The 72089-nt window shown below is 40.8% G+C and overlaps 1 protein-coding gene across 1 annotated transcript; it reads right to left on the bottom strand.

Annotated features, from left to right (window-relative positions):
- Positions 1-18568: 18568 nt before the first annotated feature.
- On the bottom strand, positions 18569-51030 carry Tesl2 (testin LIM domain protein like 2). The gene is made up of 2 exons (XM_056985150.2): positions 50894-51030; positions 18569-19920 (listed from the first exon to the last, which is right to left on the bottom strand). Exon 2 carries the CDS (start codon positions 19916-19918, stop codon positions 18686-18688), a length of 1233 nt encoding a protein of 410 aa, XP_056841130.1. The 5' UTR covers positions 19919-19920; positions 50894-51030; the 3' UTR covers positions 18569-18685.
- Between the last annotated feature and the right edge of the window lie 21059 nt (positions 51031-72089).

Below are 72089 nucleotides of genomic sequence, written 5' to 3'. Positions count from 1 at the left end.
TGAAAGGAAATCCTGTCTAGAGTACGTTTCTTTACAAAACTGTGTCACACCATCCTTTGGGCCCTCTGCTGGAAAAGTAGAATCAAGTCTCAAATAATGCCTTTTAAATTGTATCCTCTAGTATTATAGATGTAGGACAGTACTGTATCATACCTCTGTGGATATAAAATAGCTTGTACCTGCTTTATGATACGTAGTAGTGACCGTGCTTTATCAGAGCTGTTTTTAATGATGTTGCTCAGAATGTTTTCTTTCCAGATGATGATTGAGAAGCTAATTTAAAAAAAATGGTGCCAGGTACCACAAGAGTAACAGAACTGTGCTGTTTTCTCGGGTTTTGTTTTTTTAGTTTTTTTTTTTAATGGAGTGTGCTGGATGTCTCTACAGTTTTGTTCAGATGACTGCAGAACCTGGAAAAGCTGTTGCTGCTGCTGCTGCATAACACACTGCTATTATTGGTCTTTTTATATAAATATAAATATATATATACAGATATATAATTTGAATTTTTGGAAACTTTAGCTGTGCTGTCAACTTTGGAAAAAAGTATCCCCGTTTACTGTGTTGAGTTGGCACTGTACAGAAATTAACAGCCATATTGGTCTAGAAATGTTGAACTTAAGTTTTTTCCATTTGTACAGGGGTAACACACTGTATTAAATATGTAAGGTCTTATCTACGTGGGTTTGATTACAATAACTAATAAAGTATTCTCTAAATAAAAAAAAGACATCTTCCAAAAAACAAAAACAACAACAACAAAAAAAGATCCCCGTTTGATATTAGTGCAGCTATTTCTTAAGAATAAAAATCTTTTAAGCTGGCCCTTGCTTAGCCCCTAGATGTTAGACAATAGACCAGAAAGTACAGAAAGCACATTCCCACCCACTCTCTAGGAAGCTGCCAGACCATAAGAATAGAGGGTATAGAACATATTTACTGCAGGGCAATTACAAGACAGGAAACATCTCTGGGAAGCTAACTGATTACTATAAAAGTGAGATGTCCTTGGTACTGAATGCAGCTGTGCTGACATAGCTATAGCCTTGTCCTAGGAACTCCAGAAGAGAAACACCTGCCAAGACAGATATCCTTGGTCCCTTTCCTGGGAACCCCACGTTAAGAAAACATATATCAAGTCAGACGTCCTTGGTACTGAAATAGCTGCATTGATGTGGTTACAGCCTTATCCCATGAATTCCAGGATGAGAAACATCTGCCTAGTTATCCTTGGCACCGAAATAGCTGAGCTAATGAAACTGTGTAATCTTAAATGACTATTTAAGCTGTACCTTTCTGTTGCTCGAGGCTCTTCACATCCCTCCTGTGTGAGGACCGTGTTGAGCCCCAATGCATTGGTATCCCAAAGTAAACCTCCTGTTTTTACATCAAGACTGAGTCCCGTGTGTTTGTGGAGTGGTGAGTGTCCTCAGGACTGGAGCGAGAGTCTCCTCTGTCTGAGGGTTTTTCACCAGAAAAGAAATTCCTCCCATCACAGAATAGTCAAAACACCAAATGCACAAAACAAGGAAAGATTATTAAAAGCAACAAGGGATAAAGGTCAAGGAACATATAAAGGCAGACCTATAAGAATTACATCAGAGTTCTCACCAGAGACTATGAAAGCCAGAAGATCCTGGACAGATGTCATACAGACCTTAAGAGAACACAAATGTCAGCCAGGTTACTGCATCCAGCAAAACTCTCAATTAATAGAGATGGAGAAATCAAGATATTCCATGACAAACCCAAATTTACACAATATCTTTCTACAAATCCAGCCCTACAAAGGCCAATAAAGGGTAAAGCCCAACACAAGGAGGCAAGCTACACCCTAGACAAAGCAAGAAACTAATCATTTTGCAACAAAACAAAGAGAAGACAAGCACAAACATAATCTCACATCCAAACACAAAAATAACAGGAAGCAACAATCACTATTCCTTAATATCTCTCAACATCAATGGACTCAATTTCCCAATACAAAGACACAGATTAACAAATTGGATATGCAATGAGGACCCAACATTTTGCTGCCTATAGGAAACACACCTCAGAGAAAAAGACAGACACTACCTCAGAGTTAAAGGATAGAAAACAACTTTCCAAGCAAATGGTCTGAAGAAGCAAGCTGGAATAGCCATTCCAATATCGAATAAAATCGATTTTCAACCAAAAGACATCAAAAAAGATAACGAAGGACACTTTATATTCATCAAAGGAAAAATCCATGAAGATGAACTCTCAATCCTAAATATCTATGCTCCAAATACAAGGGTAGCTATGCACATAAAAGAAACCTTACTAAAGCTCAAAGCACACATTGTACCTCATACAATAATAGTAGGAAATTTCAACACCCCACGCTCATGAATGGACAGATCATTGAAACAGAAATTGAACAGAGATATAGACAGACTAAGAGAAGTCGTGAACTGAATGGATTTAACAGATATTTATAGAACATTCTATCCTAAAAAAAAAAGGATATACCTTCTTCTCACCACCTCATGGTACTTTTTCCAAAATTGACCATATAATTGGTCAAAAAACGGGCCTCAACAGGTACAGAAAGATAGAAATAATGCCACGCATCCTATCAGACCACCACGGGCTAAACCTGGTCTTCAAAAACAGTAAGGAAAGAATGCCCACATATACAGGGAAGATGAATAATGCTCTCCTCAATGATAACCTGGCCAAGGAAGAAATAAATAAACAAATAAAGACTTCTTAGAATTTAATGAAAATGAAGGTACAACATACCCAAACTTATGGGACACAATGAAAGCTGTGCTAAGAGGAAAACTCATAGCTCTGAGTGCCTGCAGAAAGAAACAGGAGAGAGCATATATCAGCAGCTTGACAGCACACCTAAAAGCTCTAGAACAAAAAGAAGCAAACATACACACAGGAGGAGTAGAAGGTAGGAAATAATCAAACTCAGAGCTGAAATCAACCAAGTAGAAACAGAAAGGACTATACAAAGAATCAACAGAACGAAAAGTTGGTTCTTTGAGAAAATCAACAAGATAGATAAACCCTTAGCCAGACTAATGAGAGGACACAGAGAGTGTGTCCTAATTAACAAAACCAGAAATGAAAAGGGAGACATAACTACAGAATCAGAGGAAATTCAAAAAATCATCAGCTCCTACTACTATTCAAGAAAACTTGAAAATCTGCAGGAAACGGACAATCTCCTAGACAGATAACAGGTATCAAAGTTAAATCAGGAACAGATAAACCATTTAAAGAACCCCATAACTCCTAACGAAATATAAGCATTCTTTAAAAGTCTCCCAACCAAAAAGAGCTCAGGACCAGATGGGTTCAATGCAGAATTCTATCAGACCTTCATAGAAGACCTCAAACCGGGGTTGGGGATTTAGCTCAGTGGTAGAGCGCTTGCCTAGGAAGCACAAGGCCCTGGGTTCGGTCCCCAGCTCCAAAAAAAAGAACCAAAAAAAAAAAAAGAAGAAGACCTCAAACCAATACTATCCAAACTATTCCATGAAATTGAAACAGATAGAGCACTACTGAATTCCTTCTATGAAGCTACAAATACTCTTATACCTAACCCACACAAAGACCCAAGGAAGAAAGAGAACTTCAGACCAATTTCCCTTATGAATATCGACACAATGATACTCAATAAAATTCTTGCTAACCGAATCCAAGAGCACATCAAAATGATCATCCATCATGATCAAGTAGGCTTCATTCCAGGGATGCAGGGATGGTTTAATATATGGAAAACCATCAACGTAATCCACTATATAAGCAAATTGAAAGATAAAAACCACATGATCATTTCGTTAGATGCTGAGAAAGCATTTGACAAAATTCAACACCCCTTCATGATAAAAGTCCTGGAAAGATCAGGAATTCAAGGCGCATACCTAAACATAGTAAAAGCCATATATAGCAAACCAGTAGCTAATATTAAACTAAATGGAGAGAAACTTGAAGCAATCCCACTGAAATCAGGGACTAGACAAGGCTGCCCACTCTCTCCCTACTTATTCAATATAGTTCTTGAAGTTCTAGCCTGAGCAATCAGACAACAAAAGGGGATCAAGGGGATACAGACTGGAAAAGAAGAAGTCAAAATATCACTATTTGCAGATGATATGATAGTATATTTAAGTGATCCCAAAAGTTCCACCAGAGAACTACTAAAGCTGATAAACACCTTCAGCAAAGTGGCCTGGTATAAAATTAACAAATAAATCAGTAGCTTTCCTCTACACAAAAGAGAAACAAGGTGAGAAAGAAATTAGGGAAATGATACCCTTCATAGTAGTCCCGAATAATATAAAATACCTCGGTGTGACTTTAACCAAGCAAGTGATAGATCTGTATGATAAGAACATCAAGCGTTTCAAGAAAGAAATTGAAGAGGATTTCAGAAGATGGAAAGATCTCCCATGCTCATGGATTGGCAGGTTAATATAGTAAAAATGACCATTTTACAAAAAGTATCTACATCCCCATCAAGGATGCAATCCCCATCAAAATTCAAACCCAATTCTTTTCTTTCTTTCTTTCTTTCTTTCTTTCTTTCTTTCTTTCTTTCTTTCTTTCTTTCTCTCTCTCTCTCTCTCTCTCTCTCTCTCTCTCTCTCTCTCTCTCTCTCTCTTTCTTTCTTTCTTTCTTTTTCGGAGCTGGGAACCGAACCCAGGGCCTTGTCCTTGCTAGGCATGCGCTCTACCACTCAGCTAAATCCCCAACCCCTCCAAACCAATTCTTCATAGAGTTAGACAGAACAATTTGCAAATTCATCTGGAGCAACAAAAAAACTAGGATAGCTAAATCTATCCTCAACAATAAAAGGACTTCCGCGGGAATCACTATCCCTGAACTCAAGCAGTATTACAGAGCAATAGTGATAAAAACTGTATGGTATTGGTACAGAGACAGTGAGATAGACCAGTGGAATAGAATTGAAGACCCAGAAATGAACCCACACACCTATGGTCACGGTCATTTGATTTTTGACAAAGGAGCCAAAACCATCCAATGGAAAAAAGATAGCATTTTCAGCAAATGGTGCTGGTTCAACTGGAGGTCAGCATGTAGAAGAATGCAGATTGATTCATGCTTATCACCCTGTACAAAGCTTAAGTCCAAGTGGATCAAAGACCTCCATATCAAACCAGTTACACCCAAACTAATAGAAGAAAAGGTGGGGAAGCATCTCGAACACATGGGCACTGGAGAAAATTTCCTGAACAAAACACCAATGGCTTATGCTCTAAGATCAAGAATCGACAAATGGGATGTCATTAAACTGCAAAGCTTCTGTAAGGCAAAGGACACTGTTGTTAGGACAAAATGGCAACCAACAGATTGGGAAAGTTCTTCACCAATCCTACAACTAATAGAGGGCTAATATCTAAAATATACAAAGAACTCATGACGTTTGACTTCAGGGAGACAAATAACCCTATTAAAATGGGGTTCAGAGCTAAACAAAGAATTCACAGCTGAGGAATACTGAATGGCTGAGAAACAGCTAAAGAAATGTTTTACATCATTAGTCATATGGGAAATGCAAATCAAAACAACCCTGAGATTTCACCTCACACCAGTGAGAATGGCTAAGATCACAAACTCAGGTGACAGCAGATGCTGGCGAGGATTCAGAGAAAGAGGAACACTCCTCCATTGTAGGTGGGATTGCATACTTGTACAACCATTCTGGAAATCAGTCTGGAGGTTCCTTAGAAAATTGGACATTGAACTACCTGAGGACGGAGCTATACCTTTCTTGGGCATATACCCAAAAGATGCCCCAACATATAACAAAGACACATGCTCCACTATGTTCATAGCAGCCTTATTTATAATAGCTAGAAGCTGGCAAGAACCTAGATGCCTTTCAACAGAGGAATGTATACAGAAAATATGGGACATCTACACAATGGAATTCTTTTCAGCTATCAAAACAATGACTTTATGAAATTCATAGGCAAATGGATGGAACTGGAAAATATCATCCTGAGTGAGGTAACCAAATCACAGAAAAACATACATGGTATGTACTCATTGATAGTTGATATTAGCCCATATGATCAAATTACCCAAGATGCACAGAACACATGAAACTCAAGAAGGATAATGAAAATGTGGATGCTTGCTTCACTCCTTCTTTAAAAGGAGAACAAGAATACCCTTAGGAGGGCATAGGGAGGTAAAATTTAGAACAGAGACGGAAGGAACACCCATTAAAAGCCCGCCCCATATGTGGCCTGTACATATACAGCCACCAAACTAAATAAGATGGATGAAGCAAAGAGGTGCAGGCTGACAGGAACCAGATGTTTATCTCTCTTGAGAGACACAGTCAGAATATGGCAAATACATAGCTGAATGCCAGTGACATACCACTGAAGTGAGAATGAGACTCCTATTGAAGGAATCAGAGAAATGACTGAAAGAGCTGAAGGGGCTTGAGACCCCATATGAACAACAATGCCAACCAACCAGAGCTTTCTGGGACTAAGCCGCTACCCATGGACTGACCCTGGGCTCCAAATTCTTAGGTAGCAATGAACAGCCTAGTAACAGGCACCAGGGGAAGGGGAAGTCCTTGGCCCGGCCAAGACTGGACCCCCAGTGAACAAGATTTTTTGGGGGAGAGTAGAATTGGGGGGAGGATTTGGAGGAGAACTCCCACATAGAACGGGAGGGCGAGAGGTTAGGGGGATGTTGGCCTGGAAACTGGGAAAAGGAATAACATTTGAAATGTAATGAAGAAATACCCCATTTAATAAAGATGGAGAATAAAAAAGATTAGAGGTGGTAAACTACAAAAAAGTAAAAAAAAATAGCCTAGATGTAGCAAAAATAGCATTAATTCAAAGTTAAGGGATACATCTGCCAGGCACTGAATCTTCTAGGACCTTGATCATGTCTTTGTAAGCTTCTGTAAAAACTTTTGTTCCATTGAAGTCCTCCAGCTCATGGTCCTTTGTAATGGGAGCCTGGACCCAATAAATACAACCAAAATATGGTGTTGCAAATCCTCCATTTTAACTGAGAATGAAGACTTTCCAAATAAACACTGCTTTTTGGAGAAGTCCTGAAATGTCTTTGTTTTCCCTTGAACTTAATAATAAAATATTGCATTTTTTGCAATTTACAATAAGTATTATGAGCAAAATATATTCAACACAAAATGTCTGAAAAATGAAGAATGTGTTTTTATAGTAAAGTTAGAGATGGATGAGAGATAGAATTATTCCTCAGTAGACAAGTGCTTAATGCTCTTCCAGAGAATCTGAGTTCAGTTTCCAATACCCATGTTGTTCAGTTCACAGCCACTTCCAACTCCAGATCCAAGTTATCTGACTCCATTTTCTTAACTTTGCTGGCACTCAAGCACACACACACACACACACACACAATGTTGGGTCCTCATTGCGTATCCAGTTTTTTAATCATTGTCTTTTTATTGGGGAATTGAGTCCATTGATGTTGAGAGATATTAAGGAATAGTGATTGTTGCTTCCTGTTATATTTGTGTTTGGATGTGAGATTATGTTTGTGCTTGTCTTTGTTTTGTTGCAAAATGATTAGTTTCTTGCTTTGTTTAGGCTGTAGCCTGCCTCCTTGTGTTGGGCTTTACCATTTAATATCCTTTGTAGGATTGGATTTGTAGAAAGATATTGTGTAAATTTGGTTTTGTCATGGAATATCTTGGTTTCTCCATCTATGTTAATTGAGAGCTTAGCTGGATACAGTAACCTGGGCTGGCATTTGTGTTCTCTTAGGGTCACATCTGTCCAGGATCTTCTGGCTTTCATAGTCTCTGGTGAGAAGTCTGGTGTGATCTTATAGGTCTGCCTTTATATGTCACTTGACCTTTTTACTTTACTGCTTTTAATATTCTTTCTTTGTTTTGTGCATTTGGTGTTTTGACTATTATGTGATGGGAGGAGTTTCTTTTCTGGTCCAATCTATTTGGAGTTCTGTAGGCTTCTTGTATGTTTATGGGCAGCTCTTTCTTTAAGTTAGGGAAGTTTTCTTCTATGATTTTGTTGAAGATATTTACTGGTTCTTTGAGTTGGGAGTCTTGACTCTCTTCTTTACCTATTATCCTTAGGTTTGATCTTCTCATTGAGTCCTGGATTTCCTGTATGTTTTGGGCCCGTAGCTTTTTCTGTTATACATTATCTTTGACAGTTATGTCTATTATTTCTATGAAATCTTCTACTCTTGCCATTCTCTCTTCTATCTCTTGTATTCTATTGGTGATGCTCGCATGTAATAGTCAAAACACCAAATGCACAAAACAAAGAAAGGTGACTCCTGATCTCTTCCCTAGGTTTTCTATTTCCAGGGTTGTCTCCCTTTGTTTTTCTTTATTGTTTCTATTTCAATTTTTATCTCCTGGATGGTTTTGTTCATTTCCTTCTCCTGTTTTGCTCCCCCCCCAGTAGTTCTTTAAGGGATTTTTGTGTTTCCTCTTTAAGGGGTTCTAGTTGTTTACTTGTGTTGTCCTGTATTTCCTTAAGGGAGTTATTCATGACCTTCTTAAAGTCATCCATCATCATGATAAAATGTGATTTTAAATCTAGATCTTGCTTTTCTGGTGTGTTTGGATATTCAGTGTTTGCTTTGGTGGGAGAATTGGGCTCTGATGATGCCATGTAGTTTTGGTTTCTGTTGCTTGGGTTCCTGTGCTTGCCTCTTACCTTCAGGTTGTCTCTGGTGTTCCCTTGTTTTGCTATTTCTGACATTGGCTTGACCATCCCATAGGCCTGTGTGTCAGGAGTGCTGTAGACCTGTTTTCCTGTTTTTCTTATAGCCAGTTATGGGAACAGAGTGTTCTGTTCTCAGGTGTGTAGTCATTCCTGTCCACTGGTTTTCAGCTATCCCTGTTAGCGGGAACCAGAAGGGCCTGCCCCTACTTCTCCTAGGTCCCTGTGTGCAGAGGGCCCAGATGGCGCTAGGTGTTTTCCTCTAGAGTCAGAAATGAGAGCAGAGAGTAGTCTCTTCTGGTTTCCCAGGCGTGTCTGCCCCTGTGAAGGTCTAGCTCTCCCTTCCATGGTATTTGGGTGCAGGGAGCTATTTGATGGGGTCCATTCAGATCCAGGCACAGTCTGGACCTCAGGGCTCCTTCAGCTTGACTGCTTCTATCTTCCTGTGTTCAGAGGCACTATAAAGTTTCCTCTTGGGCCAGGGGTGTGGGCAAAGTGGGCAGAAATCGCAGTCTTTCCTGCCCTGCAGTCTCAGGATTCCTCACACTTCTGGGTGATCAGCTCTCTCTCCCATGGTGTCTAGAAACTGGAAGTGTCTGTTTCCAGAGGAATTGCCTTTGTGTGTTCTGAGTCCACCAGGCAGGTCACTTGGAGCAGAAAAGTTGGTCTTACCTCTAGTCTCGGGCCTGAAGTTGCTCCTCAGGGCTAGCTTTCAGCTCTTTGTGAGGGCAACAACCAGTGAAAGCCCCTATTTTACAACCCAAATTTTTGCAATGGAAACTGTTTCTGGGGGACAGCTACAGGGCATGCACACAGTTGTAAACTCTGTATTTCTATCTCAAAAGGTAAACCCCCCATCTTTCCATTTCTCCACTAAAACCAGCAAACCAAGGTCAAGATAAATATGGGTTTCTGGTCTGTAGTCATGCTATCTAATGCCTTCCCTGTATCTGTCTTCTTTAGTTCCCAAATCGATTCCTAAGGACCATAGGGTTTGGATCATCACCTTAAACTCATACCCATAGGGCAAAACATAAGACTCTGGCAAAGGTAGAAGGGTAGGGAACCAAAAGGTCTGGGGGCATGATGAATGGATAAATACTCCCAGAAACAGTCCATTTGGCAAGGACATCCATGGCTTCCACTTTCTTGACTGGGGTATGATGGGCCCATGTTTTAATGGCAGCTACCTTCACAGCCAAAGGAGTGCAGAAAATCACCATGTAGGGTCCCTTCCAAGTTGGTTCTATCTGTTTCCAGGGTTACCTGTTTGACCCATACATTATCTCCAGATTTAAACAAGCAGAAACTGGTGATGGCTTTAGGTGTTGGCTAAGTCTCTCAGATAGTCTGATAAATACCCTTTATGGAGAACTAGAGAGCCTGTATTAACTACGAATGGATGTTAGAGAGAGTTCTGCTAACTGCTGGCCTCTGAGCTCAGAAAGCAGTGGGGGAAATCTTTCAAATGTAATCTCATGGGGACTAAATTCTTCCCTATATGGAGTGCAGCAGCCGCAAGCAAAGGAAGGAGATCTATCCATCCTTTGTTGGACTCTAATGAGAGTCCTCTTAGAGTTTCTTTTAATGTCCTGATAATTTTTTAACCTTCTTATTGCTCTGAGGACTATATGCACAATGATTTTTTTTCAATCTATGAGTAAACTTTAGTTGTTAATTGTGAAGTTTTTGGCTATGAAAGCTGGGTAATTGTCAGATATCATTGCTGGGGGGGGGGAGGATAATCAGGGGAACAGTTCTTGGGGGTGCCTTGAAGCTACTACTTGAGCAGGTTTAGTTCAAATGAATGCTTCAACCCACCTGGAATAGGTACGTATAAAAGTTCGCAAGTAAATGTTTACCATCCCCTTGCAGGCAGGATCTTGCTGAAGTCAGTTCCCCTAGAGTTACTGAGGTATTGATCTCATATTTGCACCCCTTCGTGGGAAGGGCTCTTTGTTTTAGATTTATTTGAACAGAAACCTGGCATTATCTTGAACTAGAATGCCTAGTTTAGGTATAACATACCTTAATCTGAGTAACTCAGAATGTTTTGTCCACCTCAGATGCCTGGTGAAGCTCAATTACCAATGAGTTCTGCCAGTTGTTTCTGGGAGGATGATCTTTGCCTCTGGTGTCCTCCATCAACCTGTGGGGTTGAGCTGTCTAATTCTTCTTTACCAGAATGTCTCAGGCAGCATGTAATCAGGGTATGTCATCAGAATATCAATAGGTCCCATTGGTGTTAGAGCTCTTTGTTGGGAAGCCAGGTCAGCAACCTGGCAGTGGAGGACCATAGTTCACAGGGAAAGACAAATAGCCTCTAGGAAAGGTCAATGTTTCCTAGTAGTGAGATGCACTCTTTATTGATCATTCATTCATTCATACATACATGCATACATACAAACATATATTCAGTGGACAGAGTAGTAAAAATTATAGTGAAGTCCATGTATATGGTGGTAGAGTTTCCTTTCCCCTATCTAAGAGCCTGAGTCAGATCTATCATTTCTGTTCTCTGGGCTGAGGTAACTGGCTTAGGCCTAAATCATTTAGGATAAAGTATCTGGTGTACAGCTGCCAAGCCTGCCATGAGTGTGCAAATATTTGGAATTCAGACCACAAGAATGCTGTCACATTAAAGATCTCCCCTTCCTGGAGCACCCTATGCTGGTAGAGCAGAGGGTTGTTTGTGGCTGAGAGCTCAGGGAATAAGGCAAGGTGTGCAGATGCCACAAAGGAGAAGACCAGCAACTTCAGCTGGGCCCCTGGAGAGTATACTGTTTCGATGTGGCAGAATATGACTCTGGGATGGACACAGGGCTAAGTACAGGCAGCTCTACTCAATTTTTCAAGCCTGAGGTAGGACTATGATAAGAGCATCTGCCAATTCCTTTGATTCTTCTTTCCCTGGACCCAGGCCTGACATACACACCAACCATCTGGGTCCAGATTGATGCTTCAGCGTGTCTTCCAAACTGTCGACCACCAGGGGGCAGCAGCGTTCATTTAGAACAACTGCTGAAAACATCAGAAAGCCCAGGAACCTGATTGATGTAGGGCACAAGCACATTTCAAAAGGAGAAACAATTCACCCCACATCCTCTCCTGCTTGCCAAGCCATGGACTTGGCCTCCCATCCGAAACATGTCCTACTCATAGCCTGGCAGTCACAGGGAGCTATCTCCGAGATCTGTTACCATCTCTTCTCCTAAGTCCACCCCAATCACCAGGGACTACTCAGGATACTTCACTGTCTTTCTCCAAAGTCCCTATGTCACTCTCAGATTTTCTGTGTTCTCTGTAAACAGTTACATACCTATATTTGGGGCTAGGCACACATGCAAAGATGGTGGGTCAGAGATGAAGGAGAGAAAACTGAGGAAGGAAAGATAAAGAGCTTTCTATGTGGTAGATCTGTATGCCCCAAACACCACGGGAAGATCCCAGGATATCAAGCATAAGGTGGGGTTTCTTCAAATTAGCTGTGAGCAGCGCTGCTTAGCTCGGAATGTAGCTAAGGATCCAGTGCGCTGCTGCATGTTACTACTGTGTGCAAAGAGGCCAGGAAGCAATCCCAGGAAATTTCGTCACATCTTTCAGTGTCAGCTGAATTCTCCTGGGCAGTGACAACTGGTTTCATAGGCAGATATGTCTGTCAAATGACTTAGATGTACATGTATCTCCTATGTCTTGAACTCTAATGCACTGTGTGCCTCACAAGCCAGCACTGGTCCACCTGGACCTTGGTTTCCTCAAAGACTCCTAAGTCTGAGGAAACTCACCTGCCTAATCTGCTGGAATCCAAACCCAACCAAGAAAACCACAGGGAAATATTCTGGGCATCTATGAGAGTATTCTGCTTCAGGGAAGCATCATATTGAGAGTACCAAACTATCCTTACCTAAAGTCTATTCCAATGGTGATGCATTTTAAATAGCAATTTCTTCTATAATCTAAAAGACTGGATGTTTTGTCGAGTAATCTACCATTATAATCCAACCTAAGGCATAGCTGTTGTTTTAAAATATGTTCTCTTTTATGATCCTGACTCACAGTGTAATAAATGTGCATTTGTGTATGTGTTATGATAATCATTTTTAGAAAATGGCAAATAGAATAAAAGCTGTTTTTAAAAATGAATACCCACCATAAATATTGAATACAACATACAGATACTGTGTGAAAAACAATGGTATTTATAATGTTTTTTTAATTTAGATCAGTTGAAGTCAGTGACTTATTCACTGGTAAAACTGTTAAATATTTCATTACAGTATCATTAATTTCTTCCCCATATGTTGCTTTGTGTGTGACTCAATCTAGAGAGAGAGAGAGAGAGAGAGAGAGAGAGACAGAGACAGAGACAGAGACAGAGAGACAGAGACAGAGACAGAGACAGACATAGACACAGAGAAACATATTTAAGTCAGGCCCAGATCGATGCATTAGAGCCATGGAAACAATGGAAGATATGGAGAGAGAGAAATAAAGAATTCACATCTAGGTTCACCCTGGTTAAATTACACCAGGAAAAAGCATTTACATTTATTTTCCATAATATGAAAGACAGGTTTTTGATGCTCTGAAATTATTCCTACATTCAAATATTTGCATTTAGGCATACTTGCATGTGGGTATATTTTTGTCTTTTAGGGCATATCACTGTATTAGCCAACATTGGCAGAAGGTGGGGCTGTTGGTCATACTTAGGGAAGCACTTTGAAAGCCAGATGTCAGTGCTTGATTATTGAGAAATAGGCCTTGAAAAAGCATACCTTTATCACAAGGATGTAAAGGAATTGTACTATAATCTTGTAAATGGATAACAATAATATGACAGTTTTGAGTGACCAGGGCAGGAGCAGAAACTCCAGGCTGAAGAGCATCAAAGTAATGGGGATGAGCATTGACAGAGAGGAAGATATGTAAACCATTTACCACAATCTCAGGAATACAGGAGATAGACGTATTACAGGGGCTGAAGTGTGGCTCTATATGATCTTCCTGAAGTTGTTCTTAGATTAGCTCTGCCAAACGTTTAAGTCCATGTCCTTAATTGGTCACTAGTGTGCTGAAACAAGGGATCGTTCTATTAAAAAAATAATTGTCTAGAGAAAGAATGTTCTGGGACAGAGATTTCACAACTCCATTGAGACAGGAGCTTCTACCCCAAAGAGAAAAAGGTAAGGGTGAAATATAGGGTTGAAATTGGCAGCTTTGCTTTGAAAACTTACGGGTTTTGTGTACTTTAGTAGTGGGATTACCTTTGCCATGAAACCCTTGACTATTTAAAATTGGAGACTGGGTGGGCCAATTTGCACATCAGCTACTGTGTCTATAATGTCTTTTTTGATAATTTGTTTGATGGAAATTCTAATATAAAGCTTAAGAAAATTCAACTGAGCCCAGTCTCTCTCTGTGGAATTGGGTAGTTGATTTTGGCAAACAAATCAAGGATATGTGGGAACACCATAGTTGTCAGGAGCCTCTATCACTTCAGCTATGTGTAATTTTATAATGGAGTTACAGATAAGTCTATCATGAAGTTCCTTTAGTAGTAGTAGTAATCAAATTGTACAATTCTAGGGTTAGGGATGTAGGTGGGTGGCATGGTACTTATTTCACAGGATGCAGAGTCTGCTACTTGAGCAACATGCCCTTCTGCTGAGTCAACCCTAGGATCATAGAACTGGGATATTAGAGAAATTTTCATAGTGATGCATTGACACACACTACCTGGTCCCTCTACTGAGCACAATACACTAACCTATTACCTTTCAGACTCAATGTTGGCTACTCCCGTATCTTGGCCACTTCAGGCTAGATATGGGCGTCTTAGAATAAATCAGGTGGTTCATCCTGGGAGACAAAGGCCCCATTGTGTCCCCATGTCCACTGTACTGTGACATTGTACTTATGAGTTGGATGTTCTCTCAAGGTACAGGAACCCATTGTATAACTCTCCTTATGGATTCCCATCCCTGGAGGAGAGATCAGAAACTTCAGAAACAATAGAACGGACACTGGATCCAGGGGCTGAACTCAGGTCCTCTCACTGTGCAGTGGAAAAACGACCACTAGGACATTGGTACAGGATCCTCAGCTATCACCTTGACTCCTCAAAGGCAGAGTGATGCCCAGGGTGGCCAGGCCTGCCTAGCCTGTGCTAGCACGATGGATCCATACCACACCCAAACTGCTGGAGATGTAGAGCATAAAAAGGTGGATCACTGTCATGGGGGACACAAGCCCCTACCTCAACTGGTTACTAGGTTCCCAAATGGCTTCAAACCTGGATAGGGGAAAATTTATTTCATATTCTGCTGGGAAGGGGAAAATGGTGTGGTTATATTATAACCCCAACGAAAGAAATGATAATAATGATAATGATGATGATGATGACGATGATAATAATAATAATAATAATAATAATAATAATGATATTTGCTAACCAATCTGTGTGTTCTTCACTGCACCAGGTATTACTTCTACTCTCAGCATTCTATAGTTGCCCGTTGTCTCTTGTGTAGGGCTAAGGCCTTATGGGCTGTCTCTGTTCAGTTAACCATATATTTTGCCCTTGTTCATCTCATGTTTAAAGTATCATACTGGTGAGCCCTGATCAGTGTAGAGAGAACAAGGAGGAATATATGGGAGGGTCTGGAAGATGAAAAGAGAAGGGAGAAAGAATATAATTATATCACAGTCTCAAAAATTGAAAGATATACCCTTCCTCTGGCTGGACTGCCTGGTTAAGCCTCAGTAAAAGAGGATGTGCTTAGTTCTTCTGGTACTAGCTAGCCCAGCTCAAGGCAGGGTGGGGGTGGGGTTGGGGGTAGGAGTGGGGGTTCCCTTCTCTGAGAAGAAAATGGATATTGGAAGAGGAATTTGTAAGAGTGTGACTGGGAGGAGAGGAGGGCTGTGATCTGCATGTAAAGTAAATAAATAAAATATATAAATAAGTGAAAAGTAACCTTTAAACTGGGTGGCGATAGCACATGACTTTAATCCTAGCACTCTGGAGGCAGAGAGAGTGGGATCTCTGAGTTCCAGACCAGCCTGGACTACAAAGTGAGTTCCAGGATAGTCAAGGCTATACAGGGGAACCCTGTCTCAAAAACAACAAAAAGAAAACAACTCCAAAACAAAAACAAAAAACAAACAAATAATAAAGCTTTAGTTTCCCTAAAGCTATAGTCTGACTGTGGTGTGGGGTCCCTAACATGGTTGCTTTGTCTGACTTCAGTGGGAAAGTGTCTGCTTTTTCCTAGATGGCTTCAGACAGACTGGATATGCTGAACATATAAAGGCGCTTCTCTTATCTCAAGCAAGGCCTGAAGCTGAGATGTGACAAGGTGGAGTGGACCTCTTGATGGTTTAATTACAGCAAAAGGGAAGGACCTTACAGTAATGACAGCACAGTGGCTATCATTGAGCAAGTTAAAGGGGAGCTGGTACCAACAGACAGCATCAACAATAGTTCACCCAGGTGGAAGGAGCCCTGCGAGAAATGGACTTTGGTGCTCCCAGGGCCCCGGGGACTTGGAGGCATAGCTAAATTTAGCATATAGAAGTATATATGCTAAAATGTATAGAATTCTATATTATCATATAGAATTATATATCCTAATATACAGTAGGGCCTGTTGCCAGGTCCAGCATGGCTTCATAAGGGGAGGTGTGACATAGTTCCTGCCCCTGGAGCATTGCCAGGTTATTGATCCCATGATCCCATGTGTTAATGGTTGCTGTTGCCCTAAAGCTGGTCTGTTGTCTTTTCTATTTTACTTTCAATCTGTCTTTCTTGGGAGCATACTATCTCCATCACTCAGAAGTAAGCATGCCATAATAAATGAAACACATAGTTTTCAGGAATAATGAATGAATGGAGATGGTCTTGAGGCTATGGAGGAGGAGGAACAGGCCATTTGCTTGGCCTTTGGGGCCATGTGAAAGGACCTAAGTAACAAAGCCACAAGGGCCCTGAAGCCTATATGGTCTTTCTTGGAAATGGTTCATTGCCAGACTTGGCCTTTCATTTGGAATCATGAGGAAGCACGTGTACCCTCTAATCGAATGAGTGCTCCATTAATTAGTCAAGGCAATCCTGGGGACATTAAAGATAGTTAAAGAAGTTTCAGAAAGAAATGGAATGAATAGAAAAATAGGAAATTACATATGATTTAGGAGAGCACATGAAGCTATGGAATTGCTAGGATAAGGAAATGAAGATTAGAAAATTAAAAGATGATGTAGAAGCGTATAAAAAGTTAATACTCTGTTTTTCTAGCTGACTGAATAATTGGAGATGATAATGCTTGGAAAGATATTAGAGAGAACTAACCATTTTACTTATATAAATTCAAAACTTTGTAAGAAATCATGTTAATTTTAGTAGTTTGTTATCTTTCTGTTTTTACATGAGAATAGATACTAAAGGCTGCTGTCTGCTGTACCAGGAAACTGGAAGAGCTGTGCCTAAATACCCATAAAGAACTGGCTGTGTAAACCAATTCCTATGCTATCTATGTAATGGAGAACGTAACACTTGGGGTTGAAATGATTTATGGTGTTTCAAATGAACACCTGGCAAATGGTGAGGCTATTTTTTATGCCCTGCAGCAGCATCTTCCATTGGATTCATTGGGCAGGCCCATTATTATTGACCACTGGTACTGAGAAGGCAAAGCTGGGCCTGTCCTTTTGTGGAGAGGGATGGACAAAAAGCAATCCTTAATGTCAATGGTCAGCACATACAGTTGTTTTGGAAGGGTCAACAGTACTTGAAGACTAGGCTGTATTGTATTAGTGGTCTGAAGGTCATATAAAAATCTACATTTGCCTGATGTCTTTATGTTTTAAAGTGAACAATACTTTGTTTTGAATGAAATATAAGTCACTTAATTTAATATTTATAGTGCATAGTTATGTATGACTGTATACAAGGGGAAAACATTAAAAACACCCAATTATGGGAGCACACAAGCATAGAAGACACCTCTTGCCTCTACAGCAAGCTCAGAGAGAGCATAAGAGTGTATCCATAAAGTAACACTATAAATCATGCAAAAAATTGAGTCAAAGCATGACAGATAGGTGACATCAGCGCAAGTTATAATTCCCTGGGTATGAAACCTACAAATGTTCTCTGGGTTCCAAAAAACCTAGATGAGTGGCCTACGTTTAAATTTTGAACAAAAATAAATCTCTAAGAGCAAAGAGCACATATTGTTTCAACCACATAGGTATAAAATATCCAATGCCACAGATGGATGTTACTAAATTACAAAAGAGAACATTGAGAGGTAAGTAAATAGAGAGAGATGTGGTGAGAAGCCCTTTTGTCTCAATCAAGGAATGCAAGGCCTTAGGCACTAGAACAGACATTATGTACCATTATGTCTGCCAGAAGAATTCTCTGAGCTGACATCATCACATGACCTAAAAATTCAATGAGACAGAGTAGTGTGCAGTGTCATGTCAGGTAACATGTAATTTTCTTTACATTGTCCATGTGAAATAAACATAGAAGTCAAAATATTTATCTCTCTCAGGGCACTAATTTTAACTGTATATATATGTGTATGTATGTGTTTGAATATGTGTATGTGTATGATATATATGTATATATAGACACTAATTTCAAATACATATAATACTATATATATATATATATATATGTATATATATATATTTGGCACTAGACATATACAGATTCAATCTTCCAACTCGAAGATTTAATGTGTGGAAATAAAAGCTACAATTCTTTACTGTATTTTTTAAAATATGTGCTTAAAATAGCCATTTAAAATTAACACAGACAATATCATTAAGGTTAGAAAATATCGGACAAAATATTTTTGTTCACTATGTAGCTTTTTTTCTTTTATTTTTTTCTAATTGCACTTTATCATGAAACGCAGGCCACTGTAGACCGCTATAACTCCATACTGCTTGGTGCTCTTGTTCTGCTCTTAGCACATCATATTCTTACACTCTATGGAACAGAAAGTCATTCCCTTTACAGTCAAGAATGTCTCCCCAAAAAGACACTTTCTGCAGCAAGAGCATAGGAAGCACTGGGTGGATGCATGCCAGCTCAAGTTGTTGTATGTTACTCTCTGCACTTCCGGGTCGATGACACTGTGGCATCCTTGACACACCACAGCATGGTTCTTCATGTAGCAGGCTTTGCACACAGGCTTGTCACTGACCATCACATATAATTTTCCTGCCAGGATGTAGTTGCAGTCACAGCAGCAGAAGTGTTTCAGATGCCAGTTCTGGTTTTCTGCTTGGGTGTATTCCTTGCTGAATATCAGCTCATCACAGCCAGCACAGCGGGGCTTCTCGCTCTCACAGTAATGTCTGCCACAGTACAGCTTCCCGTTCTTCCAGAAGTAAACCATGTGCACCAGGAATTCACCACACGTGCTGCAGATAAAGCAATCTGGGTGCCAGCATTTATCATAGCCAGCCCTTTCCGCAAAGATGACTAGATCTCCTTCCTTTACGGTTTGTTTGCAGCAGTAACAGGGATATTCGGTCTTCTTAGACTCTGCGGACATGTCCTTGGAACCCACTGTTGCTGTGGTGTTTCTGTCTCCAGTAGGGTGGTGCACCTTGTAATGTTGAGCATTCACATCAGAGAGAAGCTTCATGTCACCCACTCCCAGAGCCTCATTCTCATATTTCTTCACAAACTGCTCCATCTCCTCTACTTCCTCGGGAGACAACTCATGGCACTTAGAAGGGTCCTGGTCATGTGAAGGGAGCTGCTTTGCCAGCTGCTTCTTCCAGTACTGTGCCTCCTCTGAATCGGACACTGGCTCTTTCTCATCAAGTAGCACCTCCATGTACTTCCTGGGAAGTGCCTGCTTCTGGAAGGGGGGAACACTCTCATGAGTAAGAGTGTTGATGGAGACTTTCTTTTCAGCAGCACATGGTTTGGACAATGTCATAGCATATTGGTTTTCAAAAGGAATTCCCTCTGACTTCAGCTTGGCAATCAAGGTGTTGTACTTGGTGTTTTCAAATAGCCTCCCCACTTTTGGTTCCTCCTCAGTGCTCAGGAGTATATCATGCTCTTCTTGCTTACATTTGCAGTTACGGCATATTTTCTTCCAGAAGTGTAGTTCAAATCCTGTACATTTTTCTTTGCATTTTCGACAGGGGGCTCCCAATCCTTGTTCGTGATTTAAGTCCATCTCTTGGAGGGGGGGGGAACAAAAGGGAATCTATTATTATAATTTTTCAAAATTTAAAAAATTCAATAAATCACACCTTTAATTCCACTTAACTCTCTTGTTGATGTTACTTTCAAGTCTTTTATGAGCGTCACATTGTTTAGTGAACTGTGACACCAGGTATGTAAATGGAAGCTACAAGTATATAAAGAGCATATGTTATACTCTCATTGCTTTTATCATGAAAGGAAAAGAAGCAAAGTAAACTTTATAGAAGACTACAAATACTGAAAGTCAGAAAACTCATGAATTCATATCTTTGCCCTTATGTGCTCCCTTATACAGGGAGAACTAAGAAGGCCGAGATTGAAAAGCAAACAAATGTGTCAAAGAGTTTAGGAATTAAAGTTAAAGGATTACTTTATATTATGGAAGTACAATCACAGCAAGGACAAACAGTTTTTGAATACCAGAAAAAGCATTCTATTATAGTACTATTTAAATCTCACAAAACCCTATAAAACATGTAGAAAGCAGGCACTATATCCCTCTCTTTATTTTACAGATGATTTAGTTGAAATCCAAAAAGCTTTCAGAATTTGCTCAGGATCAAAATGTTAATACATTCTGGAATGTACCTGGAAGCCTCCTCCCTGAGAATTAGCTCTCATAGTATTCAACGTTTTTAATGAGGGCTGACAAAGGAGAAAAGCAATCAGCAGTCTTAGCTAGCTATAAATCTAGATTATCTTGTGGCCACCCCCACAAGATAGTTTTATTTGAGGGGTAACCAATAGCTATCTACTTGGACTTAAGACCCACCACATGAATAGAGATTTATGCCGGGTACTGAAAACCAAACAATTATCTATAGCTAAGAGTTTCAGGACAACTGACTACTGCCACTTCCCTAAACCAGTAGACTGCAATCTAAATACATAATCATAACCATACATAAGTGTATCTCTCACTCTTCATCAAAGAACCACCTCTTGGCAGTAGATGGAAACTAATATAGGAATCCACAACTGGAAAAATGCAGAGGACAACTAACTATGGCATATCCAAACCCAATGATACACATTTAGTGGCCCAGGGAACATTGCAAGGGTGGCACTGTAAAAGACAGAGGACAAGATGCTGGCTGCTACATAGTACCTTCAAGTTGTGACAGGGAAATGGAACCCAGGAACTCTCAACAATATTATCACTTACAGGAGACAAGATGGAGAGATCTTTGGACTCCTGTGAACACTAAGATACATGTGCTCACATGTACTAGTAACAAAACCTTTCTCTGTACATCATCTAGATAACAAAGGAACAGAATTAGATTAACACTATTTGTTCAAACAAACATACCTTCATCTTTCCTGAGTGCTCAGACTTAGTGAAGACAGCAAGAATATCACTGACAGAGGAGTTAAGTGAATTAGAGTAGAAAAGGTGACACAACTGTATACTGTGTTCTGTGACTCAAGGGGAGAAATCCTAATTAAAATACAAAACACAAGTCCAGTTTCTGCCTGAGCCCAGAGCTGACCTGGTCCCCACAGCTCTCTGTACCCAAATCCCATGGGGGAGAGAGCTGAACTCTAAGAAGTGTGGACAATCCTGAGAGTTCCAGGGAGACAACCACTTCTGCTCACATTCCTGGCCCAAGAAGAATCTGCTTAGAGGCATCTGGACACAGAAACCCAGGAGCAGTCAGGGACAGGATCCTTCCAGTCTCTGCCTGTGCCCAGAGATGAAAGCCAGACTCCAGGAGCTCTGACACACTTGAGAGCAGAGGTAAGACCACCACTTCTGCTCCGAATGACCTGCCTGGAAAACTCAGGACACAGGAACCCAGGAGCAGTTTGGGACAGAATCCTTCAGGTTTCTGCCTGTGCCCATAGCTGAACTGGCCCCATAGTTGTCTGTACCTAGATACCACTGGAAGAAACCTGGTTTCCAGTAGTGCTGGCACACAGGCTCACAGGAGGGTCTAGTTACCATCAGAGACAACAAGACCAGCTAACACTAAAGACAACCAGATGGCGAGAGGCAACAGAAGGAACTCAAGCAACAGAAACCAAGACTACTTGGCAACATCAGAGCCAAGTTCTCCCAACAAAGCAAATACTGGATATCCCAATACACCAGAAAAACAAGATTTGGATTTAAAATCACATCACATGATAATGATAGAGGACTTCAAGAAGAACTTTAAAGAAATACAGGAGAACAGAGGTAAACAAGTAGAAGCACTTAAAGAGGAAACACAAAAATCCCTTAAAGAGTTACAGGAAAAAAGAACCAAACAGGTGAAGGAATGGAATAAAACCATCCAGGATTTAAAAATGGAAGTAGAAACAATAAAGAAAGCACAAAGGGAGACAACCCTGGAGATAGAAAACCTAGAAAAGAAATCAGGAGTCATGGACACAATCATCACCAACAGAATATAAGAGCTAGAAGAGAAAATCTTAGGGGCAGAACATACCATAGAAAACATTGACACAACCATCAAAGAAAACGTAAAATGTAAAAAATCCTAACCCAAAACATCCTGGAAATCCAGGACACAATGAGAAGTTCAAACCTAAGGATAATAGGTATAAAAGTGAGTGAAGACTCCCACCTTAAAGGGCCATTAGTTATCTTCCTCAAAATTATAGAAGAAAATTTCCATAATCAAAAGTGAGAGATGCCCATAAATGTATAAGAAGCCTACAGAACTCAAAACAGATTGGACCAGAAAACATTTGATCCTATCAAATCATAGTCAAAACACCAAACACACAAAACAAAGAAAGAATATTAAAAGCAGTAAGAGAAAAAGGTCAAGTAACATATAAAGGCAGACCCATGAGAATAACACCAGGTTCTCAACAGAGAGAATGAAAGCCAGAAGATCCAGGGCAGATGTCATACAGACATCTAAGAGAATACAAATGCCAGCTCAGGCTATTATATCCGGCAAAATTGTCAATTAACATAAATGAAGAAACCAAGATAATACATGACAAAACCAAATTTACACAATATGTTTCCACATATCCAGCACTACAAAGGATACTAGGTGGAATATTCCAACACAGGAGGGAAAATACTCCCTAGAAAAAGGAATAAAGTAGTCTTCTTGCAACAAACCCAAAAGAAGAGAGCCACACAAAGATAATTCCACCTCTAACAATAAAAATAACAGAAAACAACTATCACTATTACTTGATATCTCTTAACATCAATGGACTCAATTTTCCAATAAAAAGACACAGATTAACAAACTGTATACATAAAGAGGACCCAGCATTTTGCTGCATGCAGGAAAACAAACCTCACTGACAAAGACTGATTACTATCTCAGAGTAAAAGATCAGAAAACAATTTTCCAAGCAAATGGTCCCAAGAAACAAGCTGGAGTAGCCTTATTATTATCGAATAAAATGACATCATACCAAAAAGTTATCAAAAAAAATAAGGAATGTCACTTCATATTCAAAAGGAAACATCCACCAAGATGAACTCTCAATCCTGAATATCTATGCTCCAAATACAAGGGCACTTACATTCATAAAAGAAACCTTACTAAAACTCAAAGCACACATGGCAACTCATACAATGATAGTGGGGGACTTGAGCAGCCCACTCTCAGCAATGAACAGATCATGGAAAAAGAAACTAAACAGAGACACAGAAGTTATAAAACAAACTGATTTAACAGATATCTATAGAACATTTCATCATAAAACAAAAAAAAATACTTTCTTCTCAGCAGCTCATGGTACCTTTTCCAAAATTGACCATATAATCAGTCACAAAACAGGCCTTAACAGATACAAGAACATTGAGATAATCCCATGCATCCTATCAGATCACCACAGAGTAAGGCTGGTCTTCAATAACAACAAATATGACAGAAAGCCCATGTATACATAGAAGTTAAACAACATTCTACTCAATGATAACTTGGTCAAGGAAGGAATAAAGAAAGAAATTAAAGAATTTTTAGAATTTAATGTAAATGAAGGCACAACATACCGACACTTATGGGAGACAATGCAAGCAATGTTAAGAGGAAAAAAATCATAACTCTGTGTGTCTCCAAAAAGAAACGGGAGAGAGGATCGATTAGTATCTCAACAGCACAACTAAAAGCTCTAGAACGAAAAGAAGCAAATACATCCAAGAGGAGTAGAAGACAAGAAATAATCAAACTCAGGGATGAAATCTGCCATGTAGAAACAAAAAGGACTATAGAAAGAATCAATAAAACCAGCAGCTGGTTCCTTGAGAAGATCAACAAGAGAGATAAAACCTTAGCCAGACTAACCAGAGGGCACAGAGTCAGTATCTAAATTATCAAAATCAGAAATGAAGAAGGAGACATCAAAAAAGAAACTGAGGAAATTAAAAAAAAATCATTAGATCCTACTTCAAATCCTATACTCAAGAAAACTGGAGAATCTGGAGGAAATGGACAATTTCCTAGACAAATGCCAGTTACTAAAGTTAAATCAGGATCAGTTAAACCATCTAAAGAACCCCATTACTCCTAAAGAAATAGAAGCAGTTATTAAAAGTTTCCCAACCAAGAAAAAAAAAGGCCAGGACCAGATGGGTTTAGTGCAGAATTCTATCAGACCTTCATAGAAGACCTCATACCAATACTGGCCAAACTATTCCACAAAATAAAAACAGACAGAGCACTCCCTAATTCCTTCTATGAAGCCACAATTACGCTTATACCTAAACCACACAAAGACACAACAAATAAAAAGAACTTCAGACCAATTTACATTCTGAATATCAATGCAAAAATACTCAATAAAATTCTTGCAAACTGAATCCAAGAACACATCAAAACGATCATCCGTCATGATCAAGTAGGCTTCATCCCAAGGATACAGGGATGGTTCAATATATGGAAAACCATCAAATTAATCCACTATATAAACAAACTCAAAGAACAAAAAACAACATGATCTTTTTATTAAATTCTGAGAAAGCATTTGACAAAATTCAGCATCCCTTCATGACAAAAGTCCCGGAAAGATGAGGAATTCAAGGCCCATACCTAAACATAGTAAAAGCAATATACAGCAAACCAGTTGCTAACAAACTAAATAGAGAGAAACTTGAAGCAATCCCACTAAAATCAGGGAGTAGATAAGGCTGCCCACTCTCTCCTTACTTATTCAGTATATTACTTGAAGTCCTAACCATAGCAATCAGACAACAAAAGGAGGTCAAAGGGATACAAATAGAAAAGGAAGAAGTCAACATATCACTATTTGCAGATGATATGGTTGTATACTTAAGTGACCACAAAAGTTCCATCAGAGAACTACTAAGCCTGATAAACAACTCCAGCAAAGTGGATGGCTATAAAATTAACTCAAACAAATCAGTAGCCTTCCTCTAATCAAAGGATAAACTGTCTGAGAAAGAAATTAGGGAAATGACACCCTTTGTAATAATCCCATGTAATATAAAATACCTCGGTTTGACTCTAACCAAACAAATGAAAAATCTGTATGATAAGAACTTCAAGTCTCTGAAGAAAGAAATTGAAGATCTCAGAAGATGGAAAGACCTTCCATGCTCATGGATTAGCAGGATTAATATAGTAAAAATGGCCATTTCGCCAAAAGGAATCTATAAATTCAATGCAATGCCCATCAAAATTGCAACTCAATTCTTCAATGAGATAGAAAGAGCAATTTGCAAATACATTTGGAATAACAAAAAAGCCAGGATAGCTAAAACTACACTCCACAACACAAGAACTTCTGGGGGACTCACCATCCCTGACCTCAAGCAGTATTAAAGAGCAATAGTTATAAAAATTCTATGGTATTGGTTACAGAGATAGGGAAGCCGATAAGGGGAATAGAATTGAAGACCCAGAAATGAACCCACACACCTGTGGTCACTTGGTCTTTGACAAAGGAGCTAAAACCATCAAATGGAAAAAAGATAGCATTTTCAACAAATGGTGCTGGTTCAACTGGAGATCAGCATGTAGAAGAATGTAAACCGATCCATTTTTATTACCCTGTATAAAACTTAAGTCCAGCTAGAAGCTGGAAAGAACCCAGATGTCCTTCAACAGAGGAATGGATATAGAAATTGCGGTATATACACACAATGGAGTAATACTCAGCTATCAAAAACAATGACTTTATGAAATTCATAGACATATGGAAAGAACTAGAAAACATCATCTTGAATGAGGTAACCCAATCACAGAAAAACACACTTGGTATGCACTCAGTCATAAATGGATATTAGCCCCAAAACTCAAATTACTCAATATAAAATCCACATGCCACATTAAGCTCAAGAAGAAGGATGACCAAATTGCGGATGCTTCCACCCCTTCTTAAAAGGTGGAACAAAAATATCCATAGGAGGGGATATGGAGGCAAAGTTTAGATCAGAGTGAAGGAATGGCCATTCAGAGCCTGCCCCACATGTGGTCCATATATATGCAGCCACCAAAACTAGATAGGAATGATGAAGCTAAGAAGTGCATGCTGAAAGGGACCAGATATAGATCTCTCCTGAGAGACACAGAGCATGTCAAATCCAGAGGTCAATGCTAGTAGCAAACCACTGAACTGAGAACAGGATCCCCTCTGGAGGAATTAGAAGAAGGAGTGAAAGAGCTGAAGGGGCTTGCAGCCCCATAAGAATAACAACTTCAACCAACCAGAGCTTTCAGGGACTAAACCACTAGCAAAAGACTATACATGGACTGACCCAGGCTCCAACTGCATATGTAGCAGAGAATAGTCTTTTAGAGGAACCAGTGGAAAGGAAAGTTTTTGGTTCTGCCAAGGTTGGACCCCCAGTGCAGGGAAATGTTGGGGGGTTCGGTAAGGGAGGTGAATGGGGGAACACCTGTATGGAGGAGGGGTAAGGGATGGGACTTATGGACAGGAAACCGGGAAAGGGAGTAACATTTGAAATGTAAATAAAGAAATATATCCAATAAAAAAATTAAAAAAAAAGAATAAGAAGGGGAAGGGGAGGGGATAGGGAGCTTATGGTGAGGAAAAAGGGAAGGGAATAGCAGTTGAAATGTAAATAAAAAAATCCAAGAAAAAAAGAAAGAAAATGTCCAAATCTCAACAACCATCTCTAGGATATTCCCCTTCTCAGGGCTATGGGAGTGCATTTAGTATCTGCACAAGCCATGCCATGACACTCGAAATCCTCAAAACAGACTGTCAGAAGTTTGCCTCTGATCTATGACCTCTGGGGTCTTCTCCAAATACTCAGGTATTCTTAGCAACTTTCCCTCTGATCAAGGATCTCTAAGATTTTCTTTATCTGCACAAGGAACTCTAGGATCTTGGTCATTTTCCTAAGGGGCTTTGGGAAATTCCCAATCTGCCTAAGGGTCTCAAAAACCGTCGATATCTAGGGGATTAGAAGGATGACTCGGGGGGTTAAGAGTACTGACTGCTCTCCAGAGTACCTTAGTACAATTTACAACAACCACAGAGTAGTTCATAATTACCTGTAATGGGAATTGATGCCCTCTTCTTGTGGGTCTGAAAGTACTACTATACATAAAATAAGTAAATGAATAGTTAAAAACTGTTCACATCTAAACATGGGGCTGGAGAAACTGCATCATTTGACTGCATCATTTGGTCAACAGACTTTGAAATATTTAAGTTATTCCCAGGCAGCTATGAGATGTTATGCACCTGCCCAACATGCTGTGAAATGTTCACTGTCTTTCCAAAGAACTTCTGGACTTTTCCTACCTATCCAGAAATCTCAAGACTCCTTCGGGTCTTCACCAGCAGACACAGGATATTCCACATCTGCACTAGATGCTCAGTATCATGCTCTATCCACTTCTGTGGAGCTTGTACCTTCATAATCTTCTCAAAAGTCCAAGGTACTTTCCAGGGTTGCAGAAGGAACTTTGCTCATGCATGCTTCTTTGTTCTCCAACCAAAGAGTCCCAGGGCCTTCAGCATATTCCACAGGGATTTTGGGACAACAGAAACACAGCCAGCACATGATGGGGAATCTGCCATATGTAAGGGATGATGTGGAATTTTTTTAACTTGCTTCAGAAATGATAAGAGCTGTGCCAACATCACCTCCAGGATCTGGTAGACATTCATTTTTACCCAAGGACATACAGCAACTTTCCCATCTGGCCAAGGGTATCTGGCACCTATGCACTCAGCTCAGGGATTTCTGATTTTTTTTATTTAAGCCCAGGCATCATGTATACATTGCAAAGTTCTGAAGATACTCTTGATTCTCTGAGAGTGTCCTCCTCAGGAGAAGGTTTTCAAACATCTTCTTATTCTTTTCAACGAGCTGTGGGTCCTTGCCTATCTACACAAGGGAACATATGTGTCTGTTCACATCTTTTCAAAATTTTCTAGGATGTTCTCAATCTGCCCAAGGGATTTTTACTCTTACCCTACATGCACAAGTTATAGAAACACAGTCCATTTCTACACAGTGCACAGTAGCACATAAACAATCTACCACAATGTTTCAAGCATATACCCACCATACTCAAAAATGACAGGAAATTTGAAATCTGTCCAAGGGTCTCTAATAAGTACTATAACTGCCCAAGACCCTCTAGACGATTTGCCATCTCCCCATGGTGTTCCAGTACATTCTGTATCTGAACCAGGTGCATGAAAATTGTCATCAGCTATATCAGACCATGTGGTATCTGATCATGCCCCTCTGGAAAGTTCAATATTTCCCTAAGTTAGTCCTTTACTACCTTGCCAAAGACTTTTATCCTTCCCTTTAAACAGAAGGTTTTTTGATCTATCTACATCTACACAAGGTACACAAGAACCTTCTGCTTCTTGCCAGAGACCATGTGAATCTTTGAAATCTGCCCAAATGGTCCATCCATCTGATTCATCTGCTTCATACACTTCAGGATCTATGCCTTCTTTCAAAATTCACATGGTTATGTCTTTATCTGAACTGTAGGATCTCTATGATGTTCCCTAGGGTCTTTTGCATTTTCCTTATCTGATCAAGTGAGTTCTTGGATCTTTCTTATCTATCCATGAATCTGGAGGACATTGCCTGTCTTCACTGGTCAATCTGAAGTTTTCTCCTGTACATATAGCTACCAAGGAATATTTAATAATTCACCAGCAGATTTAGATACTTTACCATCTACTCCAGTGAATTTAGGATGTTCTTCATTTGTCCAAATGAATTTAGGAGTGTCTCAACCTGTCTCATTGTCTCTGAGATATCCTCTTTCTGCTCATGGTGTTATAGGAACATTGAAATTTACCCAAAGTGTTGTGAAAATTTCCCTAGATATACTGGGAGTACAGAACCTTTCCCAAATTCCTAAGATGATCTAGAACTCACATCCCCTTGCCTGGTATCTCAGAGACTTTCTCATTTTTTCCAGAGCAAACGAAAATTGAAAGCATTACTATCTGCCTATGGGGATTTCAAATCTGTTTTCTATACCTCAGAGTTTGTACCAAATATGCTCTCTGCCTCAGTGCATCCAGGACTTTTTAGTTTTGCCCTCAAGGATGCTGGAGGCCTTTCCCTATCCCCCCAAAGCAATTTGGAACTTTCCACATCTTCACAGAATTCTCTAGAATATTTAGCCATACCCCAAATATTCCTGAAATACTCTCCATCTTTCCAACATTCTCTGGGACCTACCTTATCTACACCAAGTACTCTGGAATATTCTCTGCCACATAAAATGGGTCAGAAAATATCTCAGTCTTCACAAGTGATTCTAGCACAGTTCACCACCTGTAGAATGGTATGAATGAAAACCTTCCACTACTTAAGGAGCTATAAGATTGTAGCCATCAATACAAGAGTCTCTAGGACCTTCACCATTCCTTAAAGGAACTCTAAAAACTTCCGTAATTCTCATGAAGTGCTAGGCCCTTTTGATGATCAAGGGTTCATAATAATGTTCCTATCTGTTCCAGAAGTTGGTTCTCTCTGTCTCTACACAGGTATATTTCAAACTTTGCCATCTTCCGAAGTTACTCTACAAACATCATCTTCTGCCTAGAGATCTTTTAAAAAATTAGTCAGCAATGCGAGGTACTCTAGAAATTCACCCTCATTCTCTTGGGTATCTGGAACATTTTCTATGAACCCCAAAGATATCAGAAAATTAGTTTTCTCCTCAAGAGTTTTTAATTTCTTCAGAATATCCATCAGGGACATTAGCAACTTTGCCATCTCTCCCAGGAATACTGGGTATTTCAATATCTGCCAATGGTGCTGTGTGTCCTTGTTATTCTGACCCAAAGATTGAAGGATTATTGACATTTCTCAGAAAACTCTCCATTCTGCTTCATCTTTTCAAATTAATTGGGACCTATTTAATCTGTTCCAGGGCTTAGATTCTTTATTATCATGACTGTTTTGTCCAAAGTTGTCTATATCTAACCAAGTGTTTCTAGGAACTTCACCACATCAGAAAGGTCACCATCTACCCAAGGGATTGTGGTTCTTCAGCACTATCACAAGATGGTCTCCAGACACTCCCCTGTCATCCCAGGTCTTGTTTGGAAACAGGGGTTTTAGGACATTCACCATATGATCTAGAAGATCTTGGACTTTCTGCATCAGCCCAGAGGACATTAGAAACAATGCTATAGACTCAAAACAGTCTATAAATAATGTCTGTCTCTCAAGAAGTTATAGAATTTTCATCATTCTCCATGAGAAAGTCGTGGATTTCTACTTCCTTCACCAGTTAGTTTAGAGAGAGCAGAAACTCAACCATCTGCTCAAGCATTTGTAAGACTTCAGAATCTATGTCAGGGACTCTATAAACTTTGATATGTGATCTAGGTTCTCCAATAGTTTTGAAACCCAAGGAAGTTATGCTGCACCTTTCAGTACCTGACCAAGGGATTCTGGGAACACCACCATCTCTCCAGGAAACAGGAACATTCTTTTTTTTAAATTATTATTAACTTGAGTATTTCTTATTTACATTTCGAATTATTCCCTTTCCCGGTTTCTGGGCAAACATCCCCTAACCCCTCCCCCTCCCCCTCTATATGGGTGTTCGCCTCCCCATCCTCCCCCCATTACTGCCCTTTCCCCAACAATTACGTTCACTCGGGGTTCAGTCTTGGCAGGACCAAGGGCTTCCCCTTCCACTGGTGCTCTTACTAGGCTATTCATTGCTACCTATGAGGTCAGAGTCCAGGGTCAGTCCATGTATAGTCTTTGGGTAGTGGCTTAGTCCCTGGAAGCTAACAGGAACATTCTTAACCAACCCAAGGGCTACTAAAATCTATGCCATCTACCCAAGAGACTGTGGGAGATTCCTTTTCAACACAGTTTCTGGGAAACTTCATTTATTCACTTGGTAACCTTTTCCCTCTCCCTTCTCATGAAAAGTGTTCAAGACACTCACCTTATTGTAAGAAAAGCACAAGTCTTTCCAAATCTACCAAAGGATGTTAACACATACCCCATTTCCTGAAGAGGATATCAGATATTATTTTTCATGATTTCATGGTTTAAAACCTATACCTTCTGCCAAAAGTAGGCTCACATCTTCCATGTATGCCACAAAAGGGCTCAAATTTACTTCTATTCCTCCAAGGAGTGTCTAACCTCACAAATTATCAAAATTGGGCTTCTGAACTAGTATTATCCTTAATATCTCAGATCTTCTCTCTCTACATGATGTTGTAACAGACATTATAAATAAAAGAAAACACAACCAAGATATGCTTTTTCAGATCAAGCAGGCCTCAATACTCTGCCATCAGAAGATGAGGTCCAAAACTTCGCTATTTTTCCAAAATGGGGGGGGGGGTTTCTAATTCATACAAAATGGCTGCATGGTTTAAAGTATAGGCCAAGACGAGGCTCACTACTTCTGCTTCTGCCAAAGGAGGTTACAGGTCCTCAGTATCTCATAAGTAGGTACTCAGATTTCTCCAATCTCTCCAAGACATCAATAGATGGTCCAAATCTACTAAATCCAAATTAGAAAAGACTCCTTTTTGACCAAGATTCCAATTCATGATAAGTGAAAACCAAACCATCCACTTTGCCAAAAGAAGACACAGAGATTCTTCATCTTTCAGAAAAGGATAAGAAACCAAAAGCTATTCCATAAGAGGACATAGCATCTTCCGTTTCTACAAAAGAAGGTACTGGAATGACATTCTCTCTTGAAGAGAGCCTCAGGAATTCCACCTCTACTCATGGGAATCCCAGACATACTCCTTCTATAGGAGTAGACTGAGGAATAGCCCTGAGATCAAGGAGACATCAAAACTTCTCCTGAAGAACAAGAAAGGCTTTGAGTCATCTCCAGATGGAGATAATCCCATGGGTGTGCCCAACTATCATTAGACCAAGGGGATGTCAGCCACCTCTTTTCTGTTGAGGAGCTCTCAAAAATGCCCTTTCTGTCCAAGAGGAAGAGAAACCTGCCATTAGTGCCACAGGGGGCCAGGGCTTTGCTTCCTGTCCCATGGGGACACACTCATATCAGTACCCATTTCAAGAAAAAGTACCTCATTTTTCCCTGTTACCCAAGAAAGATCAGACATATCCTATCCCAACTAGGGAACCTGAAATATTTCCTGTCTGATCAAGGAAAATGCACAACCTTCCAATATGATAATGGGTCCCTCATTGTAACCCTTCTGTCACACTCAATTCCAAGCAGTCTCCAAAGGACCCTACTTTGCACGTGGTGCTTTTGTCCTATCTTCTCCCATAAAGGAGTTATCAGACCTTCTCCATGTGAACAATGCGGCCTCAGACTCTCCCAGTCTCACCCAAACGGCATTAGATATCGCCTCTTGTTGCAGGCAGCATCAGAATGTTTCAGGATGAAAGAGATGTACTTTTAATACCCCATTTAACAAACTGGACCTCAGAGGTGCTCCTTCTGAAAAAAGAGAACATAGAAATTTTTCCTCTAATAAAGCCTCCGATTTACCCCTTTTGCCCAAGGGGACAAAAGAGCTTTCCATATTGCCAAATGGAACTCCTAAGTAGCATCCATCAGTAGAGGAGCCGGGGCCCTATTCTCTCCTACCATGGCTCTCTTACCAGTTCTTTTTATCCACAAGCCACCCTCATATTTTCCCATCTTGTGCACCATACGAAGAACAGTAATTTAGAACATTTTCTTCTCATCAACTATCATTCAAAAATATGACTTTTACTCCTAGCTACTTTGGCATATTGAGGCATCAGATTGGACTCTCTGACTAAAAGCAGGGCAGGGGTTCCATTTCCCATTAAGAGTAGCTCAGGCCCGCAGCAGCTCTCTGCTCCCAGACCCGGTGAGAGAGAGACCCAACCGCCTGGTCAGGTGGGCACTCCTGAGGCTGCAGAGCAGAAGAGACCACCAACACTGCTCACCCCTGCCCACATCCCTGGCCCAAGAGGAAACTGTATAAGGCCTCTGGGCTCCCGTGGGGGAGGGCCCAGGAGCGGCAGGACTTCTGCGCCTGAGACACCGCCGGAACCTGAAAGAAACAGACCGGATAAACAGTTCTCTGCACCCAAATCCCGTGGGAGGGAGAGCTAAACCTTCAGAGAGGCAGACAAGCCTGGGAAACCAGAAGAGACTGCTCCCTGCACACACATCTCGGACGCCAGAGGAAAAAGCCAAAAACCATCTGGAACCCTGGTGCACTGAAGCTCCCGGAAGGGGCGGCACAGGTCTCCCTGGTTGCTGCCGCTGCAGAGAGCCCCTGGGCAGCACCCCACGAGCGAACCTGAGCCTCGGGACCACAGGTAAGACCAAATTTTCTGCTGCAAGAAAGCTGCCTGGTGAGCTTGGGACACGGAAGCAGAATTTCTCTAGGAGGCACGGTCTGTGTTTACCGGAAGTCCCACACCCGCGGATCCCGGCCCGCAGCAGCTCTCTGCTCCCAGACCCGGTGAGAGAGAGACCCAACCGCCTGGTCAGGTGGGCACTCCTGAGGCTGCAGAGCAGAAGAGACCACCAACACTGCTCACCCCTGCCCACATCCCTGGCCCAAGAGGAAACTGTATAAGGCCTCTGGGCTCCCGTGGGGGAGGGCCCAGGAGCGGCAGGACTTCTGCGCCTGAGACACCGCCGGAACCTGAAAGAAACAGACCGGATAAACAGTTCTCTGCACCCAAATCCCGTGGGAGGGAGAGCTAAACCTTCAGAGAGGCAGACAAGCCTGGGAAACCAGAAGAGACTGCTCCCTGCACACACATCTCGGACGCCAGAGGAAAAAGCCAAAGACCATCTGGAACCCTGGTGCACTGAAGCTCCCGGAAGGGGCGGCACAGGTCTCCCTGGTTGCTGCCGCTGCAGAGAGCCCCTGGGCAGCACCCCACGAGCGAACCTGAGCCTCGGGACCACAGGTAAGACCAAATTTTCTGCTGCAAGAAAGCTGCCTGGTGAGCTTGGGACACGGAAGCAGAATTTCTCTAGGAGGCACGGTCTGTGTTTACCGGAAGTCCCACACCCGCGGATCCCGGCCCGCAGCAGCTCTCTGCTCCCAGACCCGGTGAGAGAGAGACCCAACCGCCTGGTCAGGTGGGCACTCCTGAGGCTGCAGAGCGGAAGAGACCACCAACCCTGCTCACCCCTGCCCACATCCCTGGCCCAAGAGGAAACTGTATAAGGCCTCTGGGCTCCCGTGGGGGAGGGCCCAGGAGCGGCAGGACTTCTGCGCCTGAGACACCGCCGGAACCTGAAAGAAACAGACCGGATAAACAGTTCTCTGCACCCAAATCCCGTGGGAGGGAGAGCTAAACCTTCAGAGAGGCAGACAAGCCTGGGAAACCAGAAGAGACTGCTCCCTGCACACACATCTCGGACGCCAGAGGAAAAAGCCAAAGACCATCTGGAACCCTGGTGCACTGAAGCTCCCGGAAGGGGCGGCACAGGTCTTCCTGGTTGCTGCCGCTGCAGAGAGCCCCTGGGCAGCACCCCACGAGCGAACCTGAGCCTCGGGACCACAGGTAAGACCAAATTTTCTGCTGCAAGAAAGCTGCCTGGTGAACTCAAGACACAGGCCCACAGGAACAGCTGAAGACCTGTAGAGAGGAAAAACTACACGCCGGAAAGCAGAACACACTGTCCCCATAACTGACTGAAAGAGAGGAAAACAGGTCTACAGCACTCCTGACACACAGGCTTATAGGTCAGTCTAGCCACTGTCAGAAATAGCAGAACAAAGTAACACTAGAGATAATCTGATGGCGAGAGGCAAGCGCAGGAACCCAAGCAACAGAAACCAAGACTGCATGCCATCATCGGAGCCCAATTCTCCCGCCAAAACAAACATGGAATATCCAAACACACCAGAAAAGCAAGATCTAGTTTCAAAATCATATTTGATCATGATGCTGGAGGACTTCAAGAAAGACATGAACACACTTAGGGAAACACAGGAAATCATTAATAAACAAGTAGAGGCCTACAGAGAGGAATGGCAAAAATCCCTGAAAGAATTCCAGGAAAACACAATCAAACAGATGAAGGAATTAAAAACGGAAATAGAAGCAATCAAGAAAGAACACATGGAAACAACCCTGGATATAGAAAACCAAAAGAAGAGACAAGGAGCTGTAGATACAAGCTTCACCAACAGAATACAAGAGATGGAAGAGAGAATCTCAGGAGCAGAAGATTCCATAGAAATCATTGACTCAACTGTCAAAGATAATGTAAAGCGGAAAAAGCTACTGGTCCAAAACATACAGGAAATCCAGGACTCAATGAGAAGATCAAACCTAAGGATAATAGGTATAGAAGAGAGTGAAGACTCCCAGCTCAAAGGACCAGTAAATATCTTTAACAAAATCATAGAAGAAAACTTCCCTAACCTAAAAAAAGAGATACCCATAGGCATACAAGAAGCCTACAGAACTCCAAATAGATTGGACCAGAAAAGAAACACCTCCCGTCACATAATTGTCAAAACACCAAACGCACAAAATAAAGAAAGAATATTAAAAGCAGTAAGGGAAAAAGGTCAAGTAACATATAAAGGGAGACCTATCAGAATCACACCAGACTTCTCGCCAGAAACTATGAAGGCCAGAAGATCCTGGACTAATGTCATACAGACCCTAAGAGAACACAAATGCCAGCCCAGGTTACTGTATCCAGCAAAACTCTCAATTATCATTGATGGAGAAACCAAGATATTCCATGACAAAACCAAATTTACACAATATCTTTCTACAAATCCAGCACTACAAAGGATAATAAATGGTAAAGCCCAACATAAGGAGGCAAGCTATACCCTAGAAGAAGCAAGAAACTAATCGTCTTGGCAACAAAACAAAGAGAATGAAAGCACACAAACATAACCTCACATCCAAATATGAATATAAAGGGAAACAATAATCACTATTCCTTAATATCTCTCAATATCAATGGCCTCAACTCCCCAATAAAAAGACATAGATTAACAAACTGGATACGCAACGAGGACCCTGCATTCTGCTGCCTACAGGAAACACACCTCAGAGACAAAGACAGACACTACCTCAGAGTGAAAGGCTGGAAAACAACTTTCCAAGCAAATGGTCAGAAGAAGCAAGCTGGAGTAGCCATTCTAATATCAAATAAAATCAATTTCCAACTAAAAGTCATCAAAAAAGATAAGGAAGGACACTTCATATTCATCAAAGGAAAAATCCACCAAGATGAACTCTCAATCCTAAATATCTATGCCCCAAATACAAGGGCACCTACATACGTAAAAGAAACCTTACTAAAGCTCAAAACACACATTGCACCTCACACAATAATAGTGGGAGATTTCAACACCCCACTCTCATCAATGGACAGATCATGGAAACAGAAATTAAACAGTGATGTCGACAGACTAAGAGAAGTCATGAGCCAAATGGACTTAACGGATATTTATAGAACATTCTATCCTAAAGCAAAAGGATATACCTTCTTCTCAGCTCCTCATGGTACTTTCTCCAAAATTGACCATATAATTGGTCAAAAAACGGGCCTCAACAGGTACAGAAAGATAGAAATAATCCCATGCGTGCTATCGGACCACCACGGCCTAAAACTGGTCTTCAATAACAATAAGGGAAGAATGCCCACATATACGTGGAAATTGAACAATGCTCTACTCAATGATAACCTGGTCAAGGAAGAAATAAAGAAAGAAATTAAAAACTTTTTAGAATTTAATGAAAATGAAGATACAACATACTCAAACTTATGGGACACAATGAAAGCTGTGCTAAGAGGAAAACTCATAGCGCTGAGTGCCTGCAGAAAGAAACAGGAAAGAGCATATGTCAGCAGCTTGACAGCACACCTAAAAGCTCTAGAACAAAAAGAAGCAAATACACCCAGGAGGAGTAGAAGGCAGGAAATAATCAAACTCAGAGCTGAAATCAACCAAGTAGAAACAAAAAGGACCATAGAAAGAATCAACAGGACCAAAAGTTGGTTCTTTGAGAAAATCAACAAGATAGATAAACCCTTAGCCAGACTAACGAGAGGACACAGAGAGTGCGTCCAAATTAACAAAATCAGAAATGAAAAGGGAGACATAACTACAGATTCGGAGGAAATTCAAAAAATCATCAGATCTTACTATAAAAACCTATATTCAACAAAATTTGAAAATCTTCAGGAAATGGACAATTTCCTAGACAGATACCAGGTATCGAAGTTAAATCAGGAACAGATAAACCAGTTAAACAACCCCATAACTCCTAAGGAAATAGAAGCAGTCATTAAAGGTCTCCCAACCAAAAAGAGCCCAGGTCCAGACGGGTTTAGTGCAGAATTCTATCAAACATTCATAGAAGACCTCATACCAATATTATCCAAACTATTCCACAAAATTGAAACAGATGGAGCCCTACCGAATTCCTTCTACGAATCTACAATTACTCTTATACCTAAACCACACAAAGACACAACAAAGAAAGAGAACTTCAGACCAATTTCCCTTATGAATATCGACGCAAAAATACTCAATAAAATTCTGGCAAACCGAATTCAAGAGCACATCAAAACAATCATCCACCATGATCAAGTAGGCTTCATCCCAGGCATGCAGGGATGGTTTAATATACGGAAAACCATCAACGTGATCCATTATATAAACAAACTGAAAGAACAGAACCACATGAACATTTCATTAGATGCTGAGAAAGCATTTGACAAAATTCAACACCCCTTCATGATAAAAGTCCTGGAAAGAATAGGAATTCAAGGCCCATACCTAAACACAGTAAAAGCCATATACAGCAAACCAGTTGCTAACATTAAACTAAATGGAGAGAAACTTGAAGCAATCCCACTAAAATCAGGGACTAGACAAGGCTGCCCACTCTCTCCCTACTTATTCAATATAGTTCTTGAAGTTCTAGCCAGAGCAATCAGACAACAAAAGGAGATCAAAGGGATACAGATCGGAAAAGAAGAGGTCAAAATATCACTATTTGCAGATGATATGATAGTATATTTAAGTGATCCCAAAAGTTCCACCAGAGAACTACTAAAGCTGATAAACAACTTCAGCAAAGTGGCTGGGTATAAAATTAACTCAAATAAATCAGTTGCCTTCCTCTATACAAAAGAGAAACAAGCCGAGAAAGAAATTAGGGAAACGACACCCTTCATAATAGACCCAAATAATATAAAGTACCTCGGTGTGACTTTAACCAAGCAAGTAAAAGATCTGTACAATAAGAACTTCAAGACACTGAAGAAAGAAATTGAAGAAGACCTCAGAAGATGGAAAGATCTCCCATGCTCATGGATTGGCAGGATTAATATAGTAAAAATGGCCATTTTACCAAAAGCAATCTACAGATTCAATGCAATCCCCATCAAAATACCAATCCAATTCTTCAAAGAGTTAGACAGAACAATTTGCAAATTCATCTGGAATAACAAAAAACCCAGGATAGCTAAAGCTATCCTCAACAATAAAAGGACTTCAGGGGGAATCACTATCCCTGAACTCAAGCAGTATTACAGAGCAATAGTGATAAAAACTGCATGGTATTGGTACAGAGACAGACAGATAGACCAATGGAATAGAATTGAAGACCCAGAAATGAACCCACACACCTATGGTCACTTGATTTTTGACAAAGGAGCCAAAACCATCCAATGGAAAAAAGATAGCATTTTCAGCAAATGGTGCTGGTTCAACTGGAGGGCAACATGTAGAAGAATGCAGATCGATCCATGCTTATCACCCTGTACAAAGCTTAAGTCGAAGTGGATCAAGGACCTCCACATCAAACCAGACACACTCAAACTAATAGAAGAAAAACTAGGGAAGCATCTGGAACACATGGGCACTGGAAAAAATTTCCTGAACAAAACACCAATGGCTTATGCTCTAAGATCAAGAATTGACAAATGGGATCTCATAAAACTGCAAAGCTTCTGTAAGGCAAAGGACACTGTGGTTAGGACAAAACGGCAACCAACAGATTGGGAAAAGATCTTTACCAACCCTACAACAGATAGAGGCCTTATATCCAAAATATACAAAGAACTCAAGAAGTTAGACCGCAGGGAAACAAATAACCCTATTAAAAAATGGGGTTCAGAGCTAAACAAAGAATTCACAGCTGAGGAATGCCGAATGGCTGAGAAACACCTAAAGAAATGTTCAACATCTTTAGTCATAAGGGAAATGCAAATCAAAACAACCCTGAGATTTCACCTCACACCAGTGCGATTGGCTAAGATCAAAAACTCAGGTGACAGCAGATGCTGGCGAGGTTGTGGAGAAAGAGGAACACTCCTCCATTGTTGGTGGGATTGCAGACTGGTAAAACCATTCTGGAAATCAGTCTGGAGGTTCCTCAGAAAATTGGACATTGAACTGCCTGAGGATCCAGCTATACCTCTCTTGGGCATATACCCAAAAGATGCCTCAACATATAAAAGAGACACGTGCTCCACTATGTTCATCGCAGCCTTATTTATAATAGCCAGAAAATGGAAAGAACCCAGATGCCCTTCAACAGATGAATGGATACAGAAAATGTGGTACATCTACACAATGGAATACTACTCAGCTATCAAAAACAACGAGTTTATGAAATTCGTAGGCAAATGGTTGGAACTGGAAAATATCATCCTGAGTGAACTAACCCAATCACAGAAAGACATACATGGTATGCACTCATTGATAAGTGGCTATTAGCCCAAATGCTTGAATTACCCTAGATCCCTAGAACAAAGGAAACTCAAGACGGATGATCAAAATGTGAATGCTTCACTCCTTCTTTAAATGAGGAAAAAGAATACCCTTGGCAGGGAAGGGAGAGGCAAAGATTAAAACAGAGACTGAAGGAACACCCATTCAGAGCCTGTCCCACATTTGGCCCATACATATACAGCCACCCAATTAGACAAGATGGATGAAGCAAAGAAGTGCAGACCGACAGGAGCCGGATGTAGATCGCTCCTGAGAGACACAGCCAGAATACAGCAAATACAGAGGCGAATGCCAGCAGCAAACCACTGAACTGAGAATAGGTCCCCTATTGAAGGAATCAGAGAAAGAACTGGAAGAGCTTGAAGGGGCTCGAGACCCCAAAAGTACAACAATGCCAAGCAACCAGAGCTTCCAGGGACTAAGCCACTACCTAAAGACTATACATGGACTGACCCTGGACTCTGACCCCATAGGTAGCAATGAATATCCTAGTAAGAGCACCAGTGGAAGGGGAAGCCCTGGGTCCTGCTAAGACTGAACCCCCAGTGAACTAGTCTATGGGGGGAGGGCGGCAATGGTGGGAGGGTTGGGAGGGGAACACCCATAAGGAAGGGGAGGGGGGAGGGGGATGTTTGCCCGGAAACCGGGAAAGGGAATAACACTCGAAATGTATATAAGAAATACTCAAGTTAATAAAAAAAAAAAAAAAAAAAAGAGTAGCTCAGAAGACACACCTGGGAATCCAGAAGAGACTACACTCTGCCCACATTTCTGACTCCAGAGGAAAACACCTAACTCCATATGGGACCCCAGTGCACGGGGGCCTGGGGAAAAGGCAGCGCAGGCCCTCCTGGCTGCTGCCCTCATGGAGAGCTCAAAAGCAGCCCCCTAGGAACAACTTCAGCCACGGGACCACAGGTAAGACCAACTTTTCTGCTCCAAGCGACATGCCTGGTGGACTCAGGGCAAATGCCCACAGGAACAGCTGAAGACCAGTAGACAGGAAAAACTACACGGCTGAAAGAAGAACACTCTGTTCCAATGACTGGCTGAAAGAAAAGAGGAAAACAGGTCTACAGCACTCCTGACACACAGGTCCATAGGATGGTCTAGCCACTCTCAGAAATAGCAGAACAAGGTAACAACAGAGACAACCTGATGGTGAGAGGCAAGCACAGGAACCCAAGCAACAGAAACCAAGACTACATGGCACCATCGGAGCCCAATTCTCCCACCAAAGCAAACACTGAATATCCAAACACACCAGAAAAGCAAGATCTAGATTTAAAAACCACACTTTATCATAATGATGGAGGACATCAGGAAAGACATAAAGAAATCCCTTAGAGAAACACAGGAAAACATAAATAAACAAGCAGAAGCCTATAGAGAGGAATCACAAAATGCCTGAAAGAATTCCAGGAAAACACACTCAAACAGGTGAAGGAATTAAAAATAGAAATAGAAGCAAATAAGAAAGGACACAGGGAAACAACCCTGGATATAGAAAACCAAAGGAAAAGACAAGGAGCCGTAGATACAAGCATCACCAACAGGATACAAGACATAAAATAGAGAATCTCAGGAGCAGAAGATTCCATAGAAATCATCGAATCAACTGTCAAAGGTAATATAAAACGGAAAAAGCTACTGGTCCAAAACATACAGGAAATCCAGGACTCAATGAGAAGATCAAGCCTAAGGATAATAGGTATAGAAGAGAGTGAAGACTCACAGCTCAAAGGACCAGTAAATATCTTCAATAAAATCATAGAAGAAAACTTTCCTAACCTAAAGAAAGAGATGCCCATAAACAAACAAGAAGCCTACAGAACTCCAAATAGATTGGACCAGAAAAGAAACTCCTCCCATCACATAATAGTCAAAACACCAAATGAACAAAACAAAGAAAGAATATTAAAAGCAGTAAGGGAAAAAGGTTAAGTAACATATAACAGCAGACCTAACAGAATCACACCAGACTACTCACCAGAGACTATGGAAGCCAGAAGATCCGGGACAGATGTCATACAGACGCTAAGAGAACACAAATGCCAGCACAGGTTACTATATCCAGCAAAACTCTTAATTAACATAGATGGAGAAACCAAGATATTCCATGACAAAACCAAATTTATACAATATCTTTCTATAAATCCAGCACTACAAAGGGTAATAAATGGTAAAGCCCAACATAAGGAGGCAAGCTATACCCTAGAAGAAGCAAGAAACTAATCATCTTGGCAACAAAACAAAGAGAAGAAAAGCACACAAACATAACCTCATATCCAAATATGAATATAACAGGAAGCAATAATCACTATTACTTAATATCTCTCAACATCAATGGCCTCAACTCCCCAATAAAAATACATAGATTAACAAACTGGATACACAACGAGGACCCTACATTCTGCTGCCTACAGGAAACACACCTCAGAGACAAAGACAGACACTACCTCAGAGGGAAAGGCTGGAAAACAACTTTTCAGGCAAATGGTCAGAAGAAGCAAGCTGGAGTATCCATTCTAATATCAAATAAAATCAATTTTCAACTAAAAGTCATCAAAAAGATAAGGAAGGACACTTCATATTCATCAAAGGAAAAATCCATGAAGATGAATTCTCAATCCTAAATATCTATGCTCCAAATATAAGGGCAGCTACATACATAAAAGAAACTTTACTAAAGCTCAAAGGACACATTGCTCCTCACACAATAATAGTAGGAGATTTCAACACCCCACTCTCATCAATGGAGAGATCATGGAAACAGAAATTAAACAGAGACATAGACAGCCTAAGAGAAGTCATGAACCAAATGGACTTAACAGATATTTAAACAAAAGGATATATCTTCTTCTCACCGCCTCCTGGTACTTTTTCTAAAATTGACAATATAATTGGTCATAAAAAATAATCCTCAATAGATACAGAAAGATAGAAATTATCTCATGCTTCCTATCAGACCACCACGGGCTAAAGCTGGTCTTCAACAACTATAAGGATAGAACGCCCACATATACATGGAAATTGAACAATGCTCTACTCAATGATAACCTGGTCAAGGAAGATATAAAGAAAGAAAATAAAGACTTCTTAGAATTTAATGAAAATGAAGATACAACCTATCCAAAGTTATGGGACACAATGAAAGGTGTGCTAAGAGGAAAACTCACAGCTCTGAGTGCCTGCAGAAAGAAACAGGAGAGATCATATATCAGCAGCTTGACAGCACACTTAAAAGCTCTAGGACAAAAAGAAGCAAATACACCCAGGAGGAGTAGAAGGTAGGAAATAATCAAACTCAAAGCTGAAATCAACCAAGTAGAAATAAAAAGGACTATATAAGGAATCAACAGAACCAAAACTTGGTTCTTTGAGAAAATCAACAAGATAGATAAACCCTTAGCCAGACTAACGAGAGAACACAGAGAATGTGTCCAAATTAACAAAATCAGAAATGAAAAGGGAGACATAACTACAAAATCGGAGGAAATTCCAAAAACCATCAGATCCTACTACAAAAGCCTATATTCAACAAAACTTGAAAATCTGCAGGAAATGGACAATTTCCTAGACAGATATCAATACCGAAATTAAATCAGGAACAGATAAACCATTTAAACAACCCCATAACTCCTAAAGAAATAGAAGCATTCATTAAAGGTCTCCCAACCAAAAACAGCCCAGGTCCAGATGGTTTTAGTGCAGAATTCTATTAGACCTTCATAGAAGATCTCATACCAATACTATCCAAACTATTCCACAAAATTGAAACAGATGTAGCACTACCGAATTCCTTCTATAAAGCCACTATTACTCTTATACCTAAACTACACAAAGACCCAACAAAGAAAGAGACCTTTAGACCAATTTCCCTTATGAATATTGACGCAAAAATAGTCAATAAAATTCTTGCAACCTGAATCCAAGAGCACATCAAAATAATCATCCATCATGATCAAGTAAGCTTCATCCCAGGCATACAGGGATGGTTTAATATATGGAAAACCTTCAACATACTCCACTATATAAACAAACTGAAAGAACAAAACCACATGATCATCTCATTAGATGCTAAGAAAGCATTTGAAAAAATTCAACACCCCTTCATGATAAACGTCCTGCGAAGAATAGGAATTCAAGGCCTATACCTAAACAGAGTAAAAGCCATATACAACAAACCGGTAGCTAACATTAAACTAAATGGAGAGAAACTTGAAGCAATCCCACTAAAATCAGAGACTAGACAAGGCTGCCCACTCTCTCCCTACTTATTCAATATAGTTCTTGAAGTTCTAGCCAGAGCAATCAGACAACAAAAGGAGATCAAAAGGATACAGTTTGGAAAGGAAGAAGTCAAAATATCACTATTTGCAGATGATATGATTGTATACTTAAGTGATCCCAAAAGTTCCACCAGAGAACTACTAAACCTGATAAACACCTTCAGCAAAGTGGCCTGGTATAAAATTAACAAATAAATCAGTAGCCTTCCTCTACACAAAAGAGAAACAAGTCGAGAAAGAAATTAGGGAAATGACACCCTTCATAATAGTCCCAAATAAAATGAAATACTTCAGTGTGACTTTAACCAAGCAAGTGAAAGACCTCTATGATAAGAACTTCAAGTCTCTGAGGAAAGAAATTGAAGAAGACCTCAAAAGATGGAAAGATCTCCAATGCTCATGGTTTGGCAGGATTAATATAGTAAAAATGGCCATTCTACCAAAAGCAATCTACAGATTCAATGCAATCCCCATCAAAATACCAATCCAATTCTTCAAAGAGTTAGACTGAACAACTTCCACATTCTTCTGGAATAACAAAAAACCCAGGATAACTAAAACTATCCTCAACAATAAAAGCACTTCTGGGGGAATCTCTATCCCTGAACTCAAGCAGTATTACTGAGCAATAGTGATAAAAACTGCATCGTATTGGTACAGAGACAGACCAGTGGAATAGAATTGAAGACAGAGAAATGAACCCACACACCTATGGTCACTTGATTTTTGACAAAGGAGCCAAAGCCATCCAATGGAAAAAAGATAACATTTTCAGCAAATGGTGCTGGTTCAACTGGAGGTCAGCATGTAGAAGAATGCAGATTAATCCATGCTTAGCACCCTGTAAAAGCTTAAGTCCAAGTGGATCAAGGCCCTTCACATCAGACCAGATACACTCAAACTAATAGAAGAAAAACTGGGGAAGCATCTCGAACACATGGGCACTGGAGAAAATTTCCTGAACAAAACACCAATGGCTTATGCTCTAAGATCAAGAATCGACTAATGGGATCTCATTAAACTGCAAAGCTTCTGTAAGGCAAAGGACACTGTGGTTAGGAGAAAACGGCAACTAACAGATTGGGAAAAGCTCTTTACCAATCCTACAAGTGATAGAGGGCTTATATCCAAAATATACAAAGAACTCAAGAAGTTAGACTGCATGGAGACAAATAACCCTATTTAAAAATGGGGTTCAGAGCTAAACAAAGAATTCACAGCTGAGGAATGCCGAATGGCTGAGAAACACCTAAAGAAATGTTTGACATCTTTAGTCATAAGTGAAATGCAAATCTAAACAACCCTCAGATTCCACCACACACCAATCCTAATGGCTAAGATCAAAATCTCCAGCAATAGTAGATGCTGGCAAAGATATGGAGAAAGAGGAACTGTCCTCCATTGTTGGTGGGATTGTATCCTGGTACAACCATTCTGGAAATCAGTCTAGAAGTTCCTCAGAAAATTGGACATTGAACTACCTGAGGACCCAGTTATACCTCTCTTAGGCATATACCCAAAAGATGCCCCAACATATAACAAAGACACGTGCTCCCCTATGTTCATAGCAGCCTTATTTATAATACCGAGAAGCTGGAAAGAACCCAGATGCCCTTCCATCTACACAATGGAATTCTACTCAGCTATCAAAACAATGACTTTATGAAATTCATAGTCAAATGGAGGGAACTGGAAAATATCATCCTGAGTGAGGTAACCCAATCACAGAAAAACATACATGGTATGCACTCTTTGATAAGTGGCTATTAGCCTAAGTGCTCGAATTATCCAAATGCGCAGAACACGTGAAACTCAAGAAGGATTACCTAAATGTAAATGCTTCAGTCCTTCTTTAAAAGGGGAGCAAGAATAACCTTGGGAGGGAATAGGAAGGCAAAGTTTAGAACAGAGGCAGAAGGAACACTCATTCAGAGCGTGCCCCACATGTGGCCCAAACATATACAGCCACCAAACTAGATAAGATGAATGAATCAAAGAAGTGCAGGCTGATAGGAACTGGATGTAGACCTGTCATGAGAGACACAGCCAGAATACAGCAAATACATAGGCGAATGCTATCATTAAACCACTGGTCTGAGAACAGACCCCTGTTGAAGGAATCTTAGAAAGGACTGAAAGATCTTGAAGGGGCTTGAGAACCAACATGCACAACAATGCTAACCAATCAGAGCTTCCAGGGACTAAGCCACTACCTAAAGACTATACATAGACTGACCCTGGGCTCCAACCTCATAGGTAGCAATGAATAGCCTAGTAAGAGCACCAGTGGAAGTGGAAGCCCTTGGTCCTGCCAAGACTGAACCCCCAGTGAAGGTGATTGTTGGGGGGAGGGCGGTAATGGTGGGAGGATGGGGAAGGGAACACCCATAAAGAAGGGGAGGGGGAGGGGTTAGGGGGATCTTGGCCTGGAAACCGGGAAGGGGAATAACAATTGAAATGTAAATACGAAATACTCAAGTTAATAAAGATGGAGGAACAAAAACCCAATGACTTAATTAAATTCATAGTCAAGTGGATGGAACTAAAAAACATCATCCTGAGTAGGGTAACCTATTCATAAAACACACACCTGATATGTACTCATTGATAAGTGGATTATTAGCCCAAAATCTCAGATTAACCAAGATACAATCCACGGACCACATGAAGCTCAAGAAGTTTGACTACCAAAGTGTGGATGCTTCAGTTCTTCTTAGAAAGGGGAATAAAAATATTCATAGGAGGAGATACAGAGACAAATTTGGAGCAGAGACTCAAGGAATGTCCATTCAAAGCCTGCCCCACCTATGCATCCAGCCCATATACATACAGCCACCAAACCCTGACAATATTGCTGATGCCAAGAAGTGAATGCTGACAGGAGCCTGATATAGCCCTCTCCTGGGAAGCTCAGCCAGAGCATCACAAATACAGAGGTGGATCTCTGCACCCAATCATTTAACTGAGAACTGGGTCTCCAGTGGACGAGTTAGATAAAGGAGTGAAGGAGCTGAAGCTGTTTGCAACGCCATAAGAACAACAGTACCAACCAACTGTTCTTATGGGGTAAACCACCATCCAAAGAGTACACATGGACAGACCCGTGTCTCCAGTTGCATATGTAGCAGAGGATGGCCTTGTTGGGCACCATATGGGAGGAGATGCCCTTGGTTCTGCCAAGGCTGGATCCCCCAGTGTATGCAAATATCAGAGCCTGGAGGCAGGGAAGTGGTGGGTGGATGGGTGGGGAAACACTCTCCTAGAGGAAGGGGAAAGGGTTATGGGATTGAGAGTTTATTGCTGGGAATCCAGGAATGTGAATAGCAGTTGAAATGTAAATAAATAAAAAAAAATCCAATGGAAAAAAATGACTGAAAGAGGTGAAAGAGTTTGCAACCCCATAGGAAGAACAACAATATCAACCAACCAGACCTCCCAGAACTCCCAGGGACTAAATCACCAACCAAAGAATACATGTGGAGGGACTCATGGGTCCAGCTGCACATTTAGCAGTGGATGGCCTTGTGAGACATCAATGTGATGAGAGGCCCTTTGTCCTGGGAAGGTTTGATATCTAGTGTAGGAAAATTTGGGGCAGGGGGTAAAGTAAGCGAGAGGGGGATCACCCTCATAGAAGCAGGGGAGGGAGCATGGGGTGTTTCCAGTCAGGAAACCAGGAAAGGGCTAACATTTCAAATGTGAATAAATACAATATTCCATACAAAAAGAGGAACAAGTGAAACTAATTTTGACATTTTATTATGCTTTAAGTAATTTGATAATTTGTTGCTGCCATGGTCTGGCACTTCATTTTCTTCCAAAATCCATATTATAAAGCCTGAGTTCTCACAGAAAGACATTTGAGTGATTTATGAGGTGACTGAGTCTGTGGAAGTGGATCTCATATGGCTGCCTTATTCCTCTGACCTGAGCGTCCCTCTCCCATGTGAGGATACACAGAGAGAAGCAGGGAAAGTACTTTGCAGAGACAGTGCTATGTAATGCCTGTTAGAGTATGTTCCAATCCTTCTCGAAAATTTCTACAATTGAGGCTAGTACTAAACCATACTTGTGCTGTTTTATTCCTTATGTTAATATGAAAAATATAGTTTAATTTCTAAACTATATAGATATTAATAAAAATAGCAAATTAATGAAAGTAATTATATTTATAGTGTAATAAAAGTCATTTAAGGAAAAAAAAGACACAGGCTAACTGAATAGATGTGAAAACAGGCTCCATCATTCTACAGTATACAAAAAACCTCAAGATCAAAGATAGACATTACTTCAAAATAAAAGGTAGGAAAAGAACCTACAAAATAAGTTGGTTTAGGCATTCTAATATCTATAAAAATGGACTTCAACCAAAATTAATCATAAGGTTCAAGTAATGACTTCATACTCTTAAGGTAAAATTCCAAGATAATGTTTCAGTTCTTAATATCTATGCCCCAAATGCAAGGATACCTACATTTGCAAAAAGAAACTTTTTTAAAGCTTAATCCACATATTGACCCTTACGCATTGATAGTGGGAGTTCAACCATTTACTCTCACCAAGAAACAAATCATCCTGCCAAAACCAAGCAAAAATTCTAGAGATAAAAGACTTATAGACCCACTGTTTCTAACAGATTTCTATAGACTATTTCAGCCATAAAGTCATAAAGTGGCTTAATTAATAATGACTTAAAGCTAGAATCAACCTAGATGTCAATAATCAAAAATGGGTGCAGAAAAAAATTGTTTATCTCAATAATGGAGTATTACTTAGCTATTATTGAAATGACATCATAAAATTGCAGACAAATTGGTGGAACTATAAACGAATCTTTGGGAATGAGATAAGCTAGGCCCAGAAATAATAACATATATACTCACTTATAAGTGGACATTAGCTGTTAAAGAAAGGATAACACTATAATTCACAATCCGAGTGAAGTTAAATAAAGAGGAGAGGTCTACAGGGGATCCATGGATCTCTCTGAGAGGAGGGAATAGAATAGATTTTGTGGGTAGACTAGGATGGTTGGGGAAGGGAACAGGAAGGGTATTGTTGGGGAGAGAGGGATGGAGAGAGTCACTATGGAGTGAGACACTGGAATAGTTTGGCATGCAGCAGGCTATGTGAAAACCTCTTGTAGTGGAAAGTTCCAGAATCTATAAGATTAACACTAGATTAGACATCTAATAATAGGGGGTACGGAGCCTGAACCAGCTATCTTCTATAACCAGGCTAGGCTTCCAATGGTGGAAATAGTATACCACCACAGCCACAAAACCTATGACCCACAACTTGTGGTGCCTGCAAGGCACCACATAATCATAAGACAATCAGATAATCATAATCATAATCATAAGACCCTACTGCAAAAACTGTATTCAACAAAACTGGAAAATCTGGATTAAATGGATAATTTTCTAGACAGAATACAGGTACCAAAGTTAAATCAGGATCAGATAAGCCATGTAAACAGTTCCATATTTCCTAAAGAAATAGAAGCAATTATTAAAAGCCTCCCAGCCAAATAAAGCCAAGGGACAGACAGGTTTAACCAGAGCATGAAAAACACAGAGGTGAATGCTAGCACTAAACCATTGTACTGAGAAAGGGATCCCCTTTGGAGGAATTAGAGAAAGGATTGAATGAGTTGAAGAGACTAGCGTCCCCATAAGAACAACAATACCAGACAATCAGAGCTCCCATTTACTAAACCATTACCCAAAGCCTACACATGGACAGACCCATGGCCCCAGCTGCATATGTAGCAGAGGATGGTTTTGTTGGTCACCAATGGGAAGAGAAGCCCTTGGTCCTGCCAAGGCTGGACTTCCCAGTATAGGGGAATGTCAGGTTGGGGTGGCAGGAAGGGCAGGTGGTGGGAAGGGTGAACACATTTATAGAAGAAGATGAGGGGGATGTGATAGGGAGCTTATGGATGGGAAACTGGGAAAGGGAATAATATTTGAAATGTAAATAAAAATTATCTAAGTAAAAAATCATGGTCCTTAAGAATTTGTGGTTGTGAATACTTTAAACATTCTCATTTAATCCAAGAATCCAGTAAATAGTTTTTCTGATAATCTGGTCTCAGATTTATTCGTTCAGAAGCAGAAAGATGGAGCTCAAATCATTCTCAAGGGATCAAGGTCTCAGGCATACTCTTTCTAAACCAGGAAGTTAATTCCAGTCATTCTCAAGTTGGGTTTAGACCTACTGCTTCAGGACCACAAATGTTCCAAACTACTGTATGAAACAAGGGGCTTCTGATCTGTCTATTCAGAACCAAAGGTCCTCAGATCTTACCAAATAGCCTAACTGGTCTTATGCTTCTCTGTCTAGAAACATTGTACCTCATAAACTTCACCAAGACCTTAAGGGGGTTTCAGATGTACTCTCTCAATACCAAATGTGTCAGATACTCCCCAGTGTTCAAGAAAACATAGGGACACCATTCCTTTGATAACTAGGAAACCTCAGACATTCTATAACTGCCCAAATGGATAAACACTTACCATTTCAGAGCAAGGATGTTACACATATTCTCAATATCTGAAGGGCTCTTGGATATATATGAATGATAAGCAAAGAAATTCAATCCTACTCAAGGTCCTAAGAAGGCCACATATGCAGTCCTTTAAGAATCCTGTGCAATAGAATTTCTGAAGTCACAGTGGGGATTAAGACCTTTCCTTCTAGAATCATAAAAATTTCTGCCTCCTGCTAATAATTCCATCAAGTCTTAGATATGGCCCCGTAGAACTCAACTAACCCACAAGTGCAAGGGTCTGACACTCTGACTGAATACATTCTGAAGAGGTCCTTAGACTTATTTCCTCTAACCATAGTAGTGCCTGATTTAATAGTATGCCAAAGGTGGGGGTCTGCTCTAACAAACTGTCTTTGAATAAAAATACTTTAGTCTTCTTATGTCTGCAGGAGGCATATGAGATGTGCCTCTCAGATGAGTCAAACTGGAGATTGACACTGTGACCTATGAGTGTATTTTTCTTGGATATTTTTTATTTACATTTCAAAAATTATCTCCTTTCCCGGTTTCCGGACATAAGCCCCCTATACTATCCCTTACCCTAATTCTATAAGGGTGTTCTATTCCCCATCCACCCTCACTTCCTGCCCCCTGACATTCCCCTACACTGGGGGTCCCAACCTTGCAGGTAAAAGGGCTTCTCCTTCCATTGGTGCCAATCAAGGCTATTCTCTGCCACATATGAAATTGGAGCCATGGGTCAGTCCATGTATAGTCTTTGGTTAGTGGTTTAGTCCTTGGGAGCTCTGGTTGTTGGCATTGTTGTTCTTATGGAGTTGCAAGCCTATCTGCTCTTTCAAACCTTCCTCTAATTCCCCCAAAGGGGGTCCCATTCTCAGTTCAGTGGTTTGCTGCCAGCATTCACCTCTGTATTTGAAATACTCTGGTTGTGTCTCTCAGGAGAGATCTATATCTGGTTCTGGTCAGCATGCACTTCTTAGCTTCATGAATCTTATCCAGTTTTGATGGCTGCATATACATGGGCCACATGTGGGGCAGGATCAGAGAACTGTTGCTTTAGTCTCTGCTCTAAAGTTTGCCCCCATATACTATCCTATAAATATTTTTGTTCCACCTTTTAAGAACGAATGAAGCACCACAATTTTATTGATCCTTTTTTCTTGAGCTTCCTGTGGTCTGTGGATTGTATCTTTGGTAATTTGAGCATTTGGGCTAATATCCATTATCAATGAGTGCATACCAAGTGTGTTTTTCTGTGATTGGGTTACCTCACTCAGGATGATAATTTCTAGTTCAATCCATTTGCCTATGAATTTCATAAAGTCATTGTTTTTGATAGCTGAGTAGTATTTCATTGTGTAGATGTACCACATTTTCTGTATCTATTCCTCTGTTGAAGGGCATCTGGGTTCTTTCCAGCTTCTGGCTATTATAAATAAGGATGCTATGAACATAGTGGAGCTCGTGTCTTTGTTATATGTTGGGGCATCTTTTGGGTATATGCCCAGGAGTGGTATAGCTGGATCCTCAGGTAGTTCGATGTCCAATTTTCTGAGGAACCTCCAGACTGATTTCCAGAATGGTTGTACCAGTCTGCAATCCCAACAATGGAGAAGTGTTCCTCTTTCTCCACATCCTCGCCAGCATCTGCTGTCACCTGAGATTTTGATCTTAGCCATTCTGACTGGTGTGAGATGGGATCTCAGGGTTGTTTTGATTTGCATTTCCCTTATGACTAAAGATGTTGAACATTTCTTTAGGTGTTTCTCAGCCATTCGGCATTCCTCAGCTGTGAATTCTTTGTTTAGCTCTGAACCCCATTTTTTAATAGGGTTATTTGTCTCCCTGCGGTCTAACTTCTTGAGTTCTTTGTATATTTTGGATATAAGGCCTCTATCTGTTGTAGGATTGGTAAAGATCTTTTCCCAATCTGTTGGTTGCCGTTTTGTCCTAACCACAGTGTCCTTTGCCTTACAGAAGCTTTGCAGTTTTATGAGATCCCATTTGTCGATTCTTGATCTTAGAGTATAAGCCATTGGTGTTTTGTTCAGGAAATGTTTTCCAGTGTCCATGTGTTCCAGATGCTTCCCTAGTTTTCCTTCTATTAGTTTGAGTGTGTCTGGTTTGATGTGGAGGTACTTGATCCACTTGGACTTAAGCTTTGTACAGGGTGATAAGGATGGATCGATCTGCATTCTTCTACATGTTGCCCTCCAGTTGAACCAGCAGCATTTGCTGAAAATGCTATCTTTTTTCCATTGGATGGTTTTGGCTCCTTTGTCAAAAATCAAGTGACCATAGGTGTGTGGGTTCATTTCTGGGTCTTCAATTCTATTCCATTGGTCTATCTGTCTGTCTCTGTACCAATACAATGCAGTTTTTATCACTATTGCTCTGTAATACTGCTTGAGTTCAGGGATAGTGATTCCCCCTGAAGTCCTTTTATTGTTGAGGATAGCTTTAGCTATCCTGGGTTTTTTGTTATTCCAGATGAATTTGCAAATTGTTCTGTCTAACTCTTTGAAGAATTGGATTGGTATTTTGATGGGGATTGCATTGAATCTGTAGATTGCTTTTGGTAAAATGGCCATTTTTACTATATTAATCCTGCCAATCCATGAGCATGGGAGATCTTTCCATCTTCTGAGGTCTTCTTCAATTTCTTTCCTCAGTGTCTTGAAGTTCTTATTGTACAGATCTTTTACTTGCTTGGTTAAAGTCACACCGAGGTACTTTATATTATTTGGGTCTATTATGAAGGGTGTCGTTTCCCTAATTTCTTTCTCGGCTTGTTTCTCTTTTGTATAGAGGAAGGCAACTGATTTATTTGAGTTAATTTTATACCCAGCCACTTTGCTGAAGATGTTTATCAGCTTTAGTAGTTCTCTGGTGGAACTTTTGGGATCACTTAAATATACTATCATGTCATCTGCAAATAGTGATATTTTGACCTCTTCTTTTCCGATCTGTATCCCCTTGATCTCCTTTTGTTGTCTGATTGCTCTGGCTAGAACTTCAAGAACTATATTGAGTAAGTAGGGAGAGATAGTGGGCAGCCTTGTCTAGTCCCTGATTTTAGTGGGATTGCTTCAAGTTTCTCTCCATTTAGTTTAATGTTAGCAACTAGATTGCTGTATATGGCTTTTACTATGTTCAGGTATGGGCCTTGAATTCCTATTCTTTCCAGGACTTTTATCATGAAGGGGTGTTGAATTTTGTCAAATGCTTTCTCAGCATCTAATGAAATGATCATGTGGTTCTGTTCTTTCAGTTTGTTTATATAATGGATCACGTTGATGGTTTTCCGTATATTAAACCATCCCTGCATGCCTGGGATGAAGCCTACTTGATCATGGTGGATGATTGTTTTGATGTGCTCTTGAATTCGGTTTGCCAGAATTTTATTGAGTACTTTTGCGTCGATATTCATAAGGGAAATTGGTCTGAAGTTCTCTTTCTTTGTTGGGTCTTTGTGTGGTTTAGGTATAAGAGTAATTGTGGCTTCGTAGAAGGAATTCGGTAGTGCTCCATCTGTTTCAATTTTGTGGAATAGTTTGGATAATATTGGTATGAGGTCTTCTATGAAGGTCTGATAGAATTCTGCACTAAACCCGTCTGGACCTGGGCTCTTTTTGGTTGGGAGACCTTTAATGACTGCTTCTATTTCCTTAGGAGTTATGGGGTTGTTTAACTGGTTTATCTGTTCCTGATTTAACTTCGATGCCTGGTATCTGTCTAGCAAATTGTCCATTTCCTGCAGATTTTCAAGTTTTGTTGAATATAGGTTTTTATAGTAAGATCTGATGATTTTTTTAATTTCCTCTGAATCTGTAGTTATCTCTCCCTTTTCATTTCTGATTTTGTTAATTTGGACGCATTCTCTGTGTCCTCTCGTTAGTCTGGCTAAGGGTTTATCTATCTTGTTCATTTTCTCAAAGAACCAACTTTTGGTTTTGTTGATTCTTTCTATGGTCCTTTTTGTTTCTACTTGGTTGATTTCAGCTCTGAGTTTGATTATTTCCTGCCTTCTACTCCTCCTGGGTGTATTTGCTTCTTTTTGTTCTAGAGCTTTTAGGTGTGCTGTCAACCTGCTGACATATGCTCTTTCCTGTTTCTTTCTGCAGGCACTCAGCGCTATGAGTTTTCCTTTTAGTACAGCTCTCATTGTGTGCCATAAGTTTGGGTATGTTGTACCTTCATTTTCATTAAATTCTAAAAAGTTTTTAATTTCTTTCTTTATTTCTTCCTTGACCACGTTATCAATGAGTAGAGCATTGTTCAATTTCCACGTATATGTGGGCATTCTTCCCTTATTGTTATTGAAGACCAGTTTTAGGCCACGGTGGTCCGATAGCACGCATGGGATTATTTCTATCTTTCTGTTCCTGTTGAGGCCCTTTTTTGACCAATTATATGGTCAATTTTGGAGAAAGTACCATGAGGAGCTGAGAAGAAGGTATATCCTTTTGCTTTAGGATAGAATGTTCTATAAATATCCATTAAGTCCATTTGGCTCATGACTTCTCTTAGTCTGTCGACATCACTGTTTAATTTCTGTTTCCATGATCTGTCCATTGATGAGAGTGGGGTGTTGAAATCTCCCACTATTATTGTGTGAGGTGCAATGTGTGTTTTGAGCTTTAGTAAGGTTTCTTTTACGTATGTAGGTGCCCTTGTATTTGGGGCATAGATATTTAGGATTGAGAGTTCATCTTGGTGGATTTTTCCTTTGATGAATATGAAGTGTCCTTCCTTATCTTTTTTGATGACTTTTAGTTGGAAATTGATTTTATTTGATATTAGAATGGCTTCTCCAGCTTGCTTCTTCTGACCATTTGCTTGGAAAGTTGTTTTCCAGCCTTTCACTCTGAGGTAGTGTCTGTCTTTGTCTCTGAGGTGTGTTTCCTGTAGGCAGCAGAATGCAGGGTCCTCGTTGCGTATCCAGTTTGTTAATCTATGTCTTTTTATTGGGGAGTTGAGGCCATTGATATTGAGAGATATTAAGGAATAGTGATTATTGCTTCCCGTTATATTCATATTTGGATGTGAGGTTATGTTTGTGTGCTTTCATTCTCTTTGTTTTGTTGCCAAGACGATTAGTTTCTTGCTTCTTCTAGGTTATAGCTTGCCTCCTTATGTTGGGCTTTACCATTTATTATCCTTTGTAGTGCTGGATTTGTAGAAAGATATTGTGTAAATTTGGTTTTGTCATGGAATATCTTGGTTTCTCCATCAATGTTAATTGAGAGTTTTGCTGGATACAGTAACCTGGGCTGGCATTTGTGTTCTCTTAGGGTCTGTATGACATCAGTCCAGGATCTTTTGGCCTTCATAGTTTTCGGCGAGAAGTCTGGTGTGATTCTGATAGGTCTGCTTTTATATGTTACTTGACCTTTTTCCCTTACTGCTTTTAATATTCTTTCTTTATTTTGTGCGTTTGGTGTTTTGACTATTATGTGACGGGAGGTGTTTCTTTTCTGGTCCAATCTATTTGGAGTTCTGTAGGCTTCTTGTATGCCTATGGGTATCTCTTTTTTTAGGTTAGGGAAGTTTTCTTCTATGATTTTGTTGAAGATATTTACTGGTCCTTTGAGCTGGGAGTCTTCACTCTCTTCTATACCTATTATCCTTAGGTTTGATCTTCTCATTGAGTCCTGGATTTCCTGTATGTTTTGGACCAGTAGCTTTTTCCGCTTTACATTATCTTTGACAGTTGAGTCAATGATTTCTATGGAATCTTCTGCTCCTGAGATTCTCTCTTCCATCTCTTGTATTCTGTTGGTGAAGCTTGTATCTACAGCTCCTTGTCTCTTCTTTTGGTTTTCTATATCCAGGGTTGTTTCCATGTGTTCTTTCTTGATTGTTTCTATTTCCATTTTTAATTCCTTCAACTGTTTGATAGTGTTTTCCTGGAATTCTTTCAGGGATTTTTGTGTCTCCTCTCTATGGGCTTCTACTTGTTTATTTATGTTTTCCTGGAATTCTTTCAGGGATTTTTGTGTCTCCTCTCTATGGGCTTCTACTTGTTTATTTATGTTTTCCTGGAATTCTTTCAGGCATTTTTGCGACTCCTCTCTGTAGGCTTCTACTTGTTCTCTAAGGGAGTTCTTCACGTCTTTCTTGAAGTCCTCCAGCATCATGATCAAAAATGATTTTGAAACTAGATCTTGCTTTTTTGGTGTGTTTGGATATTCCATGTTTGTTTTGATGGGAGAATTGGGCTCCGATGGTGCCATTTAGTCTTGGTTTCTGTTGCTTGGGTTCCTGCGCTTGCCTCTTGCCATCAGATTATCTATAGTGTTACTTTGTTCTGCTATTTCTGACAGTGGCTAGACTGTCCTATAAGCCTGTGTGTCAGGAGTGCTGTAGACCTGTTTTCCTCTCTTTCAGTCAGTTATGGGGACAGAGTGTTCTGCTTTCGGGCGTGTAGTTTTTCCCCTCTACGGGTCTTCAGCTGTTCCTGTGGGCCTGTGTCTTGAGTTCACCAGGCAGCTTTCTTGCAGCAGAAAATTTGGTCTTACCTGTGGTTCCGAGGCTCAAGTTCGCTCATGGGGTGCTGCCCACGGGCTCTCTGCAGCGGCAGCAACCAGGAAGACCTGTGCCGCCCCTTCTGGGAGCTTCAGTGCACCAGGGTTCCAGATGGTCTTTGGCTTTTTCCTCTGGTGTCCGAGATGTGTGTGCAGAGAGCAGTCTCTTCTGGTTTCCCAGGCTTGTCTGCCTCTCTGAAGGTTTAGCTCTCCCTCCCATGGGATTTGGGTGCAGAGAACTGTTTATCTGGTCTGTTTCTTTCAGGTTCAGGCGGTGTCTCAGGCAGGGGTCCTGCCGCTCCTGGGCCCTCCCCCACAGGAGCCCAGAGGCCTTATACAGTTTCCTCTTGGGCCAGGGAATTGGGCAGGGGTGAGCAGTGTTGGTGGTCTCTTCCGCTCTGCAGCCTCAGGAGTGCCCACCTGACCAGGCGGTGAGGTCTCTCTCTCTCCCGGGGTCTGGGAGCAGAGAGCTGCTGCAGGCCGGGATCCGTGGGTGTGGGACTTCTGGTAAACACAGAACGTGCCCGGTCCTAGAGGAATTCTGCTTCCGTGTGTCCCAAGCTCACCAGGCAGCTTTCTTGCAGCAGAAAATTTGATCTTACCTGTGGTCACGAGGCTCAAGTTCGCTCGTGGGGTGCTGCCCACGGACTCTCTGCAGCGGCCGCAACCAGGAAGACCTGTGTGTCGTTGATTTCTGTGGAATCTTCTGCTCCTGAGGTTCTCTCTTCTATCTCTTGTATTCTGTTGGTGATGCTTGTTTCTATGGCTGCTTGTCTCTTCCTTTTTTTTTTTTCTATATCCAGAGTTGTCTCCCTTTGTGCTTTATTGTTTCTATTTCCATTTTCAATTCCTTCACATGTTTGGTTGTGTTTTCCTGTAATTCTTTCAGGGATTTTTGCATTTCCTCTGTATAGTCTTCTGCTTGTTTATTTGTGTTTTCCTGCATTTCTGTAAAGGAGTTCTTTATGTCTTTCTTGAATTCCTACATCATCATGATCAAATGTGGTTTTAAATCTAGATCTTGCTTTTCTGGTGTGTTTGGACATTCAGTGGTTTCTTTGGTGGGAGAATTGGGTTCTGATGATGCCATGTAGTCTTGTTTTCTGTTGCTTGGCTTCCTGTACTTGCCACTTGCCATCACTTTGTCTCTGGTGTTACCTTTTTAAAGTTGTTAGACTGTCCTGTAGGCCTCTGTGTTAGGAGTTCTGTCGACCTGTTTTCCTGTTCTCTTTCAGCCATTTATGGGAACAGAGTGTTCTTCTTTCAGGTGTGTAGTCATTCCTGTCTACTGGTCTTCAGGTGATCCTGTGGGCATGTGTCCTGAGTCCACCAGGCTGGTCACTGGGAGCAGAAATTTGGTTTTACCTCTGGTCTCGAGCCTGGAGATACTTCTCAGAGACGGGTGTCAGCTCTCCATGAGGGCAGCAATGAGAAGTGCCTGCCCTGCCTTCGCTCGGGACCCGGTGCACAGGGGGCCCAGATGACACTAGGCATTTTCCTCTAGAGTCAGAAATGTGGGCAGAGAGTAGTCTCATCTTCTTTCTCTGGCATGTCTGCCCCTCTGAACGTCTAGCTCTCTCTCCCATGGGATTTGGGTGCAGGGAGGTGTTTGACCAAGTCCCTTCAGATCCGGGTGTTATCTGGACTTCAGGGGACCTGCAGTTTGAGTGCCCCTATCTTCCTGTTCCCACAGGCCCTATACAGTTTCCTCTTGGGCCAGGGATTTGGGCAGGGGTGGGCAGTTCTGAAGGTCTCTCCTGCCCTGCAGTCTCAGGCATGCCCACCTGTCTGGGCAGTGAGGTCTCTCTCCCAGGGTGTTTGGGAGCAGGGAGCTGTGGGCCTGAATCAGCAAGATTCGGGTGAGTTTTGACTTTTCAATCATGAAAGAGAGTGATAGGAATCCACATCTCTCCCTCAGGGTTCATAGACAGGTAATGATTAGGAGAAGAGACTTCCCATAAGGCTACATCAACCTCCAAGTTTGTATAAAGGTAGAATTAGTTAATGACTAATGAGGAATGAATGGGCTTTTCTTTCAGTGGCATAGTCAGGAATAAATTGACCCTTCTCTTGTTTGTCACCACCCACCCATATTCCTGTAAGCATTTCTCATTCACTCATTGTTTTGCCAAGGTAAACGAGTTACATTGTTTCTGTGCTCTCTCCTTGGTTGTAAGCGAAGGTGTCTGAGGGTACCTGGAAGAGAATGGGGGACAAGAGACATGAAGAAGGATGCCAAGACAGGAGTCTGATCAAGGTGACAATTTTATTTTTCCCCAAGGCTGAATTTATACCATAACTTGGGTAACAGAGGGAGGGGAGAAGTAAGAAACATTTACGCAGGCCAAGGACACAATAGTCGTGTGATCAGGGAATCAGCTGATGTTGACAGGATGTCAGAAAGGTCACAGGTTTGTCATATCTATTAGTCAGCAGGCTGTTGGTTTTTCAGAAAGGTTACAGGTCATCACATTGGGTATCTTGATGCATCATATTCTTCTGCAGCTGGCTGAGGATTTGGTAAATTTGGTTTTACCTCTGATCTTGAGCCTGGAGATACTTCTCAGAGACGGGTCATACTTAATTCTAACCATAATAATAATATCAACAATGGAGGGCTTCAAGGGCATCGCTCCCAACATCTCCCCCTTCCTTATAGTCAAATTAAAAGGTAACTAAATGGATGTGCTTGCCCTGGAATGAGCCCATCGGGAACTGTGTCTGTCTTAGGTTGGAGTGATATTTGTCACATGGCCAACAGAATCTTGTGGCCAGTGTCCGTCATGGGATAAGGCAACAGCTAATGGCGGCCCTCCTGTCTTAGGCCCTTTATTCGTGAATATATCACTCTCTTACCTGTCATTGACTGTCCAGCTCAGCACGCAGGTGTGACAATTCATTGAATTTTCAGCAAAGACATCAGGACAGCAGACAGAAAAGAATGTTAGCCTCATTTGGCTGAAGGACAAAAATGTCCTTGCCTGGGTTGGGAGGAGATTTGAAGGTGAGCTTGGCCATCATCAAAGCATCCTCCATAGCTAGCATATGGTAATATACTTGAATAGGTTTTGTTGCTATATTGTCTACTTATTGTTTAATAAAGTTGGTTAAACGATTAAATGTCCAAGTACCAAAAGATATAACCAAAAGAAGGCCTACTAGGGGGCCCAACAGAGAGGGAAGCAGGGTGGACAACCAAGGTTAGGTAGAGAACCAATTTTGATATCAGCTCTCAGCTTTTTCTCTTTCTCATTTTCTCTTATCCAAGCCTTTTTTGACCTTTTTCAAGTTTTTTTAAACCATATTCTAAGACATAGGAAGTATACAAGCACTGCCGTTCTCTAACAAACCAGAATTCACTGTGATTGTTCAAAGTTGGGAAATTAAAGGTAAAAAGCTAATCAAAAAGAAGTACACTTGTTAGTATATACGGCTTACATAAGAGGGGGACCAGACAAATGGTCTTTTTGATTAACCTCTGACTCTTAAAGACAGTGTGGGTCAAAATTAAAATATTCAGATATACTTAAAACACTGTTCTATTTTGGATAGTTGTGGAAGCTTAAAAATTGAATGAGTTTATATGATTATAAATGTTTACCATGAAATATCATGGAAGGGATGCCACCAGGCAGGGAATTACAATTTTAACTGATATTAAACTTCTTAAATAATTTGGAGAAACCTCAGCATTGAGTTATAACCATCAGGAGAAAAAAAATAAAGACATACATAGATAACCTGTGCATGTTATATAAGAAATAAGCAAACACCAACTCAGTACAGTACAGTATCAATAACTGAAAGTTAAATAATATGTTGATACATAGAAGGAAAAGATAACATGTTGACTGCCGTTGTTGACATTTTCAAAATAAATCAAATAGATAATTCAATTTGGGTTCCTGTAACAATCATAATTGTGTTATCCAAAAAGCCAAACCCTACGAAAGTTATCGCATTGTAGAAGAATACATATCTCAGCTGTCCTGGAGTGGGTGGTAGAGCTTCCAATTTTTCTTGTGCGATGGCAATGGACTCCGAGTGGTGCAGTTCTTTGAGCAAGAAGCTCCTCTCGGTGGAGTGCAGGCTGTAGATGAAGTTGCGAGCGCCCTGCACCATGTTTAGCGCCTCTATGGGCTCCAACTTGGGCAAGTGCCCACAAGCCAGGGAGTAGGAATGCACAGGTTCTTTTAACAATTTAATGGTAAATATAATCCTTGTATCAGCACCTGGTTGAAACATTCTAAGACCCTAAGTATATCCACGTGTCTAATCCTGGTTTCGACCCATGGAGGTAAATTTAATATTTAGGGGCATGCACCATCCCCTTGTTTTGAATTAGAACCTTCACAACGTGAATCTGGGACATGCACATTAGTAGGATGGGAGATATTATAAGTCAAACAACACAGTGTATTAGGTGATAAAATTCTTAAGAACAGAGGAAAGGGGCCAGGCAAGAAAGCTAGAGGGTGGCCCGTTGAGAGCTGGTGGAACAACCAGATCAGGTGATGAATAGCATTCAGTCACACAGCTAAAGGAAGAAGCTTTCTTGGGATGAAAAGGCAATTGCAAAAATGAGTGCAAGCTTTGTGCCTGTGAAACAGAAAGGTGAGCAGAGGGGCAGCTGGTCTGTTACCTGTTGTTTCTCTGGACTTAGATTTTGCTTAAGGAGTACCTCCCTTCAGTGTCAGCTCGGTGGCTCTGCCTCTCAAGAGACCCAGCCTCCAAAGGATGCTAGGCTTCCAGTAAGAACTAATAACGAAAGGATAGAGAGATGGTTAGGACCTGGGTGCTAGATGCCAATTGGCTGACAAAAAAGTTGTATGGTTCGTCTGTTTTAGGGGGGAAGTTTCTTCCAGGCTGTCAGACATGCCTGGCGACCTTGAGCCATGAGACCAGGAGAAAATAGCATCTGAGTATTGAAAGGGGGCTTGCCCATGGGGGAGGTGTGATCCGATTGAAGCCTTGGGTATCAGAGAGTAAGCTATAGTCAGAGATAACTGGCCATAATGACTATTTTTGATGCCATTCCTGAGGTAGGAGTCACAGTTGAGTTGGGCTTCCTGCCTCTTATATCCAATAAAGAGATTGCTAACACTGGAGTACTGACCTTTAATAGAACTACAGCCCTCCCAAATCTTCAGTAGTAGCCCTTCACCAAGCTGTCTCACTGGGATAGAGGGCCATGGAAAAGAAAACATTGATCCTGACCTTGGCCACAGCCTCCAGTTGTAGTATGCTGAAAGAGCCGTTGCCAAGACTTTCTCCTCTTATCATTGTAGGGTAAATATAGTCAACAAAACAAAGTTACTCACAGTCTGCTGCAGACTCTTTCTGAAACTTTAGGGGCTCCCCTGCCCCCAACCTGGGGCATTTTGACCACAGGGGCAGGAACTTACTGTTGCAGGGATAGGATCAGAGGAACTCTCTCTGTCAATGATGACTAATGGGGAAGGTTACTTAATGTTGGAGACTGACTCCTCTCCTGAAATAGGGCCAGTAGATAAGGCAGGCTCCCTTAAAGAACTTCTCTTAATGAACACTCTCCTTTTGTGAGCAAGTGTTGAAGGTCTGGCCACTGAAGGCAGCAACTGGAATTTATTTTTTCCTCAGGCAAAGCGATCAAAAGGAGTGGCATCTCTCCTTGGGGAGGAGGCTCAAGAGAGAAAGACAAAACTCCCAGGCAAAAAACAATTTCTCTCAAGCAAATTATTTCCCAGTTAAGCACCAAGAGGACCAAGTAAAATTCCTTGACAAACAAAACAAACAGTTCCATGATTTCAAACACAGTCCTCAGTCCATGATTTCAAACACAGTAGTCAGTCCAAGTCCAAAAACGAAACAAAAGCCAAAAAGACACTCAACAATACCACAGAAAACAAACTAGACAAACAAGACCAAGAGAAGGCATCCTATAACCAATTTCTACAGATGCCTGATACCTTCAGTACCTGACCCAAACTGCAGCTTAACCTTATTAGCTGCTTCCGGGATGAGGTGGACCATCTCTGATCCCACCTCCCAATGGGATTCCAGAGTGTCCTCTAGATTCCTTTCTCCTCCTAGAGCATCCTTTAGGGCCTGTGGCCTGTGACAACTAGCACGTCTGCCTGTCACAGCTGTAACCTTCTCACAGGATGCACAGCAACCACCAAGGGGACTCTAACTTCTCTCCAGGGGGGACTCAAACCCTTCAGACAGCAGATGCAGACAACACAAGACAACATGAAACAAAGACAAGACATGACACAGAGACAAAACAGAAAATAACATAGAACACAAAACACAGATTTGCTCGAGCTTACCTCCGATCTCTTTGCCAATTGTGGTCTGTGGGGAGTGCAGTTCGTGGCAGGTGCACCAAAATGTTCTTAGACCCCATAGTGGTCTTACCTCAGGAGCAGCACCCACAGAGCAGAGATTGACAAAGTGACCGCTGCAATAGCATGAGGGTATAAGGTTTTTAATCCACGTACGTGGGGTTGCTCATCCACACAGGGAGAGGCAACCTTGAACCCAAAAAGCACACAACTTTTATTCATTACAGAGGGCAGACTTCAGCAACAAGATTAGCCGATCCATTAAACAATCACTAACTCTGCACTATTGTTTGTATCAATTGTTCCCTCCTGGGGAAACTATGGATAAATATTTCCTACAAAATGTAAGAATAAATTTTTAAACCCCATTCTTCACGTCTTGAATGACTCCTTGAGTCCTGTCACAAAAGGTGACTGTAGAATACTTGTCCCATCACTCACCACAGAGATCTTCGTCATCCAAGAGAAACACACACCAAGCCTCTGAACCAAGGTCGGGCAGTCCATGGTTGCCAGAAGTGGGGGGGGGCAAAGGCTCCGAGGGGGAGCAAAGGCTCCTAGGGGGAGCAAAAGCTCCTGGGGGGGAGCAAAGGTCTCCTCCAGGAGACCTCCAAACAGCCACATGCTGGGCGCCATTTGTAAATGAAGGGTCCTGGAGCAGGGGTTATCTGGAAAAGAATGGGGGACAAGAGAAGCGAGGAAGGACAAGGACCCCAAGACAAGAGTCTGAGCAAGGCAACATTTTTATTTTTCCCCAAGGCTGAATTTATACCATAAGATGGGTAACAGAGGGAAGGGAGAAGTAAGAAACATTTACACAGGCCAAGGACACAATATTCATGTGGTCAGGGAATCAGCTGATGTTGACAGAATGTCAGAAAGGTCACAGGTTTGTCATATCTATTAGTCAGCAGGATGTTGGTTTTTCAGAAAGGTTACAGGTCATCACACTGGGTATCTTGACTCATCATATTCTTCTGCAGCTGGCTGGGGATTTTCCATGAACCCAGTCATACTTAATTCTAACCATAATAATAACATCAACAATGGAGGGCTTCAAGGGCATCGCTCCCAACACTTGGTGACCTCTCAGGGGTAAAATGATATTGGTACATTCGATAGCAGTCAATATATCTTAGCATGTAATATATGGTAACATATTATTTTGACTTTCAAAGGACTTCAGGGGGAATCACTATCCCTGAACTCAAGCAATATTACAGAGCAATAGTGATAAAAACTGCATGGTATTAGTACAGAGACAGACAGATAGACCAATGGAACAGAATCTAAGACCCAGAAATGAAACCACACACCTATGGGCACCTGATTTCTGACAAAGGAGCCAAAACCATTCAATGGAAAAAAGATAGCATTTTCAGCAAATGGTGCTGGTTCAACTGGAGGTAAACATGTAGCAGAATGCAAATCGATCCATGCTTATCACCCTGTACAAAGCTTAAGTCCAAGTGGATCAAGGACCTCCACATCAAACCAGATACACTCAAACTAATAGAAGAAAAACTAGGGCAGCATCTCGACACATGGGCACTGGAAAAAATTTCCTGAACAAAACACCAATGGCTTATGCTCTAAGATCAAGAATCGACAAATGGGATCTGATAAAACTGCAAAGCTTCTGTAAGGCAAAGGACACTGTGGTTAGGACAAAACAGCAACCAACAGATTGGGAAAAGATCTTTACCAATCCTACAACACATAGAGGGCTTATATCCAAAATATACAAAGAACTCAAGAAGTTAGACCGCAGGGAGACAAATAAGCCTATTAAAAAATGGGGTTCAGAACTAAACAAAGAATTCAGAGCTGAGGAATGCCGAATGGCTGAGAAACACCTAAAGAAATGTTCAACATCTTTAGTCATAAGGGAAATGCAAATCAAAACAATCCTGAGATTTCACCTCACACCAGTGAGAATGGCTAAGATCAAAAACTCAGGTGACAACAAATGCTGGCAAGGATGTGGAGAAAGAGAAACACTCCTCCATTTTTGGTGGGGTTGCAGACTGGTAAAACCATTCTGGAAATCAGTCTGGAGGTTCCTCAGAAAATTGGACATTGAACTACCTGAGGATCCAGCTATACCTCTCTTGGGCATATACCCACAAGGTGCCCCAACATATAAAAAAGACACATGCTCCACTATGTTCATAGCAGCCTTATTTATAATAGCCAGAAGCTGGGAAGAACCCAGATGCCCTTCAACAGAGGAATGGATACAGAAAATGTGGTACATCTACAGAATGGAATATTACTCAGCTATCAAAAACAATGCCTTTATGAAATTCATAGGCAAATGGTTGGAACTGGAAAATATCATCCTGAGTGAGCTAACCCAATCACAGAAAAACACACATGGTATGCACTCATTGATAAGTGGCTATTAGCCCAAATGCTTGAATTACCCTAGATGCCTAGAACAAATGAAACTCAAGACGGATGATCAAAATGTGAATGCTTCACTCCTTCTTTAAAAGGGGGAACAAGAATACCCTTGGCAGGGAATAGAGAAGCAAAGATTAAAACAGACACAGAAGGAACACCCATTCAGAGCCTGCACCACATGTGGCCCATACATACACAGCCACCCAATTAGACAAGATGGATGAAGCAAAGAAGTACAGGCTGACAGGAGCTGGAGTAGATCTCTCCTGAGAGTCACAGCCAGAATACAGCAAATACAGAGGCGAATGCCAGCAGCAAACCACTGAACTGAGAATAGGACCCCCGTTGAAGGAATCAGAGAAAGAACTGGAAGAGCTTGAAGGGGCTCGAGACCCCTTATTAACAACAATGCCAAGCAACTAGAGCTTCCAGGGACTAAGCCACTACCTAAAGACTATACATGGACTGACCCTGGACTCTGACCTCATAGGTAGCAATGAATATCCTAGTAAGATCACCAGTGTAAGTGAAAGCCCTTGGTCCTGCTAAGACTGAACCCTCAGTGAACGTGATAGTTGGGGGGAGGGCGGCAATGGGGGGAGGGTGGGGAGGGGAACACCCATAAAGAAGGGGAGGGGGAGGGATTAGGGGGATGTTTGCCCGGAAACCGGGAAAGGGAATAACATTCGAAATGTAAATAAGTAATACTCAAGTTAATAAAAAAATTGTAGAATGTAATGCAGAAATATGCCTGAGATTATTGCTATACGAATATGCCTATAGGATACTGAGGTGGTTTTCATTTAATTCACCATTTTAATTTCTTTAAAAGTTATTAGTTCATAATGATTGTAGACTCTTGTAAGTTCAAATAAGTTACAACTGTTATAACAGATGCTGCCACTTTTTAAAACAATTTAAGATGTTATTAAATATATAGTTTGTTGGTACAGAAGCATCCACAGAGTTTAATTTTATATGTATCCCAAAGCGTATCATACATTGTAAAACTACATTGGAAGTAGTTAAAACTACAAAATTATAGAATTAATTTTACTGTCTGTAACTAAAAGTATCTGACCTTCATATATATATATATATATATATATATATATATGTATGTATATATATATATATATAATTTAAAACATTATTCACTCTAATAATGCCATGGTTATTTGAACTTCATGAATCTCATATGGCATGTAAATATATAACTTAAGAAATAAATGTGTCAGGGGTTGGGGATTTAGCTCAGTGGTAGAGCGCTTGCCTAGCAAGCACAAGGCCCTGGGTTCGGTCCCCAGCTCCGAAAAAAAAAAAAGAAAAAACAAAAAAAAAAGAAAGAAAGAAAGGAAGGAAGAAAGAAAAAATAAAGAAAGAAATGTGTCCACAACAATGATAGGCAAACTGTATAAAAGGATTGAGTCATACTCAGAGGTAAGGGCAATCGAGGGTTCCGCAACATGCTGGGCATCTGTTAACAAATTTTTGACTTCTGTACTTCTTACAAGTAAGAATCAAGTATTAAGCTGTAGAAATCTGTTCAGTGTATTCCATACTTGATGCTACTCCAAAACTGTTCCTACAAATGTTTGGCAGTTTGAACTCTGCCTTAGAAATCAAAAATATCTTATTATATGCTCATATTTCAGTTCAAGGTATGCAGCATCTTGGCTCAAATGATTTATTTTTCTATAGGGTTAGAGTGGTCATGAAAACAGTATATTGTATATGTATAAGTAATTATTTTTCAATATAAAATCCAAAGTTGTAAATTTTGAAAGTGCTAAACAATACATGTTTTCAACAAATAATATGTCCGTAAAAATAAGTCTTTAAAGTAAAATTATAATATAAAAAGCCTGGTTTCACAGTAAGTACATATGGAAGGAGCCATGGCTAAAGCTGAATATGTAGGGAGGATGGTATTGTCCACCATCAATAGAAGGAAAAGACCTTGGACCTGTAATGGTTTGTTTCCCCAGTATAGGGGAATGCCATGGCTGTGAGGTGGGAGTGGGTGGGTGTCAGTGGGAGCATCCTCATAGAATCAGGGGGAGATTGAAGGGGTATTGGAGAGTGTGGAAAGGGGATAACATTTGAACTGTAAATACATAAAATATCCAAGAATAGTAAAATAAAAAAACCAAACTATCCTGGTTTCAAAATCAGGAGAATGCAATCTGAAGGAGTCAATGTACAGTATAAAATAGAGGAGATGTTTCTCCATGATAGAGACAGAACATGTAATTAGGAATCTAAATTACTAGTAGATGTATAGTTTGTATAACACGTTCATCTGTTGTGTTGGTTCTTCTTAGTTTTATCAAAGTGAACTAAAATAGACTTGTTTGGAAGAAAAAGACAAGTTGAAGAATTGCCTTTATCTAGATTGTGAGATATTTTCTTGATTGGTGATTGATGTGGCAAAGCCCATGCTCCTATGGGTAGTGCTAACATTGGTTTGCATAAGAAAACAAACTGAACAAGCTATGGAAAGCAACCAAGTGTTACACTTCCTGTCCTGTATTCCCTCGTGAAAAACCATAAGCTGCATATTGAACTAAACCCTTTCCTTCCTAACAAATCCGGACTTTTTAGGACAAGAATAGAAAGGAAACTAGAACTACATAAATATAATCTGCACATTTTCACACACACACCTACACACACACACACACACACACACATATCTGTATGTATGTAAGTATGTATGTTAATCTTTTTCACTAAAATCCCAAGCCTCAACCTTTCAAAGTGATACAAAATATGTGTTTTCTAAAAATTAATGAGCTTTAAAGAAAAAAGGAATGAACCTAAATGTATTTATTGTACATCTTCAGAAATTAAAGGATGTGGCAATACATGTGGTCATTGGCAGTGAGAGAGTAATAAGTCTAATTTTAAGAGAATCCAGAGAGACTCTTCTGTGGTTTTTTGAATGTGCTATACTCTCTGCCATTATGGTTATGGGTTTTAACTCTCTGAAATTGTAACTCCCAAATAAACTCTCATATCTCCATACACTGAAATACAATTACAATATTCTGCTATTTTCCTACTTAAACACCAGCTATTTCTCCTCTCATGTGCCCCTCCCAATTTCATGGCATCTTTTATATGTGATAATTCATTAAGTCCTCTTAGTGCTGCCCAAATGAACTTGGCTATGGGGATATCAATTAGAACATGGAAACTTGCTTAGAACTCCCCCTCCAACAGCTACCAACTGCCAATTGCTTCTCATAAGAGGTGGAGCATGGAGAACACATCCATGTATTTATGTCCATAATTCTAGATGACTTGTTCCATATGGATATCTAGATAATCACAGTTGCTGTGGGTTCATGAGTACAATGCCCAAACTCCTGTCTCGAAGACAGGATTTCAAAGCAGTCCTCATTTTCTCTTTCTTATATTGTTGTTCTCTCCTCCACTTTGGTGTTGTTCCCCGAGATTTGGAGGGTGCAAAGATGATATTGTGTTTAATTTTGGGATTTTGCTTTCACTGTCATTTATTCTCTGAACACTGGAAAGTTGTTAGTCTTTCCAATGATTGTTGTCCACTTCATAAGAAGCATTTTGACTAAGGGTAATGACAATCTATATATAAAAACCTTAACATAGAAGACAATTTTATAACATCACCATGAGCAAAATTATAGTAAATTCTGAATTTTAATAGTAGGTTCTATTCTATGACCAATATACCCCCAATCTGTGAGCCTTTAACTAAAATTTCAGTACCAAACATTAAATTTCTTCATGTGGATCAAGTCTCAAACTCAAAAAGAAAGTAAATGTTTACCTCATAATAGTTGTACAACCATAGCAACAGTGACAAGATCTTGGCTATAAAGGCAGTGTTTTAGCAAGCTGCCTCCAGCACTGGGTGAGACCATGGGTGAGTTTTATCCCTGAAGCAAACTGTATAGTGTATTCTGACAGTGGAAAAACTAGTCAGCTGGAACTATGTTTTCTATTCACTTTGAGGTGGAGTTTTCTGTGTCTTTAGTTAAAGATTGTAGTGCCTTTACTATTAGTATTTTCCAAGAAGTTAAAGTGGTTATCCAAGGACAATGACAAAGTTGTGTTACTTTGAAAACTATTGGATATGTCAAGGCAAATTTTCTTATTCTTAGCACTGTGATTTCTCTTTAATAATCAATGTTGCCAGGGAGTGGAATTATTGATGCCTCATGGCTGGTTCAGAACAGAGTTTGACCTTTGTGCTTTTAAATTTTTGAGACTGCTATGCACTTTGGAAATTGGATTGAATGTATTTTAATTATGCTATTGATCATTTTGGCCTACGTAGGCTTGTGTTTGAACTAGCCTCTAAGGGCCAGTGAGGGGAATCTGGTGGTTTGAATATGCTTGGCCTAGAGAGGGGTACTATTATGACGTGTGGCCTTGTTAGAGGCAGTAAGTCATTGTGGAGTTGGGTTTCGAGTCCTTCTTCCTAGCTTCCTGGAAATCAGTCTTCTCCTTTCTGCATTTGGATGAATATGTAAAACTCTCTGTGCCTCCAGCCCCACATCTGCCTTTGTGCGGCCATGCTTCCATCTTGAGGATAATGGACTGACCTTCTGAACCTGGATGCCAGCCTCAGTTATATTTACAAGTGTCGATTTGGTCATGGTGTCTGTTCCCACAAGTAATACCCTAATGAAGACAGAATAATGTAGGAAAATTGGGAGAAAATGGCACTTTTTAAAAAGAAAGTTTTTTTTTTGGTAGGAATTTTTTTTTTTTATTAACTTGAGTATTTCTTATATACATTTCGAGTGTTATTCCCTTTCCCGGTTTCCGGGCAAACATCCCCCTCCCCCCTCCCCTTCCTTATGGGTGTTCCCCTCCCCATCCTCCCCCCATTGCCGCCCTCCCCCCAACAGTCTAGTTCACTGGGGGTTCAGTCTTAGCAGGACCCAGGGCTTCCCCTTCCACTGGTGCTCTTACTAGGATATTCATTGCTACCTATGGGGACAGAGTCCAGGGTCAGTCCATGTATAGTCTTTAGGTAGTGGCTTAGTCCCTGGAAGCTCTGGTTGCTTGGCATTGTTGTACATATGGGGTCTTGAGCCCCTTCAAGCTCTTCCAGTTCTTTCTCTGATTCCTTCAACGGGGGTCCTATTCTCAGTTCAGTGGTTTGCTGCTGGCATTCGCCTCTGTGTTTGCTGTATTCTGGCTGTGTCTCTCAGGAGCGATCTACATCCGGCTCCTGTCGGTCTGCACTTCTTTGCTTCATCCATCTTGTCTAATTGGGTGGCTGTATATGTATGGGCCACATGTGGGGCAGGCTCTGAATGGGTGTTCCTTCAGTCTCTGTTTTAATCTTTGCCTCTCCCTTCCCTGCCAAGGGTATTCTTTTTCCTCATTTAAAGAAGGAGTGAAGCATTCACATTTTGATCATCCGTCTTGAGTTTCGTTTGTTCTAGGGATCTAGGGTAATTCAAGCATTTGGGCTAATAGCCACTTATCAATGAGTGCATACCATGTATGTCTTTCTGTGATTGGGTTAGCTCACTCAGGATGATGTTTTCCAGTTCCAACCATTTGCCTACAAATTTCATAAAGTCGTTGTTTTTGATAGCTGAGTAATATTCCATTGTGTAGATGTACCACATTTTCTGTATCCATTCCTCTGTTGAAGGGCATCTGGGTTCTTTCCAGCGTCTGGCTATTATAAATAAGGCTGCAATGAACATAGTGGAGCATGTGTCTTTGTTATATGTTGGGGCATCTTTTGGGTATATGCCCAAGAGAGGTATAGCTGGATCCTCAGGCAGTTCAATGTCCAATTTTCTGAGGATCCTCCAGACTGATTTCCAGAATGGTTTTACCAGTCTGCAATCCCACCAACAATGGAGGAGTGTTCCTCTTTCTCCACATCCTCGCCAGCATCTGCTGTCCCCTGAGTTTTTGATCTTAGCCATTC

The sequence above is a fragment of the Rattus norvegicus genome, chromosome X, assembly GCF_036323735.1.
Source record: "Rattus norvegicus strain BN/NHsdMcwi chromosome X, GRCr8, whole genome shotgun sequence".
NCBI lineage: Eukaryota > Metazoa > Chordata > Mammalia > Rodentia > Muridae > Rattus > Rattus norvegicus.
The sequence above is the reverse complement of the archived record's forward strand: the minus strand, read 5'-3'. Positions and strand labels throughout refer to the sequence as shown.

Coding starts and splice junctions, on each gene's coding strand:
- Tesl2 (XM_056985150.2), bottom strand. CDS start 19,918: ATGGACTTAAATCACGAACAAGGATTGGGAGCCCCCTGTCGAAAATGC.